The sequence below is a fragment of the Vicia villosa genome, linkage group LG3 (genome assembly GCF_029867415.1).
Source record: "Vicia villosa cultivar HV-30 ecotype Madison, WI linkage group LG3, Vvil1.0, whole genome shotgun sequence".
Classification (NCBI taxonomy): Eukaryota; Viridiplantae; Streptophyta; class Magnoliopsida; order Fabales; family Fabaceae; genus Vicia; species Vicia villosa.
The window spans coordinates 104,937,858-105,009,946 of record NC_081182.1 but is presented as its reverse complement, the minus strand read 5'-3'; the positions used below and the strand labels follow the sequence as shown (position 1 = coordinate 105,009,946).

Sequence of the window (72,089 nt, the reverse complement as noted above, 5' to 3'; positions counted from 1 at the left end):
AATCACAAACATATAACATGTTGGTGCAACCTCCATCTTCGATAAGTTGATGATAACATAAACCAATTTTAATCACCAATACATTATTTGATCAAAATATTACAAACTATAAAAAATAACATGCAAAAACTATAACACACACAATCGACTCTAAAACTAATTCAGTAAACTAAAGACTCATGTGAACCCGAGTCAGCCTTTCAAACAGCCCATCATAAGACTCATCTGAGCTATAATCACTGCAAAGTACTATTCAACATTACATACTGTGTTTAGAAAACATATTACTACATGAATTTAAAAATCATACTTACGCATTTTCCAATTTGTTTGCAGTTCCATCAATACCATCTACCCCGACACCAGCAATACTTGACTCCCCAACTAAAGACTTTGAACAACTGCAAACACAAGAACAATATATATATATATATATATATATATATCAGAAAAACATCCCAAAATACAACACTAACAATATTAAAATACCATTTCTGTAAAACATCTGTCACACAACAATGTCTTTTATACTCAAACACAATAAATTAAATGTTTACCCTTTTACACATTCTGATACCAAGTTTTCACACTGATCAGGAATGACAGATGTATCAACCCTAACTATTTCAGGGACAGTAACAGATACTTCTTGCTTCACAATCACTTCATCATCCCCACCATCCTTCAAACTCTCCAAACACAAAGGATCAACATCATGACAAAAATCTTCAAATGATGCCAATTTAAGCTTCTTGCCGGTACTTTCCTCATATTCCTCCGCAGCTTCAAGATACTCAAAGTAAAGTTCTTTGATCTTTGCATCAAACGGGAAGAGAGGATTCTTCGATCGGCACCTACACGTATTCAGAACACTTAGATGACTGTCGATTAATAACATTATCCTACAAACAACAAAAACAAGCATGCATCTAACCCAGACAATAAAACCCAGAAATCGGTACCCACATAATAACATGCAAGACGAAATATAATGCCCATACACAAAATAGGAACCTACAAAACTGAACATGAACAAAAACGTCGGTGTTTACCTGTCATCTTCAACTTTCCGGTTGAGGCTTGACATTTTCGACTAAGATGGCGAAAGGTTGGTTTCGTACTAAAGAAAAAAATAGAAACCTTACTTTTCCCAAGGGATCCGAATGGTACTACCTCTTTGTAACAACTCTTTCCAAACTGTTAGGATTTCTTAAATTTATTATTCCAACAATAACTAATACACACGTGATTAATCTATTGATTTTTTTTATGTATCTGTTAAATAATAATAATAATAATAATAATAATAATAATAATAATAATAATAATAATAATAATAATAATAAATAATAATAATAATAATAATAATAATAATAATAATAGTTCAACCATAAATACACACAATACACAAAATTATAATAACCAGTATTCATTATTAAATATTTAAAAAATAGCCCTATTACAATTTTATAATAATTTTTTTTATTCATAAATATTAATGTTTATTATAAAAAATTGATTATGATATCAAATTATTTAATTAATCAACTATTTGGATTTTTATTTTGAAAGCAAAATAATAATAATTCATAATATATTTCATAGACACTAAAATACCGATATTCGTCAAACTTCGTGCAAAGTTATAATTAAGAGATTACAATCTATAATTAAGAGAATAAATGATATGATTCCTTGAATCTTAGTTATGGTCTTTCTTGGTTGGTGTCATCATTCTTTCTTCAACGTCAACTAAATTCTCTGAGTAAATTCTTCAAAGGAGCTGTCATTTGCATTTTCAATTTCATTGTTGTCCCCACGTACATCCCTAAAACTGTACTTGATTGAAATCAAGTTCATATAATATCATAATTCAGACCAACATGTATATCCAGAGAATAATTTAAAGGAAACAAAATTGTTTCAAAATGTGTTTGCAAACATATATTATAATATTGACCGGCAATGTTTCCAAAGTATCATTGTTTTCAACCCATAATTTAAAGCATCACCGCAAACAAAAAAGGAAAAAACAGCCAATTTAGTTTCTTCTACGCTTTTCCACGGTCAAATACACATAAGGCGAAAAGCGCAGCATGCTCCAAATTAAAGTATCGCCAGTACAAAGTTTGATACTCTTGGCTAATTCGTACCAGCCCTGAGCCATGTACCTTTCATACGTGTTTGGGACTCCCTTCCTTGACGCCTTATGAAGGCTGCAATTGAACACCTCTCGAGTCTCCACGTCTACAACTTTAATTTCATCCTGATATACCCGAAGACATTTCTTAGCTATTTCCCTTGGAAAATGCTGCATAAATACACAAGTATTTCAGTATACCATTTCATAAGGTTTTTCTATGAAAAGAATACGAATCACATACAAAATTATGATCTTACCATAACATTTTTTGAACTCTTTTTTCCGTTTGTAATGCGATTCTTCCAGGTGAATTTCTTTGCCCCATTCGACATCTCCCATGTAATTTCAGCCGACTGCTTTCCTTTCCCTTTCTTTGGCTGCTTTCCTTTTCTCAAGACAGGAGGATTCTTAACTGGTCCACTTGAAGAACCTGCTCCTCCAAACTCTTTTCGCTTTTCTTTAATTCCTACACCTGTTTCCTTAACACTCTTTTTCTTTGAAACCCGCCTTGGCTCCACATCGACACTCTCAATAGGTTGGTCCTCAGCCATCGCTTCAATCGGTTCCTCCTTCACATCATGAATCACAACATTGGCATTGTTTGACGGTCGAGGAACTGGCGTGCCGGATGTCGTATCAATTTGACCAGCCCGATCTTTCTTCCCATGTTCTTTTCCTCTTCTGTTTGCTGTAGCAGTCCTCTCATCAAAACGTACTTTCTTCGCAGCTTTCTTTGCCTCATCTGCATTGTACCCTGTTTCAGCAACCAATCCATCTATCACCCTCATTGCTCCGTCGTCGCTAACAACCAAAAAATCAGAACACATATTAAATATTTGTGTTATAGATAAAAAAAATTCATTAGCCACAGCGACAGATACCCTAACAATTTGAAAATGGAAGAATCGATAATCCCAGTTGTCGTACTCTGTTTGTGTGAATCCTGAAATTCATCAACCTAAGTTTTAAGTTGGGAAAGAATTGATAATCCCAATCGTCGTCGCCTTTATCGAATACATGCATCACTACCCTTCTAAAAACAACACTTCGACTAAGAATTTTGAAAGTTTAACAACCCGATATGTAATCATAGGCAAACGGGGAGAGAAAGTACCTGATTTCCATGTCGTCGTCGGATATCCATCCGTTGCAGGGTTTTCTACCTCCGGTCATCTTCTTTGGCATGCAGCAAAACTCAAGTGATTGTGCTGTTCAACCCACTCGTGCGTTTTGTTTGTCAAATGTGCTTTTCGTTTCAAGAAAGCATAACTCAAAGTGTAGTCGTTTTACTTCCCCGTACTGATTGGATGTTACACCTGTTAATTACCACTTGGGCCAAACCTAATTGTTGGGTTCCTACAATAATAATAATAATAATAATAATAATAATAATAATAATAATAATAATAATAATAATACTAATAATACTAATAATAATAATAATAATAATAATAATAATAATAATACTAATAATACTAATAATAATAATAATAATACTAATAATAATAATAGTAATAATAATACTAATAATAATAATATAATAATAATAATAATAACCATAAATACACACAATTACAATAACAAGTATTCATCATTAAATATTTAAAAAAGAGGTTAAAGGTAGTGCACTGACAGTGTAAAAAAGTTTTACACTGTCATCCAATAGAAACAAATCATTTTGCTATGTCATATAAATTTTTTTAAAATTACAGTCTGACTTGTTCTGATTCATGGTCGTGATTGGTTGACAGTGTAAAACTTTTTTACACTGTCAGTGCATCACCCATTTTCTCTTTAAAAAATAGCCCTATTACAATTTATAATAATTTTATACAAAAAAAAACCACACTCATTACTGGCAAAAAATAGCCCTATTACAATTTATAATATGTTTGAAATTTGGATCATCTTCTTTCATAGATCTCTCTCCTTCACAAAATAAGTGTAATAATAATAATAATAAACATTAATTAAACTATTATATATAAAAAAATAAGTGAGAGAAAATATTAGAGAGATAGAGACAAATTTATGAATCCAATCCCTCCCTCATTACTGTCCAAAGCTTTCAGGCAACCCAATCCCATGCAATCCACATGGTCTTCCATTACAGCAGCCTACTGTAAAATAAGAAACTTTGGTTAAAGAAACTTTGCGTACAGAAGGTTGCGGATTCGATCCATGTCGACATAGCATAACAAAACACATTCAAAACCAAACAGATAAATGCCATAATATTCCAACCAAACAGATTAATGCCATGATATGATGAACCAAGCATATACTGCCATAATATCCAGGACCAAGCATATACTGCCATAATATCCAGAAAAAGCAAATTAATGCCATAATATCCAAAGCCAGCAGATTACTGCCATAAAATCCAAAGCAAGCAAATTAATGCCATAATATCCAAAAAACATTGAAAATATCCTAACTATTACATCAAAAGTCAAAACCACCATATCTCTGCCCGAATTCTTCAATAATTGCTAAACAATCCCTTCATCAACAACTTGTGTTTCTTCACCTGATCATCCCAATAACTTGCAGCTTTTCCCAGGACTTCGTTCAACAAAACATTATTTGATGATTGAAGTAGGTAGAGTGCAAGTTTCATCCTGGTTGCACTGATAACCTGCACATAATTATAAACATTTAGGTGAATACGAAAGCTAATTAGAGTGACAAGGTTTGAGAAATAATATTCACACCAAGGCAACTTACAGATACGGTATCATAAGAACAGCTGAAGGTACATTCAATCATCCACTTACATACCCACACTCCAGAGTCATTCCTATGGTCATCCATTTAAATGCATTAGTCTCACATTATCAGGAAGTTTTGATTAAATAGGCAAACATGGTAAGGGTTGAGAATGCTTACGAATACGGACGCTGCCTTGGGAGGCGCATCACTTGAACAATGTTGAAGGCTGTGACTATATCTTCATCCGAAAATGGAAAGAGTCGACCAAGAGAACCATGAAGAAACATTTCTTCAAGAAATAGTGCCTACCACAATAGTAAATACTATATTTGAATCGATCAAAAACAAACAACATTTCGGAAAAGTAAATCAAATTATATAACATGCATACCATTTTAAGAATTGCTTGGCGTCTCCAATGATACCGTTCCTCCGAAGGCGAAGAGTCCAACCAAACCAGTTTCCTTTCTATAAAATCAACTACCAGTAGGTACCAGTGCATCCCTTCGTCATTAATCGGAATAAAAATCTGTAAAAAATAAAACTAAATTAAGTGGTAGGTAACAAATTCGAATGTAACAACTGTTTTTGTAAAGTAGCAGGAAATGACCTTTGACATATGTCGAGCAGTTGTAGTCATGTATTTGTCTTTATAAATACTACACACATACTCAGCCGAATGAGTGTTGTCCAAAGCGTATTGCTAAAAGAAAATGTAGTTTACGTCAATAATTAATTCTGAATGAATGTAAATGTAATAGTTGGATGAGTAGTGGTAAAGGTAATCACCGCAAAGTCTGTAGGCAAATACCAAACCGATTGAGTTTTTCCCAACGTCCTTATCAAAAAGTTCTGGGTGTCAACAACCGCATTAATAATCTGTAAAGTTGAATGAAAATGGTATTAGGTCGACATTTTACATCAACAGCAATTTTTTTCTTATTTCAAAACATGTAAATATAACCTCTTCATCAACAGGAGACATAGGCATCAAAGACTTCAGTGCCTTCCTATCCGCATATACATCTGATTTTGTTTTAACCAGAACCTCATGACTACAAAGAATAAATTTATGCAGTGTCATTACTCAGCTGCTATCAAAATAAATGTGATCAAAGAAATTTTACAATTAGGTTTTAGCATGGGAATTATAAAGACATACTCAGCTGTGTTCCCATCATCAGGTGTAAATGTGTACACGGTTAGATACGCACACCTGGAATCCAACATCATTTCTGACCTGGGTCTGAAACTCATCGGCATCCACTGTCATCAAATAAATATGACATTGTTGTAACTATTGAATGGATATAATGTTATATTAGGTTTGATTTAAAAAAAATAGTCAATACTTACAGAAGGAATATCGGAAGGACTATGAGTTCCATCATATCCAAGCAAACATCCGGGTTGATTGTTAAGATAGTAATCAAGATCATCCATATCCTCAGGCGTAATGAACAGATTCCGCTTAATCCTTGAATACTGCTCTTCCTGCAGCATACCAGTCACCTCTTTTTTACCCTTGAACTTCGGAGGGGCTGACGTTGTGCCCAAACACATTGAACGTTTCGACTGGCAACGTTTCCTCTCGGTGGCTGATTTTTTTTTAAGCAGCTTGTTACGATCCACCTTGGGTGTTGAAGCCGTGGAATCGTAATCTGTTGTGTTGGGGTCTCCATGAAACTCAGATTCAGTAGTTTGATGACTACAAAACAGTTTAAGAAACCAGATTATTAATGGTAAGAAAAGGATTAATAAACTAATGGGAAGGTTTTATAACCAGTTTGTTATCTTTGAAGAAAGATTTCAAAATAGTTTTAAAAAATTTAACTGCTTCCTTATGTAACAGTAACTGATTCAGGTTTATCTACTTGTTAACAGGTTCTTTAAAGCAAGTTTACAGGAAAATGATGGACTTAGTAGAAAATTAAAAACAAAACAAGAGTTATTTACCTTGATGATATCAGGATAATCTCAGCTTTGTAATTTTTCCTTTTGGTCACAGAAAACTCCTCTGTCATTTTAATGGAATGAGTAGAAGTTGTTGTTGTATTCCTTCTACTCCTTCTACGTGGGGTGCCCATTGTTAATGGAGAACCTTGAGTCATCTTGTCAGATTGCGTTTGATGGTTTTGAATAATAGTTCAAGAGACACACAGTAGTTGGCAAGTTTTAAGTTGTTAATGGAGTGCATGCTTAACTTATAGGGATACTACAAAGCAGCCTGTACATGTTGTTAATCATGATTGTGCCTAAAAAACCATGCCCAACCAATGGCACCAATAGGAATATTTCCCAACCAATAGCATTTATTTAACCTTTTCTGTTTTGGAGAAAAGATAAAAAAAAACGTTCCGGTTCACAAATAAAGTTGTGAAAAATAAAATGAACAAAAGGTAACAATTTTCCAGTGTATGTATGTGTATGTATTTGAAAAATAAAATGAACAAAAGGCCTGGGAGGGAATCGAACCCCAGACCTGGGGTAGAAGAGAGGAGACTAAGTGCAAGAGCTGAGCCACTGGGGCAAACGATTTATTCATTTATTTACACGCCTTCTACTTATAATATATAAACAAGGCTTCGTTTTTTATAAGCAGCCAATAATAACTAACAATTTTCCAGTGTATGTATGTGTATGTATTTGAAAAATAAAATGAACAAAAGGCCTGGGAGGGGATCGAACCCCAGACCTGGAGGAGAAGAGAGAAGACTAAGTGCAAGAGCTGAGCCACTGGGGCAAACGATGTATTCATTTATTTACACGCCTTCTACTTATAATATATAAACAAGGCTTCGTTTTTTATATGCAGCCAAGAATAACTAACAATTTTCCAGTGTATGTATGTGTATGTATTTGAAAAATAAAATGAACAAAAGGCCTGGGAGGGGATCGAACCCCAGACCTGGAGGAGAAGAGAGGAGACTAAGTGCAAGAGCTGAGCCACTGGGGCACACAATGTATTCATTTATATACACGCCTTCCACTTATAATATATAAACAAGACTTCGTTTTTAATAGAATGAAGAACAAATTTCTTTATCTGATCTTTTTTAGGATTTAATTCATTCAGTAGAGTCAGTGAGTTCCTGAAACTCAATTTAAATCTCTTTGAACATATAATGTTATAAAATGTAAGCAGTGATATTTTTAGAGAGTTAGATATGAATCAAAATCATCATTATTTTTCTCCCTACTTTTGTCATTATAAAAAAGTTAAGATCATTAGTTGATTTTTAATGATTAAGTAAAAATATCTGAAGAACAATAAAAGAAAACGTAAGACAAAACAAACATAAAAATCATTGATAGGGAAGTTGTAAGAACAACAAGAGTCACACAGTAGTTGTGAAGTTGTAAGTTTTTAATAGAGTGCATGCTTAACTTATAGGGATAAGCAGGTAATCATGATTGTGCCTAAAAAACCATGCCTAACCAATAGCATTTATTTCAATATCATGATTGTGCACAATAAAAGTTGAAAAAAGTTTAAATTAGTCTTTTCTTTTAAAAACGCTTTCAGTGACTATTTCTGCAATTCTTTAATTAAATTTTCGTATCATTTAGCATTGCTGTATTTAACAACATATTTTTAATTGAAATGATTTATAAAGTATTCTGATAAATTGATTTCCAGAACTTTATGATTCCATAGACCTATAGAATATATGTAATACGGGGGGTGAAGGCCAGAGGATATGGTGGCTGAAATCTGTAACTCAAATGTTTAAGAGCATGTTCTGTGATATTCATTGATTATCAAAAAAAAAAACAAAACAACAGAAATTACAAACTATGAAAACAATATTTTCCTAATGCCCTAAACCCTAATCACCAAAACGAAGCCGCCTGGCTGAAAGGAAATTGCTCCAATCGTATGGTGCTTCGTCTTCATCCGAAGAACCGAAGATTTCCATCTTGATTACTCTCCTTGTTCGTCTCCTTCTTCTCCTCCTCTTCCTCTTGTTTCTTCTTCTTTGAGCAGACACCTCGACTGCATGTAACTGATTCACAACTTCAGTTTGAACAACTTCAGTTTGAACAACTTCATCGGTCTGTTTTTCTCCAGCTTGTTGGGTTTGGTCCATATTGCTTCTTTTTCCGCTACTTTCAAATGTACGCAACTTGCTGCTTCTTCTTCTTCTTCTGCTCCAACTTTGTGTGACGATTGTGAAAAATAAAAGATGGTGAAAAATTATTTATAATAGTTCTTACACTTAATGATTGTACATTGGAATGAATGACAATTTGGAAAGTTGAAACCACTTTAATGACACACGTTCTCTTGGAAGCTGAAACATCCTTAGCAGCTATTGGCATAACATAATCACGTTGGAGAACTAAATGTGTTATGGGAAACGTTTCATCAAGGAAGTGCTAATATTGGTTGTTTTGCAACTGTTACTGTTTTCCATCATCTTCAAGCAATTTATTCAATTTTTACTCCAACAGTGCAACTTTAAAGAATCCATTTTGGGTCCCACAATTTTATTTCATATATTAATAATTTATTCTAAATCAAAATATTAATTTAAATTATATAAATCAATATTAATATAAAATAAAATAACTAATAAATTTAATTAAACTTAAATTCTATAACAATAATTAAAGTAAACTTTTATTAATTATCAATGTAAAATTAGCATTTTTAAAATTTAAATTATTTATAAAAATTGTGTATAAGTAAATAAATTGTTAAAAGAAAAAGTTGAAAATAAAAAGCTTCATAATATTGACCAAAATATAAGTATTCGGAGGGGATCGAACCCCAGACCTTGGAGAAGTGGGGAGACTAAGTTCAAGAGCAGAGCCACTAGGGTAAACAATGTATTCATTTATTTACACGCCTTCCACTTATAATATATAAACAAGTAGATGTTTGTCTAAAGTTCAACCTTCAAGTTTTTTATTTGTATTTTTAAAAAATACAAATTGTAAGCAAGTAGATGATATTTTTAGATTAAAACTTGTATTAAAATAAAAAATGTACATATATCTTCAAATTAATAGATATATTTATTTTTTATTTATTTTTTTAATTTTTTGAAATATGAAAAATTAAAATTAACTATACACATAAAGCAAATTTTAGATATATTAATAGATAAAACAGACAAATAAACTACATTGTCATTTTTCTTTTAAACCTGAAATATTCAATATGAGTGCTTATGTTTTACAAGTATTTCAGTACCCATCATAACATACAGTTTACAAAAAAAAAACAGAGTATTCTGCAGCAATTCATCTGCACCCATCATAACATACAGTTTACAAAAAAAAAAAAAACAGAGTATTCTGCAGCAATTCATTCGCGACGGATCCTTTCAATGTCCTCCTGCGGTATCACCCCTACGCTCAACATAAACCATAATTTGGTCAACAGGTGGGTAACGGATGGCAAAGCGAAGTTTGTCACCAACCTGCACTTCAGCACGCCTTATATAGGCAAACCAAGCCCCACACAAATAACACTCCTTCTTCGTCGAATTCTTCTTAATCTCACAGTCATAGGGTTCATTGTTGTCACAGTCATAGAGCTCAATATTTGATAAGTTTCGCATCTGGCAGCTGTCGATGACGTTGGCTGGAAGTTGCTGCAAATTAAGTAGAAATCATTATCAGCTTCAATACAATTCAAACACAATTGCAATAATATAACAGATCAAATTTTTTCATTTCCTACCATAACATTACTCCGCGTCCTCTTCACATCAACTACTTCTCGCGTCCACATCTCTTCGTCCTGATCCACAATTATAGGGCTATACACCCTGACACTGAAACAAAATCACAATTAACATGAATCCCGGACTCCGACACGGGACATATCATCGGACACGAGGACTCCGCTAATACAGAAAACATAGGACACGGACACGGCAAGAACATATTTTATATATTAATATAACAATGCAATGTACGTGTCGTACGCGTGTCGTGCGAGTATCCATGTCCGACGCGGCGACACACCTTCTGAATGGCGTGTTGGCGCTTCATACGAACACAATGTTTAAAAAGGTCAAACGATTGCTTATGCAGTTACTTCAACACAATTATAGTACACATATGATTTACCTCTCGCTATCCGATGATATAGTTGTGTATTCATGCTCGTCTCTTTGAATGTCGTGGAGGTCCGAAGACTCCATGTTCTTACCCTTATGTGTGTGGCTGCAACCAACACCACCTTCAGCACATCCTTCTCTTTTAAGATTCCCTTTCTCTACCTCACCACTTACCTCACATTTCCTTTTTCCTTTCTCCATGGTGCCTTTTTCCTTACTAATGTTGGAAGTATCCTCATGCAGACTATGTTTCCTGGTAGTGAGTTCATCATATCAGGGTCAAATAAAACACTTAATGGTCACAACATACCTGCATCCTACTCAACAAGAAATGGCAAGGAGAAATTGGTTTTCATGTTATTAAAAATCACAAGTTAAGTACCTTTGGGATGCAGATGATGGCATCTCTCCTTGACCGTCTTTACCTTTAACTTTGCTTTCTTTCTTGTTCCTGGCGATCTCCTCCAACATTTGCTTCAAAACAAAGCTCCTTGTGCGTTTCCCAGGTATTTTCCTTTCCTGGGAATCATCATCATCGCAGCTTCCTTCTTTCAGCCTGCATTTTAACAAACAACCACTTCAATACAAACACATTACATGAAAACCCGATATTGGAGAAGAAGAAGAACAGTTTAAGATCAAGGAATTAAACAAATTTTTGGAACAAACCTTCCCCATTCAGCCATGGTCGTGTGTGTCCGTGAATCTCGCACAATGCCGTCGGCAGTAGCAGTATCGATTGAAGATGGAAATAAACCCTAATTTCACCCTTACTTTTTATGCAAACATATTAACCTCTATTTTTGTTTTTTTAATTTTCATGGTTTTGATGTTCCAAAACAAACAAACAGGGAAAAATAGTTTTTCATTAATGGCAAAGTGGATTTATTTTCTAAATTATTATTTTATTAATTTTTTAACATCACCAGTTCATCTGTAACATGTTAACCATGCAGTTGACCATCATCAGTTGAATCCCTGACATGGTTAACACCCAGTTGACCATCACCAGTTCATCTGTAACATGGTTAACACACACTTGACCATCATCCGTTCATCTGTAACATGGTCAACACCCAGTTGACCATCATCCGTTCATCTGTAACATTGCTAACACACAGTTGACCATCATCAGTTGAATCCCTGACATGGTTAACACACAGTTGACCATCACCAGTTCATCTGTAACATGGTTAACACACAGTTGACCATCACCAGTTCATCTATAACATGGTTAACACACAGTTGACCATCATCAGTTGAATCCCTGACATGGTTAACACACAGTTGACCATCACCAGTTCATCTTTAACATGGTCAACACACAGTTGACCGTCACCAATTCATCTGTAACACGGTTAACACACAGTTGACCATCACCCGTTCATCTGTAACATGGTCAACACCCAGTTGACCATCACCAGTTGAATCCCTGACATGGTTAACACACAGTTGACCATCATCAGTTGAATCCCTGACATGGTTAACACACAGTTGACCATCATCCAGTTCATCTGTAACATGGTAAACACCCAGTTGACCATCACCAATTCATCTGTAACATGGTTAACACACAGTTGACCATCACCAGTTGAATCCCTGACATGGTTAACACACAGTTGACCATCACCAGTTCATCTGTAACATGGTAAACACCCAGTTGACCATCACCAATTCATCTGTAACATGGTTAACACACAATTGACCATCATCCAGTTCATCTGTAACATGGTTAACACACAGTTGACCATCATCCAGTTCATCTGTAACATGGTTAACACACAGTTGACCATCATCCAGTTCATCTGTAACATGGTTAACACCCAGTTGACCATCACCATTTCATCTGTAACATGGTTAACACACAGTTGACCATCATCCAGTTCATCTGTAACATGGTTAACACACAGTTGACCATCATCCAGTTCATCTGTAACATGGTTAACACACAGTTGACCATCACCAGTTCATCTGTAACATGGTAAACACCCAGTTGACCATCATCCAGTTCATCTGTAACATGGTTAACACACAGTTGACCATCATCCAGTTCATCTGTAACATGGTTAACACACAGTTGACCATCACCAGTTCATCTGTAACATGGTTAACACACAGTTGACCATCATCCAGTTCATCTGTAACATGGTTAACACACAGTTGACCATCATCCAGTTCATCTGTAACATGGTTAACACACAGTTGACCATCACCAATTCATCTGTAACATGGTTAACACACAGTTGACCATCATCCAGTTCATCTGTAACATGGTTAACACACAGTTGACCATCATCCAGTTCATCTGTAACATTGCTAACACACAGTTGACCATCATCCGTACATCTGTAACATGGTTAACACACAGTTGACCATCACCAGTTGAATCCCTGACATGGTTAACACACAGTTGACCATCACCAGTTCATCTGTAACATGGTAAACACCCAGTTGACCATCATCCAGTTCATCTGTAACATGGTTAACACACAGTTGACCATCATCCAGTTCATCTGTAACATGGTTAACACACAGTTGACCATCATCCAGTTCATCTGTAACATGGTTAACACACAGTTGACCATCATCCAGTTCATCTGTAACATGGTTAACACCCAGTTGACCATCACCATTTCATCTGTAACATGGTTAACACACAGATGACCATCATCCAGTTCATCTGTAACATGGTTAACACACACTTGACCATCATCCGTTCATCTGTAACATGGTCAACACCCAGTTGACCATCATCCGTTCATCTGTAACATTGCTAACACACAGTTGACCATCATCAGTTGAATCCCTGACATGGTTAACACACAGTTGACCATCACCAGTTCATCTGTAACATGGTTAACACACAGTTGACCATCACCAGTTCATCTATAACATGGTTAACACACAGTTGACCATCATCAGTTGAATCCCTGACATGGTTAACACACAGTTGACCATCACCAGTTCATCTTTAACATGGTCAACACACAGTTGACCGTCACCAATTCATCTGTAACACGGTTAACACACAGTTGACCATCACCCGTTCATCTGTAACATGGTCAACACCCAGTTGACCATCACCAGTTGAATCCCTGACATGGTTAACACACAGTTGACCATCATCAGTTGAATCCCTGACATGGTTAACACACAGTTGACCATCATCCAGTTCATCTGTAACATGGTAAACACCCAGTTGACCATCACCAATTCATCTGTAACATGGTTAACACACAGTTGACCATCACCAGTTGAATCCCTGACATGGTTAACACACAGTTGACCATCACCAGTTCATCTGTAACATGGTAAACACCCAGTTGACCATCACCAATTCATCTGTAACATGGTTAACACACAATTGACCATCATCCAGTTCATCTGTAACATGGTTAACACACAGTTGACCATCATCCAGTTCATCTGTAACATGGTTAACACACAGTTGACCATCATCCAGTTCATCTGTAACATGGTTAACACCCAGTTGACCATCACCATTTCATCTGTAACATGGTTAACACACAGTTGACCATCATCCAGTTCATCTGTAACATGGTTAACACACAGTTGACCATCATCCAGTTCATCTGTAACATGGTTAACACACAGTTGACCATCACCAGTTCATCTGTAACATGGTAAACACCCAGTTGACCATCATCCAGTTCATCTGTAACATGGTTAACACACAGTTGACCATCATCCAGTTCATCTGTAACATGGTTAACACACAGTTGACCATCACCAGTTCATCTGTAACATGGTTAACACACAGTTGACCATCATCCAGTTCATCTGTAACATGGTTAACACACAGTTGACCATCATCCAGTTCATCTGTAACATGGTTAACACACAGTTGACCATCACCAATTCATCTGTAACATGGTTAACACACAGTTGACCATCATCCAGTTCATCTGTAACATGGTTAACACACAGTTGACCATCATCCAGTTCATCTGTAACATTGCTAACACACAGTTGACCATCATCCGTACATCTGTAACATGGTTAACACACAGTTGACCATCACCAGTTGAATCCCTGACATGGTTAACACACAGTTGACCATCACCAGTTCATCTGTAACATGGTAAACACCAAGTTGACCATCATCCAGTTCATCTGTAACATGGTTAACACACAGTTGACCATCATCCAGTTCATCTGTAACATGGTTAACACACAGTTGACCATCATCCAGTTCATCTGTAACATGGTTAACACACAGTTGACCATCATCCAGTTCATCTGTAACATGGTTAACACACAGTTGACCATCACCAATTCATCTGTAACATGGTTAACACACAGTTGACCATCATCCAGTTCATCTGTAACATGGTTAACACACAGTTGACCATCATCCAGTTCATCTGTAACATTGCTAACACACAGTTGACCATCATCCGTACATCTGTAACATGGTTAACACACAGTTGACCATCACACCAGTTGACCATCATCCAGTTCATCTGTAACATGGTTAACACACAGTTGTTCATCTGTAACATGGTTAACACACAGTTGACCATCATCCAGTTCATCTGTAACATGGTTAACACACAGTTGACCATCATCCAGTTCATCTGTAACATGGTTAACACACAGTTGACCATCACCAATTCATCTGTAACATGGTTAACACACAGTTGACCATCATCCAGTTCATCTGTAACATGGTTAACACACAGTTGACCATCATCCAGTTCATCTGTAACATTGCTAACACACAGTTGACCATCATCCGTACATCTGTAACATGGTTAACACACAGTTGACCATCACCAGTTGAATCCCTGACATGGTTAACACACAGTTGACCATCACCAGTTCATCTGTAACATGGTAAACACCCAGTTGACCATCATCCAGTTCATCTGTAACATGGTTAACACACAGTTGACCATCATCCAGTTCATCTGTAACATGGTTAACACACAGTTGACCATCATCCAGTTCATCTGTAACATGGTTAACACACAGTTGACCATCATCCAGTTCATCTGTAACATGGTTAACACCCAGTTGACCATCACCATTTCATCTGTAACATGGTTAACACACAGATGACCATCATCCAGTTCATCTGTAACATGGTTAACACACAGTTGACCATCATCCAGTTCATCTGTAACATGGTTAACACACAGTTGACCATCATCCAGTTCATCTGTAACATGGTTAACACACAGTTGACCATCATCCAGTTCATCTGTAACATGGTTAACACACAGTTGACCATCACCACTTCATCTGTAACATGGTTAACACACAGTTGACCATCATCCAGTTCATCTGTAACATGGTTAACACACAGTTGACCATCATCCAGTTCATCTGTAACATTGCTAACACACAGTTGACCATCATCCGTACATCTGTAACATGGTTAACACACAGTTGACCATCATCAGTTGAATCCCTGACATGGTTAACACCCAGTTGACCATCACCAGTTGAATCCCTAACATGGTCAACACCCAGTTGACCATCATCCGTTCATCTGTAACATTGCTAACACACAGTTGACCATCATCAGTTGAATCCCTGACATGGTTAACACACAGTTGACCATCACCAGTTCATCTGTAACATGGTTAACACACAGTTGACCATCACCAGTTCATCTATAACATGGTTAACACACAGTTGACCATCATCAGTTGAATCCCTGACATGGTTAACACCCAGTTGACCATCACCAGTTCATCTTTAACATGGTCAACACACAGTTGACCGTCACCAATTCATCTGTAACACGGTTAACACACAGTTGACCATGACCCGTTCATCTGTAACATGGTCAACACCCAGTTGACCATCACCAGTTGAATCCCTGACATGGTTAACACACAGTTGACCATCATCAGTTGAATCCCTGACATGGTTAACACACAGTTGACCATCATCCAGTTCATCTGTAACATGGTACACCCAGTTGACCATCACCAATTCATCTGTAACATGGTTAACACACAGTTGACCATCACCAGTTCATCTGTAACATGGTTAACACACAGTTGACCATCATCCAGTTCATCTGTAACATGGTTAACACACAGTTGACCATCACCAGTTCATCTGTAACATGGTTAACACACAGTTGACCATCATCCAGTTCATCTGTAACATGGTTAACACACAGTTGACCATCACCAGTTCATCTGTAACATGGTTGAACACAGTTCATCTGTTGACCATGACCATCCAGTTCATCTGTAACATGGTTAACACACAGTTGTTAACACCATCATCCAGTTCATCTGTAACATGGTTAACACACAGTTGACCATCATTCGTTCATCTGTAACATGGTTAACACACAGTTGACCATCATCCAGTTCATCTGTAACATGGTTAACACACAGTTGACCATCATCCAGTTCATCTGTAACATGGTCAACACACAGTTCACCATCATCCAGTTCATCTGTAACATGGTTAACACACAGTTGACCATCATCCGTCCATCTGTAACATGGTTAACACACAGTTGACCATCATCCAGTTCATCTGTAACATGGTTAACACACAGTTGACCATCATCCGTACATCTGTAACATGGTTAACACACAGTTGACCATCATCAGTTGAATCCCTGACATGGTTAACACCCAGTTGACCATCACCAGTTGAATCCCTAACATGGTTAACACCCAGTTGACCATCACCAGTTCATCTGTAACATGGTCAACACACAGTTGACCATCATCCGTACATCTGTAACATGGTCAACACACAGTTGACCATCATCCGTACATCTGTAACATGGTTAACACACAGTTGACCATCATCCAGTTCATCTGTAACATGGTTAACACACAGTTGACCATCACCAATTCATCTGTAACATGGTTAACACACAGTTGACCATCATCCAGTTCATCTGTAACATGGTTAACACACAGTTGACCATCATCCGTACATCTGTAACATGGTTAACACACAGTTGACCATCATCAGTTGAATCCCTGACATGGTTAACACACAGTTGACCATCATCCAGTTCATCTGTAACATGGTTAACACACAGTTGACCATCATCCAGTTCATCTGTAACATGGTTAACACACAGTTGACCATCACCAATTCATCTGTAACATGGTTAACACACAGTTGACCATCATCCAGTTCATCTGTAACATGGTTAACACCCAGTTGACCATCATCCAGTTCATCTGTAACATGGTAAACACCCAGTTGACCATCACCAATTCATCTGTAACATGGTTAACACACAGTTGACCATCATCCAGTTCATCTGTAACATGGTTAACACCCAGTTGACCATCATCCAGTTCATCTGTAACATGGTAAACACCCAGTTGACCATCACCAGTTCATCTGTAACATGGTTAATACACAGTTGACCATCATCCAGTTCATCTGTAACATGGTTAACACCCAGTTGACCATCATCCAGTTCATCTGTAACATGGTTAACACACAGTTGACCATCATCCAGTTCATCTGTAACATGACCATCAACACACAGTTGACCATCATCCAGTTCATCTGTAACATGGTTAACACACAGTTGACCATCACCAATTCATCTGTAACATGGTTAACACACAGTTGACCATCATCCAGTTCATCTGTAACATGGTTAACACACAGTTGACCATCACCAGTTCATCTGTAACATGGTTAACACACAGTTGACCATCATCCAGTTCATCTGTAACATGGTTAACACACAGTTGACCATCATCAGTTGAATCCCTGACATGGTTAACACCCAGTTGACCATCACCAGTTCATCTTTAACATGGTCAACACACAGTTGACCATCATCCGTACATCTGTAACATGGTTAACACACAGTTGACCATCATCAGTTGAATCCCTGACATGGTTAACACCCAGTTGACCATCACCAGTTGAATCCCTAACATGGTTAACACCCAGTTGACCATCACCAGTTCATCTGTAACATGGTCAACACACAGTTGACCATCATCCGTACATCTGTAACATGGTCAACACACAGTTGACCATCACCAGTTCATCTGTAACATTGTTAACACACAATTGACCATCATCCGTTCATCTGTGACACGGTTAACACACAGTTGACCATCGCCAGTTCATCTGTAACATGGTTAACACACAGTTGACCATCATCCGTTCATCTGTTGATTCCCTGACATGGTTAACATAGTTTATTATTATTATTACTACTAATATTATTATTACTAATATATATATAGTTTATTATTATTATTATTATTATTACTACTATTATTATGATTATTATGATTATTATTATAGGTCAAAATATTATTATTATGGTTATGGTTATTCAGTAATTAATTTTTTAGGTGAATTTTTTTTGTTAAAAAAATTCTATAAATTATCAAGATATACTAAGTATTAAAAAACAATACTTAGTAATGTTATGCATTGTAACAAAATATAATACTTAAAAACAGCCTAAAGCATCAAATCCACTGTACTTAAAAACTTCTCAATAGATTGGATTTATTTATGTGGTCCAATTCTATCAATATAAAGTGGGTGGCTGTGATCAATTTGGGTAAAATATAGATCTCATGCACGGTTGTGATCATTTTGTCTCTAATAGATATCAACCGGTGATTTAATTCGGACGGCTGATTATATACTCCCTCAACACCCATCGCTGGACCCTATTATACCACTTTAATGTTGGCCACTTTAAATGGAGTTCGAGAATGTTACGTTTTGAAACCATCTCATCCCAAATCCCTTTTCCATTAAACCATGTCATCTTCATCTGTTGCAAACTCCGAAGCGTCCCAAATCCCTGAATGTGGTTGCAATAAACCAATGAAGTTGTTTATATCCAACTCAAGAAATAACCCTAAAAGGAGATATTGGAAATGTGCAAATGTGGAGGTGAGTTTGATTGGAAAATATGCTACACGATTTCGTTTTTTATAATCTGTATTATAAAATGGACTTGGTTAATTTAATAGTGAATATGGTTAATTATGATGTTTTTTAGGCATGGCGATGTTGTAGTTTGTTCATTTGGGATGATGAACTTGATGGTCGACCTCCATATAATCGGAAAATAACTATGGATGCAAGAAATGTAATTCTGGATTCGCACGACGCAACAACACACAGTGGGTCAATATGTTGCAGCTGCTCAGAGCTTTTGAAGGATTTGCATTGCATTGTTAAAGAACTTCGAGACAAGACAGGAGAGCAGATGGAGATGAAACTGCAAAATGAAGGGAAAATGTCCAAGATTTTTAAGACTTTGTTTTTATTTTCTTGGATTTTTATTGTCATGGCATATTTTAAAATGTCTGATTAATTTATCTAATGTAATTTCTGGAACAACAACCTAATCTATGGTTTTTAATTTCTAGGTTTATGTTTAAGTTACCAATGTTCTAACTTATTTAATTATTTTTTAAGAAAAGAAAACTGATAATGAAAAATGAATACCTGTGTTTGTTTTTAATAAGAAAATGATAATCTTGATTAATTTTAAGTATTTAATATATTGAAAAAACATATCACGCCTATGACAAAGGATTCGATATATCATTACTTGGTAAATCGTAACATTGCAACTTTTCATCTGACCAAAGATTTGGTATATCATTAGTTGGTAAAGGTAACATTGCATGCAAACTGTTCGGTTCTTCCACTTTCTTTCTTTTGCATTCTCTCTCACCGTTTAACTGTTGTTCTTTGCGCAACATCCACTCCAACAACAACACTGGATTTCAGACGACATCATGTCTTCTTCAAATAGGTTAGTATCTGTTCTCTTCGTTTTTAACTCATCTCTGCTTTCCTGATATCCAAATCGAAAGGGTTTTAGGATTCATGTAACATGTGTTTTGTTTATGCCATACAATGTAGCGCAATTTTGTTGATTTAAATGTTATAGATTTTACAAATTTTAGGGTTTTTGGTACACATTTACGGTTTATGTAATTTGTGTTTGTTTATGCCATTGAATACCACGCAAATTTGTTGATTTAAATATCATAGATTTTACATACTTTAGGGTTTTTGATACAATCTTCAGGATTTTATAAACAATTTTGTTGCATGTTATAATGTTGCAGAGCTGAGAAACTCAATCTTCAACACTTTGATGAAAAGAAACTTCAACAGCTGTACCTATGTCATAAGTTGTATCTGAAAAAACGATTGCTCCAGAAAAAAAACATCAGGAAAATGTATAGCTACGAAGAATTTTGTAAACAGTTGGTAGAAGTGTGTAATCTTCGAGCAAAATACGGACTTGATCCACCAAAGGAACCTGCCAAGGAGCTCATTCAAAGTGCTCCAGTCAATACTGGTGTTGATGCAAGAAAAAGTTACCATGCATCTGTTTACAGAGCCTCTCTCCAAAATGCTGCATCCAGGAGGTAACTCTGAAGTGTGTTTTATGAATATGAACATGTATTTTACCATAAAAACCTGTATGATTATAGAGCAAGTAAGATAATAACGTTTCTTTACTTATTGGACCATTTGTAGGAGTAATAAACATAGTAAGGTGTCGGGAATAATGAAGGGAAAGGGTGTAGCTGGCGAGGGGGTTTCCCGACAACGCTGTGTGCAAGAGGTTACCAGTTCTACGATCAACGACAGGCTCTCCGTCGAGGTGGAAGTGTGTAATCTTCGAGCAAAATACAGACTTGATCCACTAAAGGAACCTGCCAAGGAGCTCATTCAAAGTGCTCCAGTCAGTACTGGTGTCGATTCAAGAAAAAGCTACCATGCATCTGTTTACAGAGCCTCTCTCCAAAATGCTGCATCCAGGAGGTAACTCTGAAGTGTGTTTTATGAATATGAACATGTATTTTACCATAAAAACCTGTATGATTAGGGAGCAAGTATGATACTAACGTTTCTTTACTTGATTGGACCATGTGTAGGAGTAATAAACATAGTAAGGTGTCGGGAAAAGCGAAGGGAAAGGGTGTAGCTGGCGAGGGGGTTTCCGGACAACGTTGTGTGCAAGAGGTTACCAGTTCTACGATCAACGACAAGCTCTCCGTGGAGAAAGGAAAGAATAAACTTTGGCAGAGCGAAGATAGGTTAATTCGTCCGACCCAAGGTGTGGTGATCGATGAGGGCATGGAAGGCAAACGCAAGAGAGGAGGTCATCGCGAAGTTGATGCCGGAGGTAACGGGAAACTAAAGGGTAAGGCAATAGGTTCTTCGGAAGCCCCCGATGCTCAAAGCGTCGACTATGAATTCACAAGTATATCATCCGACAGCAATAGGTAAATCTATTTTGAACGTATATTATATTGAAATAAGTTGCTTCGATGTTGAGTTGGAAGTTTCTAAACAGGCTTTATATGATGTTTTGGCTTTGGTACAGGGTGTACACTACGATCATTGTGAATCAGGATGAAGAGTATTGGGTTAGAGAAGTGTTTGATGCAAAGAAGATGCGCAAGAATGTGATGGTATGTCTTGTTTTTATTTGATTTCCTATAACAGCAGAAGTCAGTTGTTTATTTTAAAGAATCTGACATTCTGTGAAAACCTTTGCAGCAATTTCCAGCAAATGTGATTGATAGTTGCCTTCTCCGCCAAATTTCAAACATTGTTTTACTTGACTGTGATAAGGGTGAACCATACTACTGTGAGATAAAGAAGAGGGAAGAGAAGAAGGAGACATATCTGTGTGGGGCGTGGTTTGATTACGTAAGGAAAGCTGATTTGAAGGTCGGTGACAAACTCCATTTTGTCATCCGATACCCACCGGTGGAGGAAATATTGGTATATGTTGAGCGTAGGGCTGCAACCCCATAGGGGCACCGAGGAGGATCATAGTTGCAATGGTTTTTTTGAAAGTTACTATTTGTAATATTATAATTTTATATTGTAAACAATTATGGAAGTTTATTAAGTTTTATTTATAATGTTCCAGATACAATGTTAGTTGTGATGTGAAGTGAAGTATATTGGGTATTTTGTATGTGTTTGTTAAGTTTTAATGTAAGTGATTGTTATTGCTGGGAAATTTTATGGTTGACCCCAGTTTATTAAGATTGGGCCCTTTTTGTGGTTGTATTAATCATAGCACATTCTGTTGTTTATCTGCATGATTTATATACTTTTTATATCAAAAAGTATTTGTACGGAGTAAGGATCCATGCAAAAACCCATGCAATGCTCAAAATTCAGGGGGTGCAAAAATGAAAAAGCATGAATATGCAAAGTATTTTCCGGATTAAGGTTTCTGTTACTAATGACCTAATTTATGGTTGTTGTTGTTCACGTTTCTGTTCCTAATGACCTAATTTATGGTTGTTGTTGTTGTTTATGCTTTTGTTACTAATGCCTTGATTTATCAGAAAACAAATTATTCATTTATAGAAAAAAGAAACTTCTCATCTGAAATATTTGTAGTGAGTAAACTGCTAACTGAATGATGCAAAATGCTAAGATTTAATTTAATATTATACACAAGAGATACAATACTTCATTACACTGCAAACGTACATAATGAAACTCAACATTTGATTCATTTCAACACCAAAACAGACAACATCAAAACAAACTACATACCAACTACTTAACAAAACATCAAAGAAAATTACTTTCCATCTTCAACCAAGTTTAATTATACACCTAAAATTATTCGTATTACATCATAAAACGAACAAACATTCTTGTAGGAGGATCTGCCACAGTGCACTCAAGAACATCACCAGCCCTCAGACGAGTTGCTTTAACATACTCATACCAACCTAAGCAAAGATATCTCTCCCCTGGCCTCCTACCAGTCTTCAACACACATGGGTAAACAGCATCGGTATGAACATCGACAATGTCTATCTCAGTTTGCAACGGCAATAACCAATTGGCAGCAACATTAGATGGAAAGTGCTGCATTTTATATATGTTTCATAGCACAAAATCATTACCAATACATGCATATCTAACATACCAACATGTCGATTAAAATAACCGGTCCAGATTACTTACGAAAACATTCTTTCCTCTTACACAAGCAGCAGTGACACGATAATTGAATGAAATGCCATTTTCTTCAACCACGGGATCACCGAAATTTTCATCCATCTCTTCTTCACCTTCATCACTTTCAATGTCACTGAGATCGACATTCTGTTCAACCTCATCGTAAACGTAATTACCTAAATACTCAGCCCATTGTTCATCCATCCTTCAAAAAGATAAACATGCAACTATTAAAATTACAAAGCAAACAATGAAATTATACGTAAACGCAAATATGTAAGCAAATGATAAACATAATTACGTATCACTTGAAGTCACTGAGTGGGATTCACCACTGGACATTTCTCAAGAGCAAGAACACTTAACAATTCACTTTTATAACAAGATTTTTTTCCTTATGTTATTTTTTCCTCTCTTGGTGGTACTACTACTATATATATTGGAAAAATTATATAGGTATAGTTACACCTAACCTAAACCTCATTCAATGGCATTAACTTTAGGTGAAAAAAAATATTAATGCATGATGGTAATATAACCACTACTGCACTCATAGAATTAGGTGACTGACAGTAGAACATATAAACTGTATCAGTGTTGATTTGACTCCACTGAACTTACAAACTATATGCTATGACACAAAAAACCTATATAGATGCATGTATTCTAACCTAAACCTTGTCATACCACTAAAAATCACCTCCAAAGTCATGCCTGGTCAAATTACAGCTACTTATTTGCTCGTTCAAGTACCACCATTGTTCATCAGTCGTTGTGGCCTACCGAAACACGAACCCGAATTTTCCGCAACTGTCGTTGGATATAGTGGGATTAACGGTTGTACATGCATTGGATGCAACATCGGTTGTACCGCTGGCAACACGGGTTGCAATCCATACATTGCAGGCATGGGTATGCTTGTGCTTCCAACTTCCGCACGAGAAGTCGCTGTCACATTCGCGCCACGAGAGTTCGGTGGTTCTGTACATTTATTTTGCACACTACTTCCACCAATGCGACCTCTTTTTCCATTCTTGTTCTGTTTTAACAAACAAATTATTCTTGTGATACAAATAATAACACGTTATAATTAATACAGCATATCAGAGCTTGTATTAAAAAAAACATAATACCTTCACAACCTGGCTGAATGAATCAGTTACTGGCCGCGACGTCATACCAACATTTTGTTCAGTTGGCGCGTTTTCCGCAACCTGCAAATTATACAACAGAAACTACTATGTTTATCAAAAGAGCAACAGATTGACTCAAACGAACAGAATATAGCTTTCGAAATTACCGAACAACTCCTTGCATTATGAGTTCTACTGTTGCATTTAGAACATCGCCTAATAGATTTTATGTCATTCTTTCTTTTCTTTGGAGCACCTTTGCTATTCACAATATTTGGATCACCTACAACTGAGTTCGATGCCAAAATAGGATCGTCCGTACTGCAATACTTTTTGTGTAACTTCAGAATGTCACCCATTATTTCCCCATAAACACCTTCCCTTTTTGAAGCTTCATTGCAAAAGGCAGTAAATGCAGAACAATATGCACCAAACCGAGCTAGCTCAATCATTTTAGAATCATCAGAACCATTACAATTCACGTTCAAGTACTGAATTTTTGCATCCTTCGTCCATCTCGACAAAATCAAACCGGTGGGAATGAGACTAACATGTTCTTCCTTCATGACACCAAACATATGAGAACATGGAATCCCATGAGAATCCCATAACCTACACTCACATTGAAGTGTTTCACCATCATACACAACCTCTACGTCATAGTTATCACAACAATATTTTGTAAATCGATAAGTCTTAAATCCGTTGCGAATTAACTTTTCCTTAACAATCAATGATCCAGCCTTCACTATTTCATCTCTGACTTCCTTGAAAATCTCCATAGTATAAACATTCGCAGCATGGCTCTCAAGGGCACGCAGTTGAGTAGTCATCACAGGTTCTGAAAACTTTGATTTATAATCGGCAATCAGTTCATTGTTTCTATAAGATCTCATAGCCTGATCAAAATTGTGCATAAATTCAAAAATGCAGCCTTTCTTCCTGACATAACTCTTGATGACTGCATTGACGGCTTCACATTGAGACGTAGTTCTTATACGTCCAAAAAACTTCTCACGTAGATATGCAGTTGCCCATAGTGACCTGTTCTCGTACGTTTTTGCAACCCAAGGATTTCCTTCAAGTCCGTTTTCTTTAATTATTTTTGACCAAAACTCTTCAAATTGATCCTTTGTAAAATTAGAGTACATGGCTTTTTGAAAATCTTTCAAAAATGCCGAGTTCTTTACATTCTCAGACGCATTCTTGTTCAAATGCCAAGCGCATAAACGATGTGTCGCATCCGGAAACACCTGTTTTATAGATTCCCTCATCGCCCCATCTCCGTCTGTTACAACTGCTGCTGGGTATCTATTTTCCATGCACTCTAAAAAACACTCCAACAACCACTTATACGTCTCTGTCGTTTCATCTGACACCAACGCAGCACCAAAAATAACTGTCTGAGAGTGGTGGTTACACCCTGAAAATATAACCAATGGGTAGTTGTATTTGTTCTTCTTGTAAGTCGTGTCGAACGCAATCACATCGCCAAAACAAAAATAGTCAGATCTACTGCTTCCATCAGCCCAAAAAAGAGACTTCATTCGTCCATCCATGTCTACGGCATATTTACCATATAACATGGGATCAGTAGATGACTTCACAGTTAGATAATTTATAGCAGCGGCAACGTCACCATCTTTAATATTAGCACGCATTTTACTATCAAAATAATTGTACAGATCCTTCTTTGTAAACCCAACACGATCGTGTCCACCCTTCTGAGCAACCATGTACCCCATTATATGACAAGTTCTAATTCCATTTGACTGTAGACCGTCAATTTGAGCTCTATCTGCTGCAGTAATCTCACGATAAATGGGGTGTAAGTGGACAAACCTAGATGGTGTTAATTCATGGTTGTGAGCCTCTTCAAAACATGTCACTACATAAATATCCTTCTGGGGGTTGTAATGCACACGAAGCCTAGCGGGACAATTAGTGCGGGTCGTAGGTCTGTGTTCTCTTTTTCTATCAAGCCTCCTTAAGTGTTTTGTATCTCTTAGACCGTGTTTATTGCATACAAACTGCCTCATTATAATTGTTTGTCCATCCTCAGTCGATCTTGTCCTAACATCACTTTTCCTAATGGCAAACCCTTTACATTTAGCATACTTGAAATAAAACACATTAGCTTCATCAACTGTACCGAATTCCATAGCACGAATTTCATCAGCAGTAAGGGCATTAATTTTCACTGTTCTATCACCTACAACTGCATCAAATTCAACAAATTTTTCACCGTGACTATCACCATCGCCATCGCCATCACCATCACTTGAACCTTGGTACGCACTGGACACCGAATTACTGTCATCCCGACCATTGTCGGATTCAGAATCAGATGTACCACTGTCACGGCATCGATAGTCGTACGAATCATAATGGTCGGTGTTTTTCATGGTAAACCTGAATTAACACATTTGTTAACACACCAAAAATCAACATAAATCACAGTACCTAATTTCCTATTCAAATCAAAGATACTTAACATAATTGAAATTTCCAAATCATCAAATAGGAAACCCATGTACAGAAAACAATTTCAAGCATCAATCACAATTCCTTATTACGTTATTAAATCAATCGACCTGATTCAAAGGTACCCACCAAAATTAAAATTTCGTAATCATCAAATATAAATCCCATGTAAATAAAACAAATTCAATCATAAACCCTAATTCCCAATCCTAAACCCTAATTCCCAATTTGAAATCAGTAAATCTTAACTATTCAAACAAATATAACAACCATTTTATCATTTACATTTGCAGCAGCGTGCTCAATACGAACCTGTGAATGGGACGCTTACTGTTGTGTTGAGTTTGCAGTGTTTGGAAAAAATGCCAAGATGAGACGATAACTGTTGCGTTGAGTTTGTAGTTGGGAAAAAATGCCAAGATGAGATGATGGATGAAGAATTTTTATTTTCAATTTCTGTTCACGATGATGAAGTGAGGGAGATGGAGATGAGTTGATTAATTTGTTGAGTTGATTAATTTGTTGAGTTGATTAATTTGTTTTAATTTAATTGATTTTGTCTATAAAAATATTACATTTTAAAAACAATATTAATATGTTAGGGACTAAGTTGCAATATATAAACTATAAAATTACCACAGTAAGTGTCAATAAGGTCATTTAATGCTTCAGTCCACTGTGGCACTATTAGGGCTTAGGGCTTAATTCTGATTGGTCAGACAGTGACTTCACCACTGAAGTCAAACGGGCGAATGCACCGTAGAATTTCCCTTATTTCAATATCAACGATAAGGAATTTTTACTTGTATCTAATTCTCAAGCTTATTTCTAATATGAAATTGAATTTTCACCTTTATAATTCTATTCTTCATAAAATAACATCTAAGCCTCATTCAAAATTCAATAATATTATTTTCGCAAGGAGACTGGTAATCATGGTCTTCATCACATCAACAACCATAGCCACCACACTTCTACCATTGGCTCACGAAGTTCTGGTTTTAGGGTTTTGGCTCTGCTCTATAACAACCAGCATCACCTTCCCAATAATAATCATTCCATCATAAGGGTTCGGCAGTGGCTGATCTAGATCTACAATATCATCTCATCCCCAAACTCGCACATAAAGGTTATTTTTCGTTAATTTCTCATCTCAGCACAACTCCTCCCGGGCATCTCTGATAATTTTCATGACGCGAAAGCCCCGATGCACGGGCTTGATCGCCGCCGTTCGTGTTGCTGTCTCCGTAATTCTCACGGCCGACCTGTGTTAAAGTAATGGCTTAATATCAGCTTGATTTGCTTGTTTGTTTTTTGAATTTGCCTCACTACACCTTTAGCTTGTTTTCTTATATTTGCCATGAAAATCAAAGCTAGTCTTAGAGGCACACATTAAATTTGAGTTTGATATATTTATATTAAATTAGGTTTTGATTTTACTAACATTTGGTTGTGATGACAATTTAATCAACTTTATGCCAGCTTCGGAAAAATCGTGATTGATAGAGCTGTAATATATTCTGAGCCTTTGTATATATCTTGTTATCGTTGATGTATGTTAGTGTGCTAAATATTATGCCTATGATTATTTATACTGGCCTATGATTATATAATATCCGAACTGTATGAGGTGTTTTGGATCCAAGCCCCTGTTTACATGGAGAACCTACTTGGTGAAGGGACATTCATATGACAATGGATTTCTATGAGGCTTATATTATGTTTGTGTTTTATTTTTATTCTTGTATTTGCTACCGATGATGTTTTTTAACAATCCAACTTGTCTAAGGTTATGGTTAACCCAAGATCCAGTACGCAGGGTGAACCTACTTGGTAAATTTAAGTTAAACTCATGATGTTAAATTTTCTCAGATAGCAATTTCATTTTATGTTTGTAAAATACAAAAATAAGCAATTTAACTTGATTATCAATTAATCGCGACTTTATGAGTCTATCAGGATACTAACTGCAAGGGCACAATCTAATCGCGTAGTTTTAAAATATATCGAACTCACAGAAACTGGTAGTCAATTCAATACGATCTATGCTTATAAAAGAAAAGTTAATACGATCTAATGTTACTATGTAAACTAAAGCTATGATTTTCTTTGGTTTAGGGGGAAACGAAAATTAAATAAAGTTTTAAGTTAAATAATCAAAGGCAAGACACCGCGCGGTATGCAATGGCCGGACTTCGGGGATTCAGTAAGTCATTCGACATTGTTTTAAGTATTAAAACACTCTTTCAGTAGAAACTATCAGTTTAAAAATCTTTATCTCACACTCTCGTATTTACCGATTCAGATTATATTATCAAATCTAAATGCTTGCTATCGCTGTCTCATTTAAAATCTAATAATACTTTTTGAAAACAAACTAGTGGGAAACCCGTGCGTTCACACGGGTTCTGGTGTGGGTTGGACCGGGTTTATCAGATACATATAATATTAAGTAAAAAAATTGAAAAATATTTTCATATTAAATTGAAATATAGATGTAGCATTGTTTAAAAATAAATAAATGTTTGTAGAAAATGTTTTTAATAAAAAAATTCAATGTGATAAATATTGTATAGATTCGACTTTTTACAAATATAAAAAAATTGTAGAATTAGACTATATCAGAAATCTTTAAAAAAAAATTATAGGGACCAAAATCAAAATTCGATAATTTATAGGCACCAAATACATATTTAACCATAATATGTATTCAAATAGTGCATATATTATTTTAATAATTATTGTATTTTGGGGTGAAAATTCTTTTGAAATATATATATTAAATACTTTACTTCATTAAAAAATAACATATTACTATCGTGTTTGAATTCATACATTAATTTAAATAAATTTACTTTTATTTGTTTTAATTGTACAAAAAATATAATAACACGTGAGTTCACACGAATTTTGGTCATGTAACCTGTGCATTCACATGGGTTCATACGGTACTGATGTGTTACCTCATCGTTCACACAGATTTGGACCTATTTACCAGTGTGTTCGCAGGAAATTTGGTCTGATTACCAGTGTGCGAACACTGTTTTGGTGTGTTACGTATGCGTTCGCAGGAGTGTTGGTGTGTATGGGTACTGATTTGTACCGCGGAATTGTCACCAGTATATCATAGAAAAGATAATAAATTTCACAATAGCTAAATATTACTGGAAATAAGAAAAATTAATAAACAGACCGGAAGATAATTGTATAAGTTATAAAACAATTGTGAAACGACATAGAAGGAATTGTAGGTAAGTTGTGTCCTAAAAATAAAATCTTATTTGAATGAATTGAAGAAACCAAATGCAAATATTGAATAAAAAAAATGTAGTAACTAGAATACAATGCCGCAAATGATCAAATAAATAACTTGTTTTAATTTGGAGTACTATACCATGCCCAAAATATCAAAAAAAAAAAAAAACACTTGAAAAACACTTTTTAACACACTATTGTAAATTTTAAGTTAAATTAATGATGTTAAATTTGATCAGATAGCAATTTCATTTTATGTTTGTAAAATAAAAAAAATGAGTCTAATGTTACTAACTGCAAGCACACAGTCTAATTGCATAATTTTAATATACAATCTAATGTTACTATCTAAGTTAAAGCTATGATTTTCTTTGGTTTAGGTGGAAACGGAAATTAAATAAAGTTTAAGTTAAATAATCAAAGGCAAGACACCGGTATGCAATAGTCAGACTTCGAGGATTCATTAAGTCATTCGACATTATTTTAAGTATTAAAACACTCTTTCAGTAGAAACTATCAATTTAAAAAACTTTATCTCACACTCTCGTATTTATTGATTCAGATTATATTATCAAATCTAAATGCTTACTCTCGCTGTCTTATTTAAAATCAAATTATACTTTTTGAAAACAAATAGAATCTAATTAATCCTAAAGCGCTCTCGCTGTATTTAAAATTAATGTTCGATTTCCAATATCCGGTTAAAACCTCAAACTCTCGTAGTCTTGATTCTAACCTTTGCTTTTCTTTTACTCTCGTAACAAAACGGTTTAATATTATTTTTGGAAACCAAAACCAGAAAAGTATTTTATGAATATTCACACCAAATTATTACCGAACCCCTTTGGTTCTACGACTTACATACCGGTATCAAGGAAATTAGCCAAACATGCTTTTCAATTCAAACACAGAATAACAATGAACAACCAATAGCTCAATTATCATTACTAAATATAAAAACAGTAAATGCATATAAAATTAAAACTTGGAATTTATAAAGGAAATTGGAATTATGCTAAACTCCGAGTATCAAGTCGCAATACCCCACAAAGTGTAGATGTTGCTTCTTGAAATTACAGATTGAACGATAAATAAATCCTAAAACTACGATTGCAATAGCCCCCCAGTGTAGAAAACTATTATTGTTTGAAGGTAAATTGACTGCTTAAGAAACTAAGGAAAATCAAAAGAGTTTTGAACTTGGGAATTGAAAAATTAAGAATTGGATGAGAACCTTTCTGTTTATAACTGCTCTCCTTTTATAATGCTTGCGGTGACATTGTTTTCAGAAAATCTTTGAATCGTGATGTTGTGGAGCTCCAATCTTGAAGAATAGGTCTTGTGAGAAAATATAGGGAGTGATGGTTTCTAGTGCACTCTCTTCTGACGTGGGGAAACCACATATTTTAATTACTAAAATTTGGAGCTATGCCGATCGTAATACAATGTGTGCCGAGGGGCACACATTTTAGAGCTGTGGCGGGCGGCATGAGGCTATGCCGGACGACACAGTCTTCTGTCATGAGATTTTGCTGCTACTTCTGTTACTTCTGCCAAAGTTTGATTTTTTTAGCTCATTTTTCTTCCCATTCCTTCCTCTTCTCTCATACAAGCTTAGTTGAATATAGTTACCTGAAACACACTAAAAATACCAATGTAATGCAACATAATCAATGAAGACAGTAAATTGATTCATGCTAATCAAGCCGAATATGCGATGTATTTTCGTGTTATCAAACTCCTCTACACTTGAACCTTTGCTTGTCTTCAAGCAAATAATCATTGTTAAACACGAGTTAAACACAAATACATGACACAACATCAAATTGTACGCGGTTGCGAGATATTTTTGTTACAACAATAAAAGCTCAATTTCAACACCAAAGTTACAGTAATGATACTAAACAACTCCCACTTTATGCAGACCAATCTAAATCATGCTATTATAGCTCAACCTAGTTCTTTTCGCTTTATTTCATCCGTTTTCATTCGAGCGCAATCAGATTAAGCCCTTTACCTTTACACGCACATAATAGAGTAGCCGGTTAGTGAATATGATCATTTTAAGCGTGGGGTTTTTGACACATATATGTGGTAACCTCCTTTTATATACCCAATTGCGTATTTGGGGGATCGGACCGTAGTCCGCCCTAACAAGTTTAGTACCAGACACTTCAGAACCAACCGACAATGGGTTTTTCCTTGTTCTTCTTTTCTTTTATATTTTATAGGTTTGCATCCGTTGGATTAAGTCCAACAGTGAAACAGATATCTAAATATTGGGATCATTCACTTATATTCATCGATTCTCTACGTAGTTTATGCTTAAGACGATGCTGAATGCTAAATAAACTACTTGGGGCTACTTTTAAAATAAAGCTTAAGGTTTCGGTATAATAGGTACTCAAATCAATCTTGCATACTCGGGGGGGTGGGGTGAGTGTCAAGACAGTAACAATTTTGTTTAATTTTACTCAAATTTATAACATATCTTAAGCGTGAGCAACCTATACACTTTTCGAGTGCGTCAAGACATTGCGATTAACTAACGAAATTTTTCGTTATGACTCAAGAAACCGAGGAAGTCAAATAATAAACGAAAATTTGCATATAAGAGTTTGATAGTACATAAATTCTTTATTTAAGGGAAATAGATGAAAAAGGAAATCTAATTAGAAAGCGGTAAATTCCCCCCCACACTTAAATCTAACAGTGTGACCAATGTTTCAAAATAAGGTGAAAAAGGAAGGTAGTAGCTAGGTGCAATCTACTCTGGCCCATATCCTCTTGCTCTTCCTCAGGCTCGTTCGCGTCCAGGCATACCCACATGGTGAATGTATTCTTGCAACTCATCCATGCGTATGGTCAGAGTCGTCATCTCCTCAGTCAAGCTTGACATCTGACGCTCATTCCTTTCACCGTATCACTACAAGAAAATTGACATGTACCAATGGCAAAAAACTGTTGGTAAACATATAAAAACCGTTGGTAAAAGGCAAAAAACTGTTGGTAACGGACGTTTGCTTCTAGTCTTCCTTTCTTCCATCTTCATCAGTGCATGGACTTTGAGAATTTGTTTGGTTTGGGACACTAGAAGCATCTGTAGCGTATTGAAAATAAAATAAAATAAGTTACAAACTCAACTTAATGAATGTTTTCATACTATTTGAAATATGAACTCGAAAAGTAAAATATAATATATATGTCTTGCAGCTTGTAAAAAACATTCAAATCTTCTTGAGATAATCAATTTTGTATCACTGACATCATATTTTCCATACACACATTTGTCCTCTCTTGTCTTTCTCGCATTTTCTTAAGTTCATCCCTAAACTCTTGATTTTCGGACAAAAAGCTTTTGATTTTTTAGGTTTCGGAATATTGCCTATACAACGCTTATGTCCCCTCTTTTCAGATCCTTTTACTTGGGAGTAAATGTCATCCTTCCAAGGCATATGACTTTGTATCTTTTGGACCGATTGAGAAGTTTCAGCCTCATTATTATGTTTGTTTAGTTTTTCCTGAAATATTATATTAAATAGAATAAGACAAAATGCAACATGGGAAGAACTAAATAAGAACACCAATACTTGCCGAATAGCATAGAGAATATCAGCCAAGTAATAGCAGAGAGGTTGAACACAATTGTTGATTTAAAACATAAACAATAACATTACAAATCTATAAAAGAAACCACTGTTGAGTTCAAAATTAAGTGCAACATATTCTACAATAACAATCAGTAAATTATGAAATTACAATACTCATCATATTAAGTTTATTAATCCATAATTTCACCAAAAACAGTGCCTGGAAATTCATATTGGCATGGGACATATTGATTACCATTTCTTTAAGAACATTCTAAGTTTACTAATCACTGTTGAATAGTCCAAGTCATTGTTGAAATTCTATGGTTTTAATATTAATAGTGCCTGAAAAACAGTTTACTAATCCATAATTACTCATCAAGCCAAGTTTACTACTCCACAATTTCAAATAAAACAGTGCCTAAAAATCCATGCTAAATTTCCTAATCCATTAAAGAGATGAATCATAATTAGAAATCCAAAAGCAAGAAAATTCAAATAAAAAACCACCAGCAAGTTCCATTAATTTCAAACATCGGTTCAGTACAATTTAGATAATAAAAAAGGTATGAATGAAAGAAAATCTTACAATAAATCTTTCAGCCTTTTCATTAACAACAGAACCATCTTTACGAGTACGAGAATCAATGTAAATCTCTTTGTGTGTGGGCGACACTCCTTTAGCCTTTTTTTTCTAACATCAATCAAACAATTTATAAGTAATTTGTTTTGTAAATACAATTTACTCAATTAAAAGTTCAAATATTAACAAACTTTTTCATTAATTAATTTTGGGAGACTTTTGGTACCCATACAATGAATATCTTCATATTTAGCACGACTCTGACTATTAATTTTACTTACTTTCTACAATTGATACAACATAATGTTAGTCAAAAGAAGAAACCAAGTTCGAATATTTTTATAATTTGACATAATCTCTTTTCAATTTGACTTACTTGTGCTTTGTCAGAAAACCAATGATGAACCAATTTGCAATATTGATCTGGGTCAACTCGAAGATTTGGTACAAAGGATGCAACTTCTTCTTCCGTCTTACCTGGGTCAAATTCCATTGATTTTAAATCACACTTCCATTGTTTCCATTTAATATTCATCTCAAATTTCAACATTTGTCTTGTAGTGTCATTCATAGGAGGATTGAACTCAAATGTAGTCTATACAAAAAGAGATGTGTTAAGTAATTACAACATTAGTGATAAAAATTTGGTTCATCATGATTTAAATATAAATTTGTATGTATAATACCTCTATTTGTTCCAACATGACATCTTTTTCCTTGTCAAGCATATCTTTCCAAGACTTGTATTTAATGGAAGCATAATGTTTATTTCGAACCAAACTTGCTATGAAACGTGTAAGAGTCATACCTTTGGGACTAATGAGTCGACCATACTTGTCCAAATTAACAATTATGCAACTGTCAGTGTCCATACATCTAACATTCTTGTTGGGCCTTTTTTTTTTAGGATGAACATCTACAAGTAAAACATAAGACATGAAAACATAATTCTAACCTCTTTTAATTTATAGGTCTTCTACATAAGAACATCTATATATAATTTAAACCTTTATTAATTTGTAGGTCTTCTTCTGCTTCTACATCAGAAGGAATAGAGTAGGAATCTCTAGACTCATGTATGCCAACTTCCACATGACTTGGATTGGACCTTGTTTCTTCAGCATTACTCCCTTGGGCATGAGATGAGGTTGGATGAGTTTCTTCAGCATTACTTCCTTGGCATGAGATAAGGTTTGAGTCTTTTGACCTACGACTCCCAATATTCAATTTTCTCTTTGTTGCCATTGTTGTAATACATTCAATTAATAAGTTGACAACAACAATATAGAATCAAAATATAATAATAAGAATAAACTAACAAGCTGACTTAGCTTTCTATTCATATAAAAGAAATTCATACTGCAACTTAGACTTGATATGCAAACGCAACAGAGCAATACAACGATAAAAGTCGCAAGAGATACTAAACTTATGTCATGATAGCATCCATACAAATTCTATAAATATACACTTGAATATTATTTATCATACCAAAAATAAATATTTCAGTATTTACTAAGAAAAATAAATATTTCATCACACAAATTTTACTAATAAATATAGTAGCCACATGTGACTTTTTTTTGTATATTCTGCAATTTATAACACACCTAATAAACATGACAATAGATATGTATGTTCTGCAATTTATATCACATCCAATAAAAAAACACAAGCAAGAAAACAAAAACAATGTAGACTAGAGTCACATTCAAAATCTGAACATACTCTTAACAAAAACTAAATTCAAATATACCTATCTCTAGAACCGCGTGGCTGAAAGAAAAGAAAACGACATACCATGAACTGCAATTAAACCAGAAAAAGTTCAAGCATTCATTGGCCAAAAAACCTTCTGCAATTGATCCTTCTGGATGTGCTCTATTCCGTACAAATGACTTAAGAGTGAACTTCTGAAGGTGTAGTTCTTTGAATGATTCATCACAGTGCAAGTGATAATCGTAACCTTTTTGTGAACGAGCTGTTTTATCCTGGAGGTGTCGTGGCTATTAAGAGCTGCTTTGCATAATTTTGGCAGTACCGCGAAACGTCTTAAAGAAAGCGTACCGATCCTCGACTCAGTCGATAACTTCCTTCGTCGAAATATTTTCAAGTTCGAAAAACAACAACTTTAAGACGTTTGTATTAACTATCATGTCTACTGAGGAAATTATCGGAACTACCGCGGCTGCTACTGTGTCTGAAACACCATTTAAGTTTGAGGGTTCTCACTTCAAACGTTGGCAAGCTAAGATGAAATTGTTCTTAAATTTAAAGAAGGTTTCCAATGTTCTAACTGAGGATATCCATGTTGTTCCTTCTGGATCAATTGAACTAACTAATGGTAAGACACCGGTGGAATCAGACGAGACCCCAAAAACGTCTAATTTAGACTCTGCTGCAAAAACTTAAGATGCGGAAGATAAATTACAGCTTAGGAAAGAAATCGCCCTATGGCAAGAGAATAATTATCTTTGGAAAAATCACATTTTCAACAGTCTTACTGATGATCTGTACGATTACTACAGTAATTACAAGACTGCTAAACAGGTATGGGAGGCTCTGTAGAAGAAATACGATACTAAAGAAGCAGGTACAGAGAAACATGTTGCTAGCCGCTACTTGAATTATAAGATGGTGGATGAAAAATCTGTGGAAGCTCAAAGCCACGAAATTCAGAAGATCGCTCATGAAATCATTACAGAAGGTATGCCCCTCAATGAACAATTTCAAATTGTTGTTATCATTGACAAACTGCCCTTGGTTGGAAAGATTTCCAAAACATGCTTCGACATAAAACAAAAGAGTTTTCAATCGAGAGTCTGATCACTCACCCTCTTAGTTGTTTCAAAAGACAAATAGAGATTCGGCGCGTTTCTGAAGCATACGGGAAAACCATTAAAGAATCAGAACCGCAATGCTGTGAACAGAATTAAGAATAGGAATCCCTCAAGGGGCTCATCTACTCCGATTTCTAGACAGCAACCACTAACTTAAATAAATGACGCTCCGATTTTCACTTTCTATAATTATGGAAAACTGGGTCATATGGCTAAGAGATGTAAGAGCATGCTTAAACTTGTAGGCTCTAATGCACAGGTTAACCTGGCTGATGAGCAATTCATTGCTATGATCACTGAAATCAACATGGTTGGTGGAAGTGATGGTTTGTGGGTAGACACTGACGCCTCTCGTTGTAACGCCCGGAAAATAAGTATATGCTTAATTTGGACGTTTGTGACGTTTATTGGAATTTTACCGTTTTTGGAGTCGTTTCAGTCGGTATTAGTTCGGGATGGAGGACTAATATTTAATTGAAGGTTTTCATATTTTTGGTACTAGAAATATCATTAAGGTAATATTCCGCATTTTGGGGCGTTGGAACGATATTTGAGCGTAGGGGCATTTTGGTCATTTCCGCATGGTAGATATTTTCCTTATAAGAAGGAGATATTTGTGAGAAAGGAAAGAGGATGGAAAGAAAAAGAAGAGAAAGAAAGAGAAGAGAGGAAGAAGAAGAGCAAAGGGGAAAAACAAGAGAAAGTGGAGGATTCTCAACCGAATCGATTGCCGATCGTCACAATAGCAAGGTAAGGGGGTGAATCTAATTTATCTTGGATGTATGATTCTTATAGTCTTGTTCTTGTTCTTGTTCTTGTTTATTTCTATGCTTGACCAACAATGGTGGATTTGTGAGTTTTGTGAGTTTAGAAGTTATAAACATGATTTTGTGGTGTGTATGTGTAGTATGATGATAGATACCTTCATTGATCATGCTTTCTTTTCCATTTCTATGGCTTGATTGAGTTTGGATAAAAGTTAGGTTTTGAGATAGATTGATGAATCAACCATGAAAAGTTTGATGTTAGGTTGTTTCTATGGTTTGTATGTGTTGTATTGGTGTTATAATGATGTTTGGGAGTGGTTTTGGTGGGTATAAGGGGCTTGGAACAGTTCTGGTTCGTTCTGGTTTTTTCTGGGTTTACGCAGGTCCGCTGAGCGGAGATGGGTCCGCTGAGCGGAGGTTCTGTTGCAGAAAATTCTATGCGAAGGTCCGCTGAGCGGAGCTTAAGCGGACGACAGCATTTTCTGTTTTTCCAAAACTTTGAAACTTCATAACTCCTGAACCGTAACTCCGATTTTGTCGCCGTTCGAAGCGTTGGAAAGCTAACGCAATGAACTATATTATTATCTAATTAAATGATTCATAGTATGTAGTATCCCATTATTTTTATTAAGATCAAGTGATGAGTTGTGTAGTATGTTCAATTATCCAAACTTTGAAACCTTGTAACTTTTGATTCGTAGCTCTGTTTCATACGCCGTTCGAAGTGTTAGGAAGCTAGTTGGATGTTCTATCTGATAGTATAGGCTTGGTTAGCTTGTTATTAATTGGTTATGAGGGTTGTTGATGAAAACACATAATTGTTTATATGCGCGATATGATTGGTAAATAATCATAGTGCTTGGTGGTAATTGTTAATGATGTAGGATGTAGTAGTGGTTGGTTGATTTTCATAAATGGTTTTGTGAACTAGTGCATGATAAATCATGATGATGTGTTGTGTGAATGTTATCGTATTGGTACGAGGTATGTGATTAGTTGTTGATAACATGAGATCATGTTCATATGTGTTATGTATTAATGAATGTTCATTCTTAATATGTGACAATGTTTGGTTGTTTGTTATTAACATGATGTGTGGCCTTATGGCAAGTAATTGTTGTTATGAGAATGATGTATTATCATTGTTGAATTGTTGTTATTACAACTTGTTGATGATGTATTGATGGAGTTGTGGGCCAATGTCCAATATTAATTTGATGTGATGCAATTATGCGATCATTTATGCCGATGTGGCTAGTATGTTTTGACGGTGAATGTGTGCTGTGTGCTTGTTAATGCCTGTGTGGTAATTATGGTGTGATGTAATTGATAACGATGTTATTAATCGGTGATGTATCCTTTTGGATAGAATATAAACGATGTAACGTGAGTGTATGATCGTGTTATATTGTTGATGATGTTGTTGTCGTGTAAAAGAGTCATATATTTGCACAGCATAACATTTCAATACGTTAATGGCGGAATGCTGTTAACAGATGGCCTGCGGGCATGGTTACCAGTAGGAGCTTAATGCTCGGTAACGGTATATTAGCCTGAGTGGCAAGAGGTCATCAGTGGGAGCTGCGTGCTCGATGACGACAGCCTGCGGGCTTCCTGAGTGGAATAAAGTCCCAGCATAATGCTCGGCAGGTGTATTTGTCATAATGACAAGGAGGAGTTTTACTCCGGATTTGGTACCACATGCATATGCATAGTCGAGTCTCATTCATCATCGTCAGTCTTTATAATTTATGTTATCATTCATGTGTCGCATTACTTATATATTGTTTGTGGTTGACTTAGTGGATTACTTTGTTGTATGATTATTGATGATACTTGTTGGCATTACTATAATTGTCATGCTTTCATTATGAATTATATTCTCACCCTTCTGCTGATTTGATGCTTGAGTGGCATCCTGCAGATTAGCCGCTTTGGGAGTCTTTTGGAAGAGGTAGTTCTCTTGTTGGTCTTGTCGGTTGCTCTGATACGTAACACCGGGTAGTCGGGAGTCTGCTGTTATTTATTTGTATATGACTCTTTTGAACATGTATATATGATAACGTGCCATTGTGTATTGTAAACACTTTATTTTGGAAAACTCCTCTTTGAGAGTGAGAGCTATACGTATTTATATATGTTCATATCTTCCGTGTGTTATGTATCATGTTATTGGCAGGTGTGTATGCTTTTGGCATCGGTGATGTCTGTTTGTTTTTCAAGGTGTTTGTTTGGTTACTTAGTGTAACATCCTAATTGTGTTGTATGAAATTTTAAATACTCTGATATTTTTTTGACTCGCCTCAATCCGGGGATACATCTTTGAAAACAATTCAAGACCAAATATGTGATAAAAATGCATGTATTTTTATCAATTTTTTCAAAATATATGATAAACATATGAAAAACATGAGTTTTTATCAAACATTTCAAAAAACTGATAAAAATACATGATGAAAAATACGATAGAAAATACAAATTACTTATAAAAATGTATACTAGTAAAAATTTAATAGTTGATTAAAAAACTCCAATAAAACACAACTTTTAAAAAAATTGAAATATTACAAATGAATAGTAAAATAGATTTTTATTATGAAAGATGATACAATAAAAACACCACAATCTCCTTTCAATACCAAACAAACCTCCCTTTGCATATTAATGCAAAAAAAAAAAAAAATCCAAAGAAGCCCACCACCCTTTATCCCAACAAACTCCAATCCTTCTCCACTATGAAATATCCCGTACGTGGTTCCAGCGTAGATAAATACTATGAATTATCCCAAACATATTATAAAAAATCTATGTACATGAATCTAGAGATTTAGATTCTAGATACATCCTTGTAAAAATGTCAAAAATTAAATGTCATAAAGAGACATTTTACCGTTGAAAGAAAATGGCAGTTGGAAAATATAACACACATGCATCGTACGTATAACAAATTTGGCCTATATATACAACACATTATTCAGAAAACAAAAATCACAACCATCAACTTTCTTCCTTTTCTCTATCGATTTTCATCTTATTTTCTTGTCAAAGCCATGGCTAGAAAAAAGGTGAAGCTCGCTTTCATTGAGAATGATACCGCAAGGAAATCAACATACAAGAATCGAGAGAAGGGTTTAGTGAAGAAGATTGATGAACTAGCAACCCTTTGCGGTGTAGAGGCTTGTGCCATAATATATGGCCCCTACGAACCACAACCTGAGATCTGGCCATCGGCGTCTGGAGTACAAAATGTGCTTTCGAAATTCATGACAAAGTCTGAGTTCGAACAAAGAAAAAAGATGGTGAATCAGGAGAGTTTTCTGAAAGAAAGGATTTCGAAGGCTGAAAAGCAATTTGAAAAGCAATGGAAAGACAACAGAGAGAAAGAGAGAACCATGTTCTTGTTTGAATGTCTCAGTGCTGGGAACGTGGTGCAGAAGGATATGTCGGTGGCTGGTTTGAATCATCTTGCTTGGATGATTGATCAGAATCTTAAGGAGATTGGCAGAAGGATTGAAGCAGATGATAGAAACAGTAATATTCATCAAAGTGAAAATCAAATCCAAATGGAACAGTCACTGCTGCTACCATTGGCGCTGCCACCACCAACCATGTCCAATAATGAAGACATTGCAATGATGAGTCATGGCCATCTTCCACCACCACCGCCACCACAACCAACCGCGCCGAATAATGATGAAATTGCAATGAATAATAATGACATCATGATGAATGCAAATCTGTTGAATAGATTTTGACCTAATTTACTATCTTCAATGGTGATTATGGACTTGATGATGCATATCCTTTGAGGTGGATCCGACGAATTTAGTCCAATTTTTGATTGATATGATAATTTATATTTATAGTTTTTTTTGTGTGTGTGTGAAGATCATACAATCAGTCATTTTCACTTTATTTCAATATCAACGATAAGGAATTTTTGCTTGTATCAAATTCTCAAGCTTATTTCTAATATGTAATTGAATTTTCACCTTTATAATTCTATTCTTCATAAAATAACATCTAAGCCTCATTCAAAATTCAATAATATTATTATCACATCAACAACCATAGCCACCACACTTCTACCATTGGCTCACAAAGTTCGGGTTTTAGGGTTTTGGCTCTGCTCTATAACAACCAGCATCACCTTCCCAATAATAATCATTCCATCATAAGGGTTCCGCAGTGGATGATCTAGATCTACAATATCATCTCATCCCAAAACTCGCACATAAAGGTTATTTTCGTTAATTTCTCATCTCAGCACAACGCCTCCCGGGCATCTCTGATAATTTTCATGACGCGAAAGCCCCGATGCACGTGCTTGATCGCCGCCGTTCGTGTTGCTGTCTCCGTAGTTCTCACGGCCGACCTGTGTTAAAGTAATGGCTTAATATCAGCTTGATTTGCTTGTTTGTTTTTTGAATTTGCCTCACTACACCTTTAGCTTGTTTTCTTATATTTGCCATGAAAACCAAAGCTAGTCATAGAGGCAAACATTACATTTGAATTTGATATATTTATATTAAATTAGGTTTTGATTTTACTAACATTTGACTGTGATGACAATTTAATCAGCTTTATGCCAGTTCTGCTTCTGAAAAATCGTGATTGATAGAGCTGTAATATATTCTGAGCCTTTGTATATATCTCAGTGTTTAAATAACCGGACCGGACATTAAACTGGTGAGGGTATCCGGTCACTGGTTTATTGGTCGAACCACTGGGTCAGTGGTCGAACCGCATGACTAAACCGGGTTAAACCGGATAATTCGGTTCAATAGACCGGTCGTTATAACAAAATTATATAGGTATAAAATCTGTCGAACCAGATGATTCAGTCCCTACTAGTACTTAAATTTTTTCAAAACATCATATTATAAAAAAATTCACAAGTTCATAATTTAAATTCAAATTTTACACATAGGTATCACACACAATCAAATAGTACATAATTATAAAATACAAACAAAAGTTTAATCGCAACATAATTTAATTGAATAATTTATAACAAAATAATTTAATTGTCTACTAAATTTAATTTCAATAAAAGAAATTTTGTTTTAATGTTGGGATCTCCTTCCTCAATATCAAAATTATCTGTAATAAAATCAACCGCATCTACAACCATTTTTTTATTTTATTTATTTTATTTTTTAATTAAAATAGTCAAAATGACATTTTTTTAATTTTTTAAAATTAAAAAAAATAAAAAATAAAAAAGTACATTTAAACCACCGGTTCAAAAAAACCGCCGGTTTTCCCGGTTTTAGCGGTTCACACCGGTTTTGACCGGTTCATACCGGTTCAATGACATTCTCGATCCAGCTATTGAACCAGACCGGTTCCCGATTCGACCGGTCCGACCAGCCGGTCCGGTCTGGTTTTTAAAACACTGATATATCTTGTTATTGTTGATCAAATAAATAAGTTGTTTTAATTTGGAGTACTATACCATGCCCAAAATATTCTTTTTAAAAAAACTCACTTGAAAAACACTTTTTAACACACTATTGTAAATTGAAGTTAAACTCATGATGTTAAATTTTATCAGATAGCAATTTCATTTTATGTTTATAAAATACAAAAATGAGCAATTTGACTTGATTATCAATTGATCGCGACTTTATGAGTATCGGGATACTAACTGCAAGGCACAATCTAATCGCGTAGTTTTAAAACATATCGAACTCACAGAGACTGGTAATCAATTTAATACGATCTATGCTTATAAAAAAAAGTTAATACGATCTAATGTTACTATGTAAGCTTAAGCTATGATTTTCTTTAGTTTAGGAGGAAACGGAAATTAAATAAAGTTTTAAGTTAAATAATCTAAGGCAAGACACCGCGCGGTATGCAATGGTCGGACTTCGGGGATTCAGTACGTCAATCACATTGTTTTACCTCATCTGTAACCTGTGCGTTATGGGTTCATACGGTACTGGTGTGTTACCTCATCGTTCACACAGATTTGGACCTATTTACCAGTGTGTTCACACGAAATTTGGTCTGATTACCAGTGCGCGAACACTGTTTTGGTGTGTTACATATGTGTTCGCAAGAGTGCAGGTGTGTAGGGGTACTGGTTTGTACCGCGGAATTGTCACGATATATCATAGAAAAGATAACAAATTTCACAATAGCTGAATATTACTGGAAATAAGAAAAATTAAAAAACAGACCGGAAGATAATTGTATAAGTTATAAAACAATTGCGAAACGACATAGAAGGAATTGTAGGTAAGTTGTGTCCTAAAAATAAAATCTTATTTGAAGGAATTGAAGAAACCAAATGTAAGTATTGAATAAAAAAATGTAGTAACTAGAATACAATAATGCCGCAAATGATCAAATAAATAACTTGTTTTAATTTGGAGTACTATACCATGCCCTAAATATTAAAAAAAAAATCACTTGAAAAACACTTTTTAACACACATTGTAAATTTTAAGTTAAATTAATAATGTTAAATTTGATCAGATAGCAATTTCATTTTATGTTTGAAAAATAAAAAAAATGAGTCTAATGTTACTAATTGCAAGCACACAGTCTAATTGCGTAAATTTAAAAGATATCGAACTCACAGGGACTGGTAATCAATTTATTACGATCTAATGTTACTACGTAAGCTAAAGCTATGATTTTCTTTGGTTTAGGTGGAAACGGAAATTAAATAAAGTTTAAGTTAAATAATCAAAGGCAAGACACCGGTATGCAATAGTCAGACTTTGGAGATTCAGTAAGTCATTCGACATTATTGTAAGTATTAAAACACTCTTTCAGTAGAAACTATCAATTTAAAAAACTTTATCTCACACTCTCGTATTTATTGGTTCAGATTATATTATCAAATATAAATGCTTACTCTCTCTGTCTTATTTAAAATCTAATTATACTTTTTGAAAACAAATAGAATCTAATTAATCCTAAAGCGCTCTCGCTGTATTTAAAATTAATGTTCGATTTCCAATATCCGGTTAAAACCTCGAACTCTCGTAGTGTTGATTCTAACCTTTGCTTTTCTTTTACTCTCGTAACAAAACGGTTTAATATTATATTTGGAAACCAAAACCAGAAAAGTATTTTATGAATATTCACACCAAATTATTACTGAACCCCTTTGGTTCTACGACTTACATACCGGTATCAAGGAAATTAGCTGGACATGCTTTTCAATTCAAACACAGAATAACAGTGAACAACCAATAACTCAATTATCATTACTAAATATAAAAACAGTAAATGCATATAAAATTAAAACCTGGAATTTATAAAGGAAATTGGAATTATGCTAAACTCCGAGTATCAAGTCGTAATCCCCCACAAAGTGTAGATGTTGCTTCTTGAAATTACATATTGAACGATAAATAAATCCTAAAACCATGATTGCAATAGCCCCCCCAGTGTAGAAAACTATTGTTGTTTGAAGGTAAATTGACTGCTTAAGAACTAAGGAAAATTAAAAGAGTTCTGAACTTGGGAATTGAAAAATTAAGAATTGGACGAGAGCCTTTCTGTTTATAACTGCTCTCCTTTTATAATGCTTGTGGTGACCTTGTTTTCAGAAAATCTATGAATCGTGATGATGTGGAGCTCCAATCCTGAAGAATAGGTCTTGTGAGAAAATATAGTGAGTGATGGCTTCTAGTGCACTCTCTTCGGACGTTGTAACACCCCATTTCTACCCGAAAAATATATATAAATCAGAGTTTCAAAATTTCTCAATAAACAAATGAGGCGTCACATAATAAAAACAAAACAAATCAACTCGTCGCATAAAGCGGATACATAGCACCTTTGAAACAGAATAACTTATTTTATTAAAACACAGCGGAATCACTTAAGAATGTATTCAATAAAATATCCTCAGTTAACTTATCATTTTGTTCAACCAAGATAACACAATTAAACAACAACATCATGAATGATATAAATCGTTCCCCCCAGAGTGCTACGTATCAGAGCGACAACCGATTCGAGTAACGACAACTAAATCTTCACACTTGAATACCTGCACGTTACCAATATAAAGGCAACGGCGAAACAAGAGAAGGGGTGAGATATCAAATCATATAAGTGGGCATATGATAAATTGCATGCTAGGATTCAGACATATAAAATCATCACATCACAAGTATCAATAGCTACTATACACATCATACTTCTACAGTTCATTAATCTCACATACTTTTCATCACACAACAAGTCATAATCATGTAAATAGTATCATCTAATAAATTTCACATATTCAAGTAAGCACAAAATTCAATAGTATAATACTCAAAAGATTCAATACTATTATCCCAAATATATACACAATCCATCATTATCACATATTCACACGTTTAACCAATTATATATATATCAAAACATCACCAATTTCAATTATCACATCTCATGTACACATGACAATCACATAAATGCATATATTCAAACATCACTTAACCTCAATGTGACTCAATGCAAGACATGTGACTCTATGCATGTGGTACCCAGTGTGGACCCAAAGTTCCACCGCTTCCGATTCATATAGAATCTAGCCACGCTTCAGATCCGGACAAGATCAAAGCCACCAAATGTAAACATATAGTTTACCGCTTCCGATTCACTTTAGAATCTAAGCCTCGCTTATGTTTCAAAGCAAACCACCTTTGTTTCAAGGCATCCATGATATGAATGTATGTACAATGTTAATCAAACATATGCAATTAAGATCATCTCTACCATCTTAATATTTAGCATATCACAATAATTCAACTCGATGAATTATCCACCAATTGTACACAACATTCACAACACATACATATCATTCACATATAAAAGGTCAATTAATCAATTACGATTCACAAAATCCAATTAACACTAGTAACCATACTATCTCATGTTAATTCTCATTTTGCCAATTATATATGAACATACACATTTAAAATCAAGCAATTAATCATTAAAATTAATGCTATCCAACTACCCACAGAGAATCAATATCAAAACAACATCATTGACATAATAATATATATTTCTCAACATACATATTCAATCAAAACACAATTACGGATAAATTCTCAAAATATCGTAATTTACCGACAAACCGAATAGTTGATCTAATTCCAAATTATATTCCAATCAGTTAAACACATTGAAATTAATTCAACTATTAATTTAATCAACCAATTAATAATCACACTATATTAATTTAATTCACTTATATTTCTACTCCATTCCCAATTTCTAGAATTCTATTGCTCAAGACCATTTTTTATTGAAAAGAATATCGCGCTAGCTTTCTAACGCTTCGAACGGGGACTCGAACGGAGTTACGGTTTAAAAGATATGAATTGTTAAAGTTCCAATGAAAAAGAAAACACCGACATTTTATACTGACAACTCTAAACATGTCAAAATTACTCAAAACAAACAAAAGTATGACTCTTAGTAATTCAAAACAACTCTAACAATTTTATTGTCAACTCTAACAACTCTATTGACAAATTTAATAACTCTATTAACAGCTCTATATTAGTTACTCTAACAACTCTATTCAAATTAAAATAATTAAATTAGGAAGACAAAGATAGAATGAAATAAACTCACAAGACTATAATCCCAAAGATTCTACTTAAGATTTCAAGAAACAGATATACGTAACTTGTATGATTGACTATATCAAAAAGCCTCTATGTTTTGACAAAAGTTAACTTAGACTCTTATGGTGTTGTTGACCATAGTAAATCTTATTTCCAGTTCCTCAAATCCAAATCCTCCTTTGAGAATCTATCATTTCTTTAAGGCAAAAAAAATACATTTGAATATAAGCCGTAATAGGACCAACTACCTTGAGTTCAAACAACAGTAAAAAATCACTAGAACATGCTTTCGACACAGGGAGCAACCCAAATAACCAGCCACACAAAACCTTACTGAAAAGTGAGGTAAAATGCATTGAATGTAATTTGTGACACTTTTCTACTTACATACAATTTGGGACACTTTTCTACTTACATTTACATTGAATGTAAGTTAGTAATTAAACTACCCTCTCTATTCAATACAATGATTAGTACTAATTATGGTTATTAATATTTTTGGTTTATGTATTAATTAGTTATCATTTGATATTTTTAAAAACAGGTAAAAGGTTCTGAACAAGAAATGAATCTTCAAAACTTGAAGCTATGGGTGGCAGGAGCTCTTTTGAACCAAGGCTTTGAATTCATGCCATCCTTTTGATCCATTGCATTAGATTTTGAGACTTTTCAGTGTTTATTTGTTTCTAATTTAAATGTTTGATTCAAGTGTTTTAAATTAGTGATATACATTCCTCTTACTATAAGCCAAGTATGAATATTGACACAAGTGTTAGCCTAGTATTAACAATATTATCTCTTAGAATTCAAAATCAATATTATCTCAGCAAACTTGCGAATAATTGGCCTATCCCACGATGTTTTAAAATCTTTCTTCATGCTAATATGGTTGAAAATATTTTCATTAACCACAAACAGAAGTTGATGAAAAACTTGTGTCGCCCTCATGATACAGCATCCTGCTGCCGCCGTCAATGCCTAGGTGCTATGGGCCAAACTCACATTTAATGGCACAATTTTAGAATCATATATATATTATTACGAACAGCAACAACACAATTTCAAAAACAATAGCGATTTACCGAAAAGTATAGGATAGATTTCCAATTTCCAGCAATAATTCAATACATCAATGCAATAAATCTACACACCCAATTTCCCACATACAATTGTTCATGAGCCCCATTATAGGAAGAGAACCCCACCCTTACCTTATCAATGGAAGCAACTCAATGGGTCTCTATTTGCATCTTCAATTTGGCACCACGGATGAAAATTTTCAAGCTTCTTCTTCTTCTCCATTGCTTGCCTCTTTCTCCTCTATTCTTGTTTCATTTCATTATGACAACTCTCCTCTTTCCAAATCTCTAAAACCCTAATATAAAACCAATTGGGCTTAGTGTTTATGTCTTCTCTTTATTATTCTCCACAACTAATTAGGCCCAATAAGTTATATAACTCAAATTAAATCAAGATATCACTTTTATTAATATTCCAACAATATAATCAATTCCGACTTGTAAATAATATTATTCTTAATATTATTCTTCGATCGTCCGACTAAAATCCGACTTTTAATTTAATAATTCCAAATATGCCCTTAAAATAATATCGGCCATCCAAAATTCCACTAAATCCATATTTAAATCCTTCAATAATTTAATTAACCAATTTAATTAAATTCGGGGTGTTACAGACGTGGGGAAACCACGTATATTAATTACTAAGATTTGGAGCTGTGCCGATCGTAATACAATGTGTGCCGAGGGGCACACATTTTGGAGCTGTGGCAGGCGGCATGAGGCTGTGCCGGACGACACAGTCTTCTGTCATGAGGTTTTGCTGCTACTTCTGTTACTTATGCCAAAGTTTGGTTTTTTAGCTCATTTTTCTTCCCATTCTTTCCTCTTCTCTCATACAAGCTTAGTTGAATATAGTTACCTGAAACACACTAAAAATACCAATGTAATGCAACATAATCAATGAAAACGGTAAATTGATTCATGCTAATCAAGTCGAATATGCGATGTATTTTCGTGTTATCAAACTCCCCTACACTTGAACCTTTGCTTGTCTTCAAGCAAATAATCATTGTTAAACACGAGTTAAACACAAATACATGACACAACATCAAATTGTACGCGGTTGTGAGATATTTTTGTTACAATAATAAAAGCTCAATTTCAACACCAAAGTTAAATTAATGATACTAAACAACTCCCACTTTATGCAGACCAATCTGAATCATGCTATTATAGCTTAATCTAGTTCTTTTCGCTTTATTTCACCCGTTTTCATTCGAGCGCAATCAGATTAAGCCCTTTATCTTTACACACACATAGTAGAGTAGCCGGTTAGTGAATATGATCCTTTTAAGCGCGGGGTTTCTGACACATATATGTGGTAACCTCCTTTTATAAACCCAATTGAGGATTTGGGGGATCGGACCGTAGTCCGCCCTAACAAGTTTAGTACCAGACACTTCAGAACCAACCGACAACGGGTTTCTTCCTTGTTCTTTTTTTCTTTTATATTTTATAGGTTTGCATCTGTTGGATTAAGTCCAACAGTGAAACAGATATCTAAATTTTGGGAACATTCACTTATATTCATCGACTCTCTACGTAGTTTATGCTTAAGACGATGCTGACTGCTAAATAAACTACTTGGGACTATTTTAAAACTAAAGCTTAATGTTTCGGTATAATAGGTACTCAAATCAGTCTTGTATACTCGGGGGGTGAGTGTCAAGACATTAACAATTTTGTTTAATTTTACTCAAATTTCTAACATATCTTAAGCGTGAGCAACCTATACACTTTTCGAGTGCGTCAAGACATTGCGATTAACTAACGAAATTTTCGTTATGACTCAAGAAACTGAGGAAGTCAAATAATAAACGAAAAAGTTTCATATAAGAGTTTGATAGTACATAAATTGTTTATTTAAGGGAAATAGATGAAAAAGGAAATCTAATTAGAAAGCGGTAAATTCCTCCCCCACACTTAAATCTAACAGTGTGACCAATGTTTCAAAATAAGGTGAAAAAGGAAGGTAGTAGCTAGGTGCACTCTACTCTGGCCCATATCCTCTTGCTCTTCCTCGGGCTCGTTCGCGTCCAGGCATACCCTCATGGTGAATGTATTCTTGCAAGTCATCCATGCGTATGGTCAAAGTCGTCATCTCCTCAATCAAGCTTGACATCTGACGCTCATTCCTTTCACCGTATCACTACAAGAAAATTAACATGTACCAATGGCAAAAAACCGTTGGTAAAGATATAAAAACCGTTGGTAAAAGGCAAAAAACCTATACCAACGGAGGTTTGCTTCCGTCAAATGTAATTTCCTATACCAACGACAAATTTCCATCCCAAAATCTTATACCAACGGAAATTTTGAGGGGTTGTTCAAAATTTCGAGGCAATAGCAACGGTTAATTTCACTATTTATCCACCACGCAGTGCCGTTGGTATAGGACAAAAATAGCCGTTGGTATAGATTTTTTTTTACAAATATTTCTTTACTATAATTATTATTTTTTAATAATCAAATTTCTTTCTGTATGCACCACACTAAATTTAAAGCTATATCAAAGAAAATTTCAATTATATTGTCAAAATTGCAAGTCTTACAAACATATCAAAATAACAAAATAATATTGATTAACAAAAAACACAAACATATCAAAATAACAAAATAATGTCAATTAACAAAAAAACACAAACATATCTAATATTAAAGCAATTTCTAGTCTTCCTTTCTTCCATCTTCATCAGTGCATGGACTTTGAGAATTTGTTTGGTTTGGAACACTAGAAGCATCTGTAGCCTATTGAAAATAAAATAAAATAAGTTAAAAAGTCAACTTAATGAATGTTTTCATACTATTTGAAATATGAACTTGAAAAGTAAAATATAATATATCTGTCTTGCAGCTTGTAAAATAACATTCAAATCTTCTTGAGATAATTGATTTTGTATCACTGACATCATATTTTCCATACACACATTTGTCCTCTCTTGACTTTCTCGCATTTTCTTAAGTTCATCCCTCAACTATTGATTTTCGGACAAAAAAGCTTTTGATTTTTTAGGTTTCAGAATATTGCCTATACAACGCACATGTCCCCTCTTTTCAGATCCTTTTACTTGGGAGTAAATGCCATCCTTCCAAGGCATATGACTTTGTGTCTTTTGGACCAATTGAGAAGTTTCAGCCTCATTATTATGTTTGTTTAGTTTTTCCTGAAATATTAAATTAAATAAAATAATACAAAATGCAACATGGGAAGAACTAAATAAGAACACCAATACTTGCCAAATAGCAAAGAGAATATCAGCCAAGTAATAGCAGAGAGGTTGAACACAGTTGTTGATTTAAAACAAACACAATAACATTACAAATCCATAAAAAAAACCACTGTTGAATTCAAAATTAAGTGAAACATATTCTACAATAACAATCAGTAAATTATGCAATTACAATACTCATCATATTAAGTTTATTAATCCATAATTTCACCAAAAACTGTGCCTGGAAATTCATATTGGCATGGGACATATTGATTACCATTTCTTTAAGAACATTCTAAGTTTACTAATCACTCTTGAATAGTCCAAGTCATTGTTGAAATTCTATGGTTTTAATATTAATAGTGCCTGAAAAACAGTTTACTAATCCATAATTACTCATCAAGCCAAGTTTACTACTCCACAATTTTAAAAACAAAAGTGCCTAAAAATTCATGCTAAGTTTCCTAATCCATTAAAGAGATGAACCATAATTAGAAATCCAAAAGCAAGAAAATTCAAATAAAAAACCACCAGCAAGTTCCATTAATTTCAAACACCGGTTCAGTACAATTCAGATAATAAAATAGGCATGAATGAAAGAAAATCTTACAATAAATCTTTCAGCATTTTCATTAACAACAAAACCAACTTTACGAGTACGAGTATCAATGTAAATCTCTTTGCGTGTGGGCGACACTCCTTTAGCCTTTTTTTTTTCTAATATCAATCAAACATTTTAAAAGTAATTTGTTTTGTAAATACAATTTACTCAATTAAAAGTTCAAATATTAACAAACCTTTTAATTAATTGATTTTGGGAGACTTTTGATACCTATACAATGAATATCTTCATATTTAGCACGATTCTGACTATTAATTTTACTTACTTTCTACAATTGATACAACATAAAGTTAGTCAAAAGAAGAAACCAAGTTTGAATATTTTTATAATATGACAGAATCTCTTTTAAATTTGAATTACTTGTGCTTTGTCTGAAAACCAATGATGAACCAATTTGCGATATTGATCTAGGTCAACTCGAAGATTTGGTACAAAGGATACAACTTCTTCCGTCTTACTTGGGTCAAATGCCATTGATTTTAAATCACACTTCCATTGTTTCCACTTAATATTCATCTCAAATTTCAACATTTGTCTTGTAGTGTCATTCATAGGAGGATTGAACTCAAATATAGTCTATACAAAAAGAGATGTGTTAAGTAATTACAACATTAATGATAAAAAATTTGGTTCATCATGATTTGAATATAAATTTGTATGTATAATACCTCCATTTGTTCCAACGTGACATCTTTTTCCTTGTCAGACATATCTTTCCAAGACTTGTATTTAATGGAAGCATATTGTTTCCTTCGAACCAAATTCCCTATGAAACGAGTAAGAGTCGTACCTTCGGGACCAATGGGTCGACCATACTTGTCCAAATTAACAATTATGCAACTGTCAGTGTCCATTGCCCATACATCTAACATTCTTGTTGGGCCTCTTTTTTTTTAGGTTGAACATCTACAAGTAAAACATAAGACATTAAAACATAATTCTAGCCTCTTTTAATTTGCAGGTCTTCTACATAAGAACATCTATATAATTCAATCTTTTATCAATTTGTAGATCTTCTTCTGCTTCTACATCAGAAGGAATAGAGTAGGAATCTCCATACCCATGTACGCCAACTTCCACATGAATTGGATTGGACCTTGTTTCTTAAGCATTTCATCCTTGGACGTGAGATGAGGTTGAATGAGTTTCTTCAGTGTAACGCCCCGAATTTAATTAATTAGTTAATTAAATTATTTAAGAATTTAATCATTGGATTTAATCGAAGTTCGTGGATCAATCGGAATTGTCGGTATTATTTTGGGAAGCGTATTTGGATTATTAAGTTAAAGTCGGATTTTATTCGGTTAGTCGGAGAATTAATAAAGTTGACTTCGTTGAAGAAATAATAGTAGAAATAATATTATTATTAATATTGGACTATTTGTATTTAATTCGAATTTTATTGACGAAGTCAGAATTATTTTATTAAGTTGGCATGGTAATTAATCGGATTAATTTGGTGAAATAAAGTTGTAGTGTTATTTTATTAATGAGCTTAAAAATAACTCTGGGTTTAATTTAAGTTGTTGTGAAGTAAGGAGGGGGTATGTCACTTAGGCCCAATTAAGTTATTTAAGTGATTAAATAAAATAACCTTACTATGTTGGATTTAGAATTGGAAGAAGGAAGAGCTATCATAACACAAAGAGGAATAGGGTTTGGAGGAGAGGTGAAGAAGAGAGCCATGGTGAAAGAGAAAAGTTAGAGGAAGTCCAATTTTTGCAGCAAGTTTCTGCAGTGAGACACCTTAGTAAAACTGACGTTTCTCCCAATCCAACCGTTGGATCGTCGCGGTTCTTGGACACAACGTTCCAGACTCGTAGAGGTAACTTCTGACCGGAGCGATTTTCGTTTTGATGATTTTAAGTCCGTCTGACAAAGCGATTTCCGAATAGGTTTTTGGTGCGTCTCTGCACGTTGTTAGAAAAGATTTTCGGAGAAAAGTTGGAAGCGGCGGCATAAGCTATGGCAACCGGGAGAGTAGAGCAATCTCATATCCAAGGTAAGGGTGGGGTTCTAGCTCTATAAACGGGATTATGATGAATGATATGTTGGGGTTATGGTTGTATGATTGCCTCTGTTTTGTGTGTTGTGATTGTATTGTTGAATGTTGAAATTGATTGACGTCGGTGAATAAGGTTTTGGGGGAGGAGGAGGAGGAAGAGGAGGAGGAGGAGGAGGAGGAGGGCTACACGGGAGGGCCTAGGGACACTTCCGTGCTGATTTCCTACCACGAGCACGTCACTCGATGTGTCTAGGAGGAAGAGGTATTTTTTTATAATTTATCCGACTTTATTATTTAACCGTTTTTTATTTAGCTTTTTATTTCACATTTTCTTCACGGTCTAATTAACAATTTTTTTATTTTTGTTTTTGTTATAACATGAAAGGCCGATGCTAAAAATGGTACACCATGCACGGAAGATTTTTGTTCTCTTTAAACCAAAGAAGCCCACCCTTTATGTGTAGCCCAACATACTCCAATCCTTCTCCACTATGAAATAGTCCACCTGCTGAATTTGAGAAATTATGATGTGGATATCCGGTGCTATGAATTATCCCAAACATATATTATAAAAAATCTACGTACATGAATCTAGAGATTTATATTCTAGATAAATCTTTGTAAAAATGCTATAAATTAAATGTCATAAAGAGGCATTTTACCGTTGAAAGAAAATGCCAGTTGGAAAATAAACACATGCATCGTACGTATAACAAATTTGGCCTATATATACAACACATTTTTCAGAAAACAAAAATCATAACCATCAACTTTCTTCTTTTTACTCTATCGACCTTCATCTTATTTTCTTGTCAAAGCCATGGCTAGAAAAAAGGTGAAGATTGCTTTCATTGAGAATGATACCGCAAGGAAATCAACATACAAAAATCGAGAGAAGGGTATAGTGAAGAAGGTTGATGAACTAGCAACCCTTTGCGGTGTAGAGGCTTGTGCCATAATATATGGCCCCTACGAACCACAACCTGAGATCTGGCCATCGGCGTCTGGAGTACAAAATGTGCTTTCGAAATTCATGACAAAGTCTGAGTTCGAACAAAGAAAAAAGATGGTGAATCAGGAGAGTTTTCTGAAAGAAAGGATTTCAAAGGCTGAAAAGCAATTTGAAAAGCAATGGAAAAACAACAGAGAGAAAGAGAGAACCATGTTCTTGTTTGAATGTCTCAGTGCTGGGAACGTGGTGCAGAAGGATATGTCAGTGGCTGGTTTGAATCATCTTGTTTGGATGATTGATCAGAATCTTAAGGGGATTAGCAGAAGGATTGAAGCAAATGATAGAAACAGTAATATTCATCAAAGTGAAAATCAAATCCAAATGGAACAGTCACTGCTGCTACCATTGGCGCTGCCACCACCAACCACGTCCAATAATGAAGACATTGCAATGATGAGTCATGGCCATCTTCCACCACCACCGCCACCACAACCAACCGCGCCGAATAATGATTAAATTGCGATGAATAATAATGACATCATGATGAATGGTTATGATGCAAATCTGTAGAATAGATTTTGACCTAATTTACTGTCTTGAATGGTGATTATGGACTTGATGATGCATATCCTTTGAGGTGGATATGACGAATTTAGTCCAAATTTTGATTGATATGATAATTTATATTTATGGTTTTTTTTGTGTATGTGGTGAAGATACAATCAGTGGTCACCTATTTTATATAATAACAATATAAAATTTATAGTTGGATTGAAAGCATAGAATAAAAGGTGTAGTTTTTTTTTTTTTTTTGAAAGCAAGGGATAAATATATTATAAACCAACCACAATCAAGTACAAGGGCACAAGACCAAAACAAAGAAAATTACAAACCGATTGAAACTTTAAGATAAGTAAAACAATGGGTTATTGCTAAACTCATAGAAATTACAATTGGAATGAGTAATTTTCCCAATGAACGACCACCTCCAAATTAGGGCCTTACAACTCCAAACCACGTCCCTCGAGTTCCAAGAAGCATTGTTGAAGAGTATATCATTCCTACGAAGTCAAAGACTCCAAATAATAGTCAACCAAACGATTCCCTCCTTTCCTCTTTTGACTTTCTTAGATCGACAAAAAGAACTCCAATAACAAAATCCCTCCTTAAAATTCGAAAAACTTTGATAATTCATTCCTAACCAATCGGACAATTCCCTCCAAACAATACCAGAATTCCGACATGATAAGAAAGAATTGAATAAAGATTCATGACAATCACCACAAAAAGAACATTCTAAATTCGAGGAAGAATTAAGAATACCTTTACTCAAAAGTGAGTCTTTCGTCGGAGCTTATTGAGGAAGCACCTCCAACCAAACGCCTAAACTTTTAAAGGCGCATCCACCTTCCATAATGCACTAAACGCCGATTGGAAGTGATTATCCGGGCCAAGAGGAATATGCTGCAAATTCAACCAATTATAGCAAGAAGAAACGGAAAAAATCCCATCCACATCATGCTGCCACTTAACAATGTCAGGCCTGTCGGGCTGCAAAACCGCATCACCTTCCAGCAACAAAGATAACCGAATCAATTCAGCATTCGGATGAATCATAGAGGCTGTCGGGATACCAAAATTCCCCCAAAGGCACCTCCCCTCACTCCAACCACCCATGGCACCGATTGAAGCATCTTGCAAAAGAGAAACGTTACGGGAAGAGATTCTTTAAAATTCCTCCTTTCAACCAATTAGCATGCCAAAAGGATGTAAAATATCCATGACCAACCTGAAAAATAAAATTGTTAGTAAAAAAATCGTTTGGTAACTTATTACCCAACGAAGATAAATACGCCCACCACACCGAAGAAGCATTAGTCTTCACAAAATTATTTATTCCGCCGCTTGCCCTTAATTTCACATCCACATACCGCGCCTTTAAAACCCCAAACCACAACTCATTAGAAGCACCAAAAATTCTCCAATTCCATTTCAAAAGAAGCGCTTTGTTAAACTCCTCCAATCTTCTAAAACCAAGCCCCCCTTTTATCAATCGGAAGACACAAGTCATTCCAACTCACCCAATGCACCTTCCTCTTCTCCTCCGTTCCACCCCACAAAAAGTTACTTTGCAATTTACTCAATTCCCTGATCACCTTCATAGGAGCTTTGTAAAAAGAAAAGGTAAAAATTGACAAACTACTCAACACCGATTTAAGAAGCGTGATCCTCCCTCCTAAACTAATCCACCGGCCTTTTCAAGAGTTCAATCTCCTCCTAACATTATCCAAAAGAGGTTTCCAAGAAGAAACCCTCCTAGGATTTGAACCAATATAAATCCCGAGAAATTTGAACTTTTTATCCTCCGTCCTACAAGAAAGAAAATTAGTAGCAACTCCCATAAAGTGGGAATTAATGTTAATACCAATCAACTTACTCTTATGGTAGTTAATACCCAATCCCGACACCATTTCAAAACCCTTCAAAATCGCTTTTATAGTCCATAGATGCTTCCAACTCCCATCACCTATTAATAAAGTGTCATCCGCAAATTGAAGCATATCTATAAAGCATCTACTGTTCACATTAATTCCTACGAAATCACCGTTTTCCACCGCTCTTCCCACCAAAACCTTTAAACCTTCCGCTACCACAACAAAAAGAAAAGGAGAAAAAGGTGTAGTAATTGGAATCCAATGCCGCAGATGATTCATCCAATCAAATAAATGACTTGTTTTAATTTGGAGTATTATACCATGCCATAAATATTTTACAAAAAAACAAAAGAACTCACTTGAGAAACACTTTTTAACCTACTATTGTAGCTAGTGTTAAAAAAGCTAACATATTTGTATTGTAAATTTAAATTAAACTAATGATGTTAACTTTGATCTGAGAGCAATTTCATTTGCATATGTACGAAGATGATCTCTCTCTCATAGAAGCAGATTAACATATAAAGGAATAATGAAGTATTGTTAAATAGTTGCTTTCATTCAAACCTTAACAGACCCAAATGCATTAAGAAAAGAAAAGAACACATTTACTCAATCATAGTCTTCCACAAAATCCAAACTGATAATTTCAATTTCATCATAATCAAAACGGGACTACCGATACAAATTAGCAAATTCAAAATCAAAACTTAAAATCTTCACTTAAACCTAAAACTAAATAATAATCATGTAAAACTAGAAGCAAAAGCACACCTCTTTGATAGAGAATTCTTTATTAGTTTGCTCATATAGCAATTGATGATTTAAAGAGGTTGTGGATTGGAGAATGTACTTATGACATATCTCGTAAACAAAATTTTAATATGCGAGCTACTTTGATGCGGACTATTAACGATTTTCCTGCATATGTCATGTTGTCTGATTGGGGTATACATGATAAAATGGAATGTCCTCATTGTATGGATGAGACGAAGGCATTTACATTGGATAAAGGAGGAAAAAGATCGTGGTTTGAGTATCATCGTAGATTCCTACCAAAAACTCACATACTTAGAAAAAACAAGAATGATTTCATAAAAGGTGTAAAAGTAACAGATTCGCCTCCCCGCCGTTTGTCATCAGTTGAAGTATGGAACATGGTTTGTGATCTACCAAAATTCACAGACAATGAAAAACGATCTGAATTTCAGGATATGGGGACAAACACAATTGGACTAAAAGAAGTATTTTTTGGGACCTCTCATATTGGAAAGATAATTTATTGCGACATAATCTTGATGTTATGCACATAGAGAAGAATTTTTTCGATAATGTATTTAACAGTGAGGGATGTCCAAGGTAAGACAAAAGATATATAATGAGAATGCTAGAAAAGACATGGAACTGTTGTGTAATCGAAAAGATTTAGAGTTGAAGACTCTACCAAATGGGAAGCTAATAAAACCCAAAGCTACTTATAGTCTAACTCCACAAGAAGCCAAGCTTGTTTACCGATGGTTAACTGAATTGAGAATGCCCGATGGTTATGCTTCTAACTTGGCAAGGTGTGCTAATGCCAACACTGAGAAGGTGATTGGAATGAAAAGTCATGATTGCCATGTTTTCATGGAACGATTGCTTCCAAATGCCTTCATCTCATTGCCAATTCAAGTGCTTAATCCACTAACTGAAATTAGTCAATTTTTTAGAGATATCTGTGCATCAATCTTAAGAGTTGATGACCTTATTAAGTTGGACCAAGACATTCCTCTCATTCTATGCAAGTTGGAACAAATTTTTCCACCTGGTTTTTTTGATTCAATGGAACATCTTCATGTGCATCTTGTATATGAAGCTTTTCTTGGCAGACCTGTTCAATATGGGTGGATGTATCCTTTTGAAAGATTCATGAGTGATTCAAAGAGATCAGTGAAAAATAAGGCTAAAGTTAAGGGATCAATATGTGCACATTATTTGCATCGGGAAACATCACATTTTTGCTCTCATTATTTCAATCACATGATGTTAATTCCAAGAATCATAAGGAATGAAGCTAATGTTACAGAAAGAAATCAATTCACCTTATCAGTCTTCGGTCTTCCTGGTCGTAGTTCTGGAAAGACGAATGTGCACTGGTTGACCAAAAAGGAATTACAATCTGCTCATGTTCATGTATTGATTAATTGCGTTAAAGTTAAACCATACATTGAGTAAGCATACCAAGTGAATATTTATTTTGAACACATTGGGTTTAAACTTACTACCTTCTAACTTACTTTTAATGTGTTTTAATAGAGTTTATATAATAACCTCCATTATGAACTCTCTGGTGAAGAAGCAACAACCACTGACATACATGCTTATTTTCCATCATGGTTCAAGCAACAATTGGCATGTAATGTCGAATGGTCTCCACAACAACTCCATTTGAGAAACTTGGCTGAAGGCCCTATTAAACGTGTAAACAAATGGCACACATACTTTGTAAACGGATATAAATTTCACACTGATGAATGGACAGAAGGAAAGAAAACCATAAATAGTGGCGTGTTTGTAAAAGGAGTTATAGATGGTGGTGAAGACGGCTTCTATGATGTTATCACGCACATTTACGAGTTGGAATACAATTATTTCGACTCAGAAAACAAAGTTGTCTTGTTTTATTGTGATTGGTATGATTCATCTTCTAGAGGCACAAAAATAAATAAAAAATATAACACCGTAGAGATTAAAATGGACCGAAGGTACAAGCATTATGATCATTTCATCATGGCACATCTTGTCATGAAAATTTATTATGTCCCTTATCCTTCAATTCAGCGAGCTAAGTGTGATTGGTGTGTTGAAATCAAGTCAAAACCAATAGGCCATATTGAAACTGATGAACTTGTAGAAGACCTTGCTTATCAAGTCGATGAAATGTCACAAAATAATAATGTGATTGAAGTTTAACAACTTACAAGTTTGTGTGATAACGAAGTTGAGGGTCAGCAAGTTGATGTGTCTATATTGTTGCCATCAAATAATGTGGATGAAGATGACGAAGAGTCGGAATCTGAAGATAATTTTGAATCAAATGAAGATAATGAAGATTTTGAATGATGATGCATATAGTATTTTAATGAAGCTTTTTTTTTTTGAACCAAACAATAAATTAATTCAGAAAAATCAATACAATCAAGGCAATCCAATGGATTCAGCCATCAAATCAATACCTATACCATTAGAGATGCAATGTGCTCTCTAATTCTCCTATTTCTCCAACCCTTATATACAACACTATCTTTAATTCTATCTAAGGTATTGTTTCTATAAGTATCATTCTTGAATACTATAGCATTCCTATATAACCATATTTCGTGAATAGCTTCCGTAATTGCCATGTGGAAGATCCTTGCTCTCCAACCTCTGCCTTTAGTTTTAGGCAAAATCCAGTTTATATCTCTACTCCATGGCTGAATGTTGTGACTAATGTTCAACCAATGGAGAATCCCTTGCCATATCCCCATTGTTTCATCACATGAGAAGAAGACATGGTCTGCATTTTCCTCTTCCTTGCCACACATGCTGCAAATTGTATCCGAAATAATACCAAAATGATTCAACCTATCCTTCATGGGGAGGTGCCCATGGCATAGCATCCAAAGGGTGATCCGAGCCTTAGGTCTAGCCATATTGTGCAGCAGCAAACTGTACCAAGGCACGACAGCGTTCTCCTCTAACAGCCAGGTATAAACTTTGCACATCGAGAATCTGCCAGCAGCAACCATTTGATTCCAACCATCCCTTATCTTATCAATCAAAGCCCTTCCTTTAACAACTTTCTTTAAAATCCAAGTCCAGTTTAGGCTTATGTCCACATTCAACACATCCTTGCCCTTTAAGTAAACCTTATGAATCCATTGTATCCATAAATTGTCACTCTTTTTGCAAATATTCCAAAGGCACTTAAGGAGAGCAACCTGATTCCATATAGTAATATTCAACAATCCAAGACCACCATATTTTGCTGGGCTGCAAACTCGACTCCATGCTACAGGAATTTTCTTGCTCATGTCAGTTTTTCCAGTCCACACAAAAATATGACAAATAGTATCAATTCTTTTAAGAACAGCCTTTGGGAGAGGGAAATTGAGCATCCAATACTGAGTTAGGGATCCAATAACACTCCTAACCAGTAGGACTCTACCTGCATAGCTTAGTAATTTTGAGGACCAATGCCTAACTCGTGCAGTAATTTTATCGATGAGAGGGAGGTAGTGTATCATACCTAACTTCTTACTGCTAAGAGGGACACTATTTTACAGGAAAAATGCCTTCATTAAAACCTGTAATATGGGTGATATGCTGCTTACTGTCAGCATCAATGCTACCATAAAAAGCTTTACACTTTTTAGGATTGAAGATCAGCCCTGTGGAATCAGAGAAACTATGAAAAGTTTGCATTAAAATTTCAACTGACTTCACATCTCCCCTACAGAATAAAAGGATATCGTCTGCAAATGCAAGGTTGGTTAGGTTCATAGATTTGCACTTGTAATGATGTTTAAAACCAGGATCTTTCTGCATCTTCATCATACATCCATTAAGATATTCAACCATAAAGACAAACAGTAAAGGAGAGACAGGGTCACCCTGTCTTATCCTTCTTTTCGCTTGCATATTCTGTGTGAACTTTCCATTATCCTTGAAAGTATAAGATACAGTTGAGACAATATTCATAATCCACTGAACAAAGGTGTAGGGGAAGCCAAGTTCCTTCATGATACATTCCAATGCTACCCAATGAACCATATCATAGGCCTTTTGAAGGTCTATTTGAAACATACATCTAGGAGTACCTTGTTTCCTATCATATCCTTTTATTAACTCATAAGCCAGGTGAATGTGATTGTGAATATCTTGCCCAACGACAAAAGCAGCTTGGTTCTTATTTATAATCTCAGGCGTGACACTTCTCATTCTTGCAGTGATGATTTTTGAAACAATCTTCAGAAACACAGTACAACCTGCAATCGACCTATAGTCTCTAATGCTTTTTGCACTATCACCCTTAGGTATAAGAGTGACCACAGTTTTATTAAATTGATTGTGCATCATCCCTGTAGTGAAAAATTCATTAACAGCCTCTTTGACATCCTCCTTCAGGAAATACCAGCATCTTTTAAAGAATTTAGCACTGAACCCATCTATACCAGGAGATTTGTTGTCCCCTATGTCTTTAATAGCTTCATCAATCTCCTTATGAGAGATCTTACTAACAAGGTAGAGCTTATGATGCACATCAAGTTGCTTTCCCTCTCTCATGGCTTCTATATCAATATGCTTTATGCTCTTAGCTTTATCCCCCATTAAGCTGCTGTAGAAGTCCATGACTTCCTTCTCTATATCATCTTGACCAGAAATTATGTCACCACTCTCTCTGCAGATACTTGATACAGTTCCTGTTTTGTCTAGATTTTAGGTAAGCATAAAAATAATGAGAGTTCTCATCACCCTGTCTGATCCAGTTTATTTTGGTCCTCTGAATGAGCCTAGCCTCCTCATGATCATGCAGTTGGATAAGCTCCTCTGAAAGCTGCTTAATCCTCCCAATAGTAATCCTGTCATTCTTATTCTGAATGAGTTCATTCTGAGCAGTATGAAGTTTGGTTCTAGCTTCATTCATTTCAGTCTTCATGTTACCAGCTTGTTTACTGAACTCCTTCACATCAGCCTTTAGTCTGCGCAACTTAATCCACAGTCTAAGCATTGGCTCTCCCCGCACAGCTTTTTCCCAAGATTTTCTTGCCATCTCATAGAAGCCATCTAAATCTAATAAGTAGTTATTGAATTTAAATTGACTATGCCGCTTAGTGTCATTGGAATCACTTATATGAAGAAGAGAATGATCAGAAAGATTTGGTGGCAGAATACTCATGATGGAATTGCTGTATTGCATAAACCAATCAACATTGCAAATGGCTCTGTCGATCCTTGAGTAAATAGGACAATCAGCCTGTCTATTGGACCAGGTAAAAAAGTCTCCCACACTGTCCATTTCTGCCAGCTTAGCTTCCTGCATCATAGTAGCCAGATCTATATATTCATTGATATTCACCATTTTCCCACCAATTCTGTCCTGTGCAGTCAAAACATTATTAAAATCGCCTATAACACACCAAGGGCCCTTCTGCATATGATGAATACTAGATATTTGCTTCCACAGTTTTTGCCTCATACCTAATTGATTATGAGCATAGATCCCTGTCAGCCAGTATAAGAATTCCCCTGTCACAGAGTAAACACCACAATGGATGTGTTGGCTCGAGCTATTCACAAGTTGCAAATCAGTTCTACTATTATCCCACCAAATCCAAATTCTCCCATTAGGGTGAGAACTATAGTTATCAAGATAACAGCCATTCATGTTAAGTTTGTCTCTAATCTTATTAGCCTTACTTTTCTTAACTCTTGTTTCAAGCATAACACTAATCATTGGGTGAAGATTTGAAAAGTGGGAGCTAACCTCTCTTATCTTCCCAATTTTATTAAGCCCCCTCAAATTCCAAGATACTAACATGGTCCTCTATCAAAGGCCACTAGAGGGTCATTCAATACCCCTAGCACCCCATAACCATTTTCACAGTGTACTTGAGTTGATGAACTAGCATATTCAGTTTGTTTCCCTCTTATACTACCCTGTTTTCTTATAACAGTCCCGACATGATCATCATTAAGATTAGAAATGGGAGCTTGTGGTGTCATGATTACCTCTGCAGCAGGCTTGTCTTTTTCCTCCGGGGGTTCCACAGCTTCAACAGGTTTACTTTTGGGCTGCCATTGCTTCTTTTGCTTCCTGGTTTCACAGTTATGTCCCACTGCTTGGCACTTATCACAGAACTTAGGTCGCCACTCATATTCAGCCTTCTTAATCACAATATTTCCCTCTTTGTCCTTGATTACAATCTCTTCCAACAACTTCTGGGTTATGTCAACCTCCACTAGAACTTTTGCATAGGACACTCTAAGCTTATTAGTTGTACACTCATCTGTCACTATAGGAGTACCAAATGCACTAGCCAGCTTACTCAAGTTTGAGCTCCCCCATAGATGCAGTGGAAGCATTGGAAATTTGATCCATATAGGAATTGTTCTCATCATGTCCTTCTTGAGATTGAAACCTGCTCTCCATTCTTTCAAAATCATAGGTACACCTCTGTATGTGTAAGGCCCTTTCATCATAACTGCTTCCATATCATCATCAGATTTGAATCTAAGAATGAAGTAACCTTCATCATGGTAAAATACATCAGGCAATTGAACATAGGTCCATGTTTTCATCATATAGTTTTTAACTGCATTCATACTCAAGTATTCTCCTAGCACATACATGATGAGAGAGGTCTTCCAGAATTGAATTTCTCGATCTGCATCTGCTGCATCAACTCCAATTTCCACCTTCCCATCAATAACCGTTGGTGCAACATATCGCATCACCAAGCCTTTTGCAGGGTTACGATTCTCCGATAACACATCTACCCATAGCTTACGATCAATCACCGCATTATCCTTCTTCAAGTTCGTTTCAGTCGGTTTCTTCAGCTCTAGGGTTTCAGACGGTTGCTTCTCCACAATTTCAGTATCCACAGAGTGAGTTTCAGAATCTGCATCGGTTCCATTCGTCGTCAGTTTCGTCGGAGATGACAAGGAAGGTTGAGTCACCGGAATCAACGGCACCAGAGTTTTTGGCGGCCACCCGCGATTTCGCTTCTTCGTCCCAGAACCAGTCATCGTAATTTGTGATCTATTTAGACTTGGTATTAATGAAGCTTTTATTACATATTATTAAGCATATGCACTTGGTTCCATTTTTTTACAATTAATTAATACTTATTCAAATTTTGGTTTTTAGTTTTGTGCCAAGTAGGCCTGGTGCAGTTAGCATAAAGGGAGTTATCCAAGAGTTGTATAAAGCATCTTGGAAGACTTTCGGACAACTTGTGAAGGAGGATCGTGAGTTGTATAAACGTTGGTTCGACAAATTTCGGGTATAATATTTTCTTGTTTTAATTTCTATATTGCAAGAGAAGTGTGTATGGCACACACTAGATGATGAGTTGGTTGAGATTAATTTTAGGAAAAGAGCATCAGCACGACTTTCAGATATGCTTAGGCGTGCCAGGCTTGGATATGAAGAAAGAGGGATCAAGCATCTATGGATGGGCGAAAATGTGTTTAAAGAAATGCTTGTTTATTGGAAACCAGATGGGTTTAAGAAAAAATTTGAAAAAGCAAGGCAACGTAAAGCATCAGAAAGGGGAGCCTCTAATCATAGAGTCTGAAGCATTAGTATTGCTGATCATGCTGAACGGATGGTAATATATTTTCATCTCACTATTATTTTTAAATTATATTTTTAATTGTGTTATATTTTTATTGGAGTTCTATGTGTATTAGACTATGGCTAAGAGAAGAACTCCATTAATGCAAGAGCTTCACGAGAAGACTTATCGAGGAAGAGATGGAGAGTATTGCGACGATCGTGCTATAATATTAGGCAAAAGGCCAAAAGTCAACAAAGTGTTAAGAAAGTAGCACAGTTGGTAAAAAATATGAGAAAAAAATGAAAATATGTCAGAAGTGGGATTTGAACCCACGCTCTCTCACGAGAACCAGAACTTGAGTCTGGCGCCTTAGACCACTCGGCCATCCTGACTTATTGATGTCAATGTTTCGGTACGAACATATTTCACTAAAACGCATATCTCTTGTTTCTGGCTCATGAGAAAAGGAATAAGTGTAGAGCAGTGGCTTTTTTTATGAGTGCACTCAATTCAATGAAAATGGTTTGATTCCTATACAAAAAATGTAATTATATTAAAACTTCTGTCTCTAAAATATTTGCCAATGACTTCAACTTCAGCCACTATTGGATCCATTATTTTTGGTTCATGTGAAAAGGAAATCAAAATCTTATAATAGAATGTGCAGCACAATGGCTTTACTCTTCAATGAAAAGTTTATTATTTTCAAAAATCACGTCTCTTCAATATTATAACAAAACAATAGTTATTATAAGAGTTTAATATTTTTATGATTTCACTCCATTCAATGCAAATAGTTTGATTCAAAGATATAAAAAAAAAAATGGCTCAATTCAAAATTGGTTCTGTTCTCTACAAATAGAAAAAAACTGTATTTGTTCTCTTCAATGTGTGCAATTGTTTGTAAGACAATTAGGGTGAAGAAGTGTTGCATGTATGATATACTAGTACTTGAAAACAGTATGATCAATGATGTTTAATTAAATACATGGAAATGGAGAGGTGTTACTCCATTTGACACATGTATGACAAATAATATGAAACAAATGGAGTATCAAAAAAGAAAATAAAAGCTATAATGACAAGTGAACATGTCAACTTAATGATAAATAAAGGCTATAAAGATTAATTTCTTATAGCATTCATGCAAGCATCCTGCACAAACTGAATGTTGCTAACAAAATCACCAGTTTCACAACTCCATATAGCTAGCTGTAGTATGTAACAAAATATCATCCTTCTATGTAGCATCTACATACTCATTGCATAACATAGATTTCTCCTACAAACTTCAGCATTGTACCTCTCCAACTCATGCCTTGCTATATCATAACAGTTACCTGGCCTCTCAGCATTTCTATTAAGTTCTTCTTCCAAATATGCTGAGCTTCTTTCAAAGACTTGTTGATATTGGCGGTAGCCATCCATTCTAACATCCATTGTTCTTCTATGGTGTTCTGTCAAACCAAGTCTACAATTAGTTGGTATCTGCCACAGTTGCGAAAATTGGTTGTAACTTGACTCCATTGGTGGGTATAGCAATCTTTGAGTGTCATGTGTCGTATCGCGAGCATAACGATAATGGTCAGCAGAAGAAGCAACTCTTTGAGGATGATGATTGCGTTGATCTGCTTTTGGAAAGTGACTTGTCTGAGGATCATGATCGAGTTGATCTGTTTTTGGAAAGTGACTTGTCTGAGGGTAGTAATCGAGTTGATTCGGTTTTTGAACGAAACCTGTTTGAGGATGATAATTGAGATAAACTGCAGCTGGAAATCGCTCCATGTTCTGAATCTCTTGCTGTCTCGAAACCTCCACATGATTTCTCCTCAAAAGGTCTTTCATACTTCTAGGATTGTATACAAACTTAAAAGTACTGCACTTACCAAGAGGAAACGGGTCATCACATCGAGATCTATGACCTCTCTTATTGTTATAACCTGGATAATCTTCTTGCTTGAAATCAGCACACTCGATCATCATCAGAAAGCTTTGCTCGGCGAGCTTCTCTATGTTCCAGGTATCAAAAGGAGGAGTAGTTTTGTGATTGACATGAACTTCACCATTGATCCTAAGCATGTGAGTTGCGTTCTTGAAGAATCCAAACACAAGATCCATATGCATCCTAAAAATTCACAGGAAAACACAAATCACATAGTATTGTTAGAAAAAGTTTCATTCTAAAAGCCTTAATTGTATGATAACTATTAAAACATATCCGAAAATTCAAACTTACAATTCCGTATAAACTCGTGCATAACAAAAAAGGTAGATTTATATTATCATTCACAAACAGATTCATTTCCAGTTTTATGTGTTTTTGTACTCGAGACATTACTAATTAGAAAACTCACTTGATCATCATTGAGTTATCTTCCTTCCCGTAAAAGCCTGCATGAGGAAAGTTGAATATTATGCGATCAAACCTTCGCATTTTTAAATCTGGATGAAATTTCATTTTTGTAGCATCAACTCCATGTAACAAGTATGCTCCCAGCTTCTGCAATTCTTCTAGATTTGACTTTGCATTCTTGTACTTCTTGGTAACCTCGGCTACACGAACAAAAGAGCATTGATTACAAAACCAACGCCAAAGCATTTCAATTTTGAACACAAATCTATGAATTTTGTAAACAAGATTTTGACTTTCATATTTGCAATACAAGCAACTATAATAATCACGCACCTTCAAACCTAGATGACATTAGATATGAATAATAAATAACCCAAAAAGTACTACAAACAATAAAATAAACACGGCACTGACACGTCAACATCAGTAAATACTATCATAAAATGAATCAATGAAAGTGTATGTGTTTGTTTAGGACACTGACACTGACATACCTTTTGTATCGGTTCGACACATATTTTTTCCGAGATGTCGGTGCTACATAATGCTTAAGGAAAATGATTAAAAGCTATAAACAAACAAGGAAAAGGTACAAATTTGATAGAAGCTCATTCCTAATGGTTTTAAAACAATAAAAAGACAAAAGTAAATCACATTGACACAACATTCAAAGATAAAGCATAAACCCTAAATCTACACTCTGATGTTACAAACACGTGTTAATAAGAAGTATAAATGGGGTTTAGAAGAGAGAGTTTGTGAGAGAATAAACCATTGGTGTCGAGAGAAGTAGCAACAATGTTATCGGCAGAACCAAATGCTTTAGCGAGGGAAAGGGAGAATGAGAAATCGCCATCACCAACCAAAAGTATTTGGTGATCACTACAGTAATGTGTCATCCATTTCGGAAACTCTCTTTCATCTTCTTCTTCTCTTTTCATCCATTGTTTCTTGCAAACCCTTTTCTTTGATTTTCCTGCTCTTTTCATGTTCCTTTTTGATGTTCAAATGGAAGTCAAAGAGCCTTCACATTTCACCACCTTGTTGTTTCGAATGTGTCTTTATATAGCAAGTTTGTGTGCTTGGCATTTAGAGATTTTACCGTTGTGTTTTATCATTATCATCATTTTCAAATTGAGTTTAAAATGTAGTGATTACTTTATAATAATTTGATATGCTTATAAAAAAAACTATATAATTTGGATATAAAAAATAGAGAAATGTTAATCTCTGTTAAGTAGCTCATTTGATAGTATTGTAGAGACATCAATTTGATAGTATTGTAGAGACATCAAGTGTGAGGGTGTATGTTCGATCTCTGATAGATCTCATTTGTTCACTTTTAAAAAGATGAATTTCATACAGAGAACTTGTAAATACTTTGATGTTCGGCTTAGTAGAGATGGACTCCTAGATGACAATGTTGTTTGTTGAATCTGACAGAAGATATACTTGTGAGTGAGGCTTAGGATTTTTTTTTTTATAACAACTAATGTTTAATATGACAATTAATGACAAGTTAAACATAAGTGGTTATAGCGGTTAAAGATGCAAACCAAATAATTAGGGTTTGATAGATTTGACTCTCTGATGATGGAAACCAAATATAATCTAACTCAAGCATCATCTCAAATAAACTCAAGCAAGTGTCTATAAAGAAAACATTTGACAAATCTTGTAATATACTGAAGTATGTGATTGCATGCCTCAACACGCTTGAGTGAACATATTATAAAGCATAAGGGCATTATCGTAAAAGTACATGGCTAAATTACACACTCATAAACTTGTTTTCAAACTTATTTTCTCAAGTAAACTTTTTTCAAAAATGACTTGAAGTCATGCCAGATGAGTTAGGAGCTGTCAGAAAAGCTTTGGAAGAATTTTTTTTCTTTACCAATTGATTGGAATAATTCAACAATAATGCCTTAAGCGATTAGGATAACTTCTTAATGATGTGTAACGAATAAATATCTTTTTCATTTTTGTTTGAGCTTGATAATCGATTAGTTTAGGGTTAGCAATCGATTGGTACATATTTCCAATCGATTGGAAAGTCATAAAAAGCATTAAAATCATTTCCCTTTTTGCGTCAACCTCTGGCCTATAAATTATAGAGGTTCCTTTCCATTCTTTTTCATATCCAAAAACCTGGTTTTTCACTTCTCACCTCTCTGTCTCTCTCTCAAAATTCTTTTTGTTTACTTTTTACACTAAAAGTTTAGTCGGAGTGCTTTTTGATAAAGTTCTTTTGTGAGTGAGGAAAGTGTAATTCTGTAAGGGTAATTTTGTAAGCTCACCAAGGAAGCTTTATTTATACCTGGTTGAACATTTTATCCACTTAAGGATTATTTGTTTAAGTTCGAAGTTAAATCCGTAAAAAGCTTAGGTTTGGGATTTGTGTGATCAAGTCTTTTGTTTAGGTTCGAGATCATCCCGTGGTAAAATATCATAAGTTCATGGTTAGTCCGTGATAAAACCAAGTTTAGGTTAAAGTTTAGCCTGATTTAAAAGCTTGTTTCGGTTCGAGATCAGTCTAGTGGTAAAATCTTACAGATTATTGGTTAGCCCAGTAAAAACCGAGGTATAGGTTCGAGAGCTCATCCTGGTGTTAAAAGCTCTCAAGGTTTTTTTAGAAGCTTGAAAACTAACCTCTCCAAGATTCTTGTGGAAAGAGGACTAACCGCTTTGATCCATCGTTTGGAAGGAAGATCCGCCGCTTCACTCTTCGGTGTATGGTTAGTCTTTTGTGAGTGAGGAAAGTGTAATTTTGGAAGGGTAGTTTTGTAAGTTCACCAAGGAAGCTTTATTTATACTTTGGTTAAACATTTTATCCACTTAAGGATTATTTGTTTGAGTTCGATATCATCCCGTGGTAAAATCTCATAGGTTCTTGGTTAGTCCGCGATAAAACCAAGTTTAGGTTAAAGTTTAGCCTGATTTTAAAAGCTTGTTTCGGTTCGAGATTAGTCTAGTGGTAAAATC

The 72,089-nt window shown here is 35.1% G+C and overlaps 7 protein-coding genes and 5 non-coding genes across 13 annotated transcripts; 6 read left to right on the top strand and 6 right to left on the bottom strand.

The window, feature by feature from the left end:
- Positions 1 to 23,424: 23,424 nt before the first annotated feature.
- On the bottom strand, positions 23,425 to 25,086 carry LOC131656486 (uncharacterized). 2 transcript variants are annotated; one of them, XM_058926195.1, is made up of 4 exons: positions 25,029 to 25,086; positions 24,583 to 24,934; positions 23,902 to 24,100; positions 23,425 to 23,802 (listed from the first exon to the last, which is right to left on the bottom strand). In XM_058926195.1, exons 3-4 carry the CDS (start codon positions 24,097 to 24,099, stop codon positions 23,560 to 23,562), a joined length of 441 nt encoding a protein of 146 aa, XP_058782178.1. In that variant the 5' UTR covers position 24,100; positions 24,583 to 24,934; positions 25,029 to 25,086; the 3' UTR covers positions 23,425 to 23,559. The 2 variants fall into 2 exon arrangements, with proteins under 2 accessions (XP_058782178.1, XP_058782179.1); XM_058926196.1 differs by having other exon boundaries at positions 24,596 to 24,934.
- On the bottom strand, positions 24,641 to 28,283 carry LOC131658724 (protein FAR1-RELATED SEQUENCE 5-like). Its single transcript, XM_058927990.1, has 4 exons — positions 27,825 to 28,283; positions 25,196 to 27,440; positions 25,029 to 25,109; positions 24,641 to 24,934 (listed from the first exon to the last, which is right to left on the bottom strand). Exons 2-4 carry the CDS (start codon positions 27,431 to 27,433, stop codon positions 24,641 to 24,643), a joined length of 2,613 nt encoding a protein of 870 aa, XP_058783973.1. The 5' UTR covers positions 27,434 to 27,440; positions 27,825 to 28,283.
- A 383-nt stretch (positions 28,284 to 28,666) lies between these two features.
- On the top strand, positions 28,667 to 28,802 carry LOC131593880 (small nucleolar RNA snoR134). Its single transcript, XR_009281256.1, has one exon. It is a non-coding gene; the product is annotated as a small nucleolar RNA snoR134 (small nucleolar RNA).
- Positions 28,803 to 29,109: 307 nt separating this feature from the next.
- Positions 29,110 to 29,224, top strand: LOC131593835 (small nucleolar RNA Z278). The gene has a single exon (XR_009281213.1). It is a non-coding gene; the product is annotated as a small nucleolar RNA Z278 (small nucleolar RNA).
- A 4,809-nt stretch (positions 29,225 to 34,033) lies between these two features.
- LOC131658723 (uncharacterized) lies at positions 34,034 to 36,185 on the bottom strand. Its single transcript, XM_058927989.1, has 6 exons — positions 35,948 to 36,185; positions 35,627 to 35,856; positions 35,317 to 35,535; positions 35,222 to 35,224; positions 34,947 to 35,051; positions 34,034 to 34,288 (listed from the first exon to the last, which is right to left on the bottom strand). Exons 1-6 carry the CDS (start codon positions 36,183 to 36,185, stop codon positions 34,034 to 34,036), a joined length of 1,050 nt encoding a protein of 349 aa, XP_058783972.1.
- Positions 36,186 to 41,554: 5,369 nt separating this feature from the next.
- LOC131656485 (agamous-like MADS-box protein AGL80) lies at positions 41,555 to 42,362 on the top strand. Its single transcript, XM_058926194.1, has one exon. The coding sequence runs from the start codon at positions 41,598 to 41,600 to the stop codon at positions 42,300 to 42,302; it is 705 nt and encodes a 234-aa protein (XP_058782177.1). The 5' UTR covers positions 41,555 to 41,597; the 3' UTR covers positions 42,303 to 42,362.
- A 449-nt stretch (positions 42,363 to 42,811) lies between these two features.
- Positions 42,812 to 42,947, top strand: LOC131593879 (small nucleolar RNA snoR134). The gene has a single exon (XR_009281255.1). It is a non-coding gene; the product is annotated as a small nucleolar RNA snoR134 (small nucleolar RNA).
- A 154-nt stretch (positions 42,948 to 43,101) lies between these two features.
- On the top strand, positions 43,102 to 43,193 carry LOC131593830 (small nucleolar RNA Z223). The gene has a single exon (XR_009281208.1). It is a non-coding gene; the product is annotated as a small nucleolar RNA Z223 (small nucleolar RNA).
- Positions 43,194 to 51,886: 8,693 nt separating this feature from the next.
- Positions 51,887 to 53,925, bottom strand: LOC131658722 (uncharacterized). The gene is made up of 6 exons (XM_058927988.1): positions 53,722 to 53,925; positions 53,414 to 53,629; positions 53,264 to 53,321; positions 53,042 to 53,148; positions 52,261 to 52,383; positions 51,887 to 51,967 (listed from the first exon to the last, which is right to left on the bottom strand). The coding sequence occupies exons 1-6, from the start codon at positions 53,923 to 53,925 to the stop codon at positions 51,887 to 51,889; spliced, it is 789 nt and encodes a 262-aa protein (XP_058783971.1).
- Positions 53,926 to 55,878: 1,953 nt separating this feature from the next.
- Positions 55,879 to 56,526, top strand: LOC131658721 (agamous-like MADS-box protein AGL80). Its single transcript, XM_058927987.1, has 2 exons — positions 55,879 to 56,127; positions 56,263 to 56,526. The coding sequence occupies exons 1-2, from the start codon at positions 55,879 to 55,881 to the stop codon at positions 56,524 to 56,526; spliced, it is 513 nt and encodes a 170-aa protein (XP_058783970.1).
- A 10,533-nt stretch (positions 56,527 to 67,059) lies between these two features.
- On the bottom strand, positions 67,060 to 67,143 carry TRNAL-CAA (transfer RNA leucine (anticodon CAA)). The gene has a single exon. It is a non-coding gene; the product is annotated as a tRNA-Leu (tRNA).
- Positions 67,144 to 67,731: 588 nt separating this feature from the next.
- LOC131658720 (heavy metal-associated isoprenylated plant protein 41-like) lies at positions 67,732 to 70,093 on the bottom strand. The gene is made up of 3 exons (XM_058927986.1): positions 69,877 to 70,093; positions 69,106 to 69,304; positions 67,732 to 68,876 (listed from the first exon to the last, which is right to left on the bottom strand). Exons 1-3 carry the CDS (start codon positions 70,091 to 70,093, stop codon positions 68,003 to 68,005), a joined length of 1,290 nt encoding a protein of 429 aa, XP_058783969.1. The 3' UTR covers positions 67,732 to 68,002.
- Positions 70,094 to 72,089: the final 1,996 nt, after the last annotated feature.

Excerpts from the sequence above, each read along its gene's own strand:
- LOC131658724 (XM_058927990.1), bottom strand. The coding sequence starts at position 27,433 with ATGAAAAACACCGACCATTATGATTCGTACGACTATCGATGCCGTGAC. Across the intron at positions 25,110-25,195 it reads ATAATGCAAGGAGTTGTTCG|GTTGCGGAAAACGCGCCAAC; the intron begins GTAATTTCGAAA and ends TATAATTTGCAG. Across the intron at positions 24,935-25,028 it reads CATTCAGCCAGGTTGTGAAG|AACAAGAATGGAAAAAGAGG; the intron begins GTATTATGTTTT and ends TTGTTAAAACAG.
- LOC131658722 (XM_058927988.1), bottom strand. The coding sequence starts at position 53,925 with ATGTTAGATGTATGGGCAATGGACACTGACAGTTGCATAATTGTTAAT. Across the intron at positions 53,630-53,721 it reads TCACGTTGGAACAAATGGAG|ACTATATTTGAGTTCAATCC; the intron begins GTATTATACATA and ends CTTTTTGTATAG. Across the intron at positions 52,384-53,041 it reads AAAATGCTGAAAGATTTATT|GAAAAACTAAACAAACATAA; the intron begins GTAAGATTTTCT and ends TTAATATTTCAG.
- LOC131656486 (XM_058926195.1), bottom strand. The coding sequence starts at position 24,099 with ATGGATGAACAATGGGCTGAGTATTTAGGTAATTACGTTTACGATGAG. Across the intron at positions 23,803-23,901 it reads TAAGAGGAAAGAATGTTTTC|CACTTTCCATCTAATGTTGC; the intron begins GTAAGTAATCTG and ends TATAAAATGCAG.
- LOC131658723 (XM_058927989.1), bottom strand. The coding sequence starts at position 36,185 with ATGGCAACAAAGAGAAAATTGAATATTGGGAGTCGTAGGTCAAAAGAC. Across the intron at positions 35,857-35,947 it reads AGACCTACAAATTAATAAAG|ATGTTCATCCTAAAAAAAAA; the intron begins GTTTAAATTATA and ends TTTTACTTGTAG. Across the intron at positions 35,536-35,626 it reads TCATGTTGGAACAAATAGAG|ACTACATTTGAGTTCAATCC; the intron begins GTATTATACATA and ends CTTTTTGTATAG.
- LOC131658720 (XM_058927986.1), bottom strand. The coding sequence starts at position 70,093 with ATGAAAAGAGCAGGAAAATCAAAGAAAAGGGTTTGCAAGAAACAATGG. Across the intron at positions 69,305-69,876 it reads TACTTCTCTCGACACCAATG|CCGAGGTTACCAAGAAGTAC; the intron begins GTTTATTCTCTC and ends TTGTTCGTGTAG. Across the intron at positions 68,877-69,105 it reads GATAACTCAATGATGATCAA|GATGCATATGGATCTTGTGT; the intron begins GTGAGTTTTCTA and ends GTGAATTTTTAG.
- LOC131658721 (XM_058927987.1), top strand. The coding sequence starts at position 55,879 with ATGGCTAGAAAAAAGGTGAAGATTGCTTTCATTGAGAATGATACCGCA. Across the intron at positions 56,128-56,262 it reads TCGAACAAAGAAAAAAGATG|AAGGATATGTCAGTGGCTGG; the intron begins GTGAATCAGGAG and ends AACGTGGTGCAG.
- LOC131656485 (XM_058926194.1), top strand. The coding sequence starts at position 41,598 with ATGGCTAGAAAAAAGGTGAAGCTCGCTTTCATTGAGAATGATACCGCA.